This window comes from Megalops cyprinoides, chromosome 4, assembly GCF_013368585.1.
Source record: "Megalops cyprinoides isolate fMegCyp1 chromosome 4, fMegCyp1.pri, whole genome shotgun sequence".
Lineage (NCBI taxonomy): Eukaryota > Metazoa > Chordata > Actinopteri > Elopiformes > Megalopidae > Megalops > Megalops cyprinoides.
The window spans coordinates 41,259,877-41,331,965 of record NC_050586.1 but is presented as its reverse complement, the minus strand read 5'-3'; the positions used below and the strand labels follow the sequence as shown (position 1 = coordinate 41,331,965).

Here is a 72,089-nt window from a genome sequence, read left to right as displayed (position 1 = left end):
TTACCCTGGTGAGCTGCAGGATGTACAGAGCTGCCATTTTAGATGCAACTCTCAGGACTACTGCCTTGCAAACAGAAACTGAAGTGACATATCTTGCACTGGTTCACATTTCCAGTCTAGTCGTTGGAGTAAAATCTGCTCTAGTCATGCTGTAGTTTTTGAAATGAGGGAATAACTTTCCCCCTGTTATCCTCTATCATGGAGCCTTACCTCCTTAATTTGATCTTTTATCAGTTAAAAGCAAACTTGTCAAATTTTTGATTTTGGATGTACAGTATATGCCACATATCTTAACTGGAATAGTGTTGATCACAATTCACAGTAGAACACATTAGTAGCATAATACAATTGGTGAATAGTCCTTTCTGACTTGGGGGAAAGAGAAGGCAGTATATTGTATGCATTTTGTTCATTTAGATAACCTGGGCGTGTTTACTGGTAATTTGTATAATAAGGTATATTATAGGATCAACTGCAGGGACCTGGTCTTTTCTTACCTTTCAATGTCTGTGCTTCCATTGAAATATTTGCCTTTTTAGCTTGTGGCAATGTGTTGTGAAATACTTATTCAAGGCAACATCAATTAGTTATCATTTATAAATAGTTTAATATGTGACAAATTATGTACATAACTAGACACAGACAGTAGAAACTGCCACCAAAATATCATCTATAAACTTAAAAAGATAGAATCAGACTCAGAATCAGACTTTATTGGCCAAGTATACTTTTACACATACAAGAAATTTGACTCCGGTTCTCTATGCCTCTCATAGTGTGTTCATACAATTATTTTCAAGGTGACAACAACAAATACCATCTAACAGTAGTGGTACAACAAACAACAAGAGTAGTGTAGGACACATACATGGAATGGCATAAGGATGGAATGAATGAACAGATACCGTACAATATGTTGTAGTTACTGCATAAGTTAAAGTGTGCAGGAGTGCAGGCTGTGGGTATGTACAACTATTTGTTTTACACAGCTATTGCACTGTGTTATATGCAACTAGTGCACAATGAGTATGAGATACAACTTCATACAACATTATGAAGAAAATAATTTGAAAATTACTACCTGAAGCAAGTTGAGGCACCTGAAAAATCTGAAACATTCCAGGATGACTTGGTGTCAAGTTGGTGTCATGTTAGAGGGTACATGCTACACTTTGTCCAGGCAGCAGAATATCTTGCAATACTGAAATGGATAAATTAAAATACTGGCTTTACCCGCTGAATTGATGGCACAAAAAAGGTAGCAAATTGTTGGTTCACAGCAACCCCACTGCATTAAGCAGACCCATCTTAAACCGGACATTTTGTGCATAGTATGTTACTCTGTATCAAAAGAGAAGTAGCTACTAGTGAAGGTTTGTCTCTGTTATTGCTAAAAGTGCATTTAGTATACCGCAGGTGCAGTTGATGTTGCAAGTTCAGGGAATTCATAGATCCCTTGTGGTATGCTTGTGGAGTAGGAGAAGGCTGAGGCTACAGCAGTTACTGTGTATACAAATAAACATTTTAATCAAATGAATAGGAAGTATTAGTAACTAAGGACGTACTGCTGACTTGTCTGAGCCTTGTGATTGGACAACCAGTGTTTGTGATGCATCATTTTACACCCACCCTACTACACCAGCAACTGACTCATTAATATTGACTTGCCAGGTTCAAAGCTTGCCTTCCGGCTCAGAGCTAGTATGAAAACTAGCTTCAAAGAATCAACAAAGTGCCAATTCAGCTCAGAATTACATTGGGTTTCAAAACCACCTAAGCTGTGCATGTTGCATCTATGTTCATTTTCTATTTAGATCTTTCATGTAGAGCTCATGTAGAGAATCAACGCTGAGTACACCAAACTGCCATACAAGGCAGTTGGATGACATTCAAGTTAAACCATAAAACATAGAAATGCAACAGACTTTTACTTCATGTCAACTTGATAGACTGCATCCAGGAATACATATATTACGTAAGTTTATCTATCATCCAAAATCTGATATGAGCCTTATCTTCCAATGTTAATCTTAGCCAATGATAATGCCCTGATAATGCCAAGGGAAGTGTTGGAGTCCAGAGAAATACAAAGTAAAAAGCAGGATGACTTGGGTATATTGGGTTAGTTTTTGAAAACATTTCAGTTTCTCGGCAGGACCACTACATACGAAATTGATTGTCAGTATTGATACTCACATATCTCAACAATTCAGTATCAAGTGCACACATTGTCTTTGTAGTTTTATCCAAAAGAAAAACTCACAACGTAGACATTTCTATTTGGGAAAAATCATTAACAAAAAAGAAAGAAATTAGTAAGTATGATGCATAAGCAAAGGAAAGTAATTTACTATATATTCCAAAGGCTCTTCAAATATTAAATTCTACGATGACGAAAGGGGTCATTGAAACCTTTGAAGATGAAACTTGAATCTTGGAATGAGTTTATCAGCCAACCACTGAGCAACACTTTGCAGCCTTGCTGATGGAAAGTGAAGTCAATTGGTACAGCTTGTTTGGTCGTTTTAGCTCTGGACTTCACTTCCCATTTGCACCTGTTCAAAATTGTATGTAACATGTTACATATGCAACTCCCCATGGTTTTTCCTCAGTTTGTACTTGAGTTGTTTTGATTATTTTCCACTTTTTCCATAGCTGATTGTGTATTTATTTGTCATTGACCCCCACAGTTAAATCCTGAGGCTCATAAAATCCTTAACTGACACTGCTGTGTTTACACCCAAACTTTTTATAGTACCCTGCTCTGATCTCAGGATAAGCCCTAAGGGAATCTCAGTGGTCCCACATGCTTCACTTTGCAGTACAGGTAACCTTGCTGTCAGTCTCCTGCTAAAAGCCAACTGTAAATTCTGAAACCGGCAGAACGGGGGTGTCCTTTGCGTTTCCTGTCCATGCCCGTGGGGTGTTTGTGGACTGCACTCATACCAGGCAGCTGAAATGTTCCCTACTGCCACAGAGACTGGCACTGTATCTGGCCAACAGTGCAAAGAGGGGGTCGATGGCACACATGGAAGCATTCAATACCCTATCCCTTTTCAGGGAGGAAAACACTGAAATGCTGATTTTTGGTAGATCATCAATCCCAGTTGATGGTAATATCTAATAGCTCTATCTATCTACATTTAAATTTATTCATTTAGCAGACACTTTTATCTAAAGCGACATACATAAATGCATGTGGTGGGCAAACAACAGGCACAAGGACAAAATGTGTACAGGTCATACAATGATAGAGCTGAAGCTCTATCTGTAGCGAGACAGAACTAATCTGATCTAAAGTTAGATACAGTATATCGAATACAGTCACTGGGACAATAAAGTGCTGCTATACTACCTAGGCAAAAAAGTGCTACAAAAAAAGTGTATCTCTCTATCTCTATCTAATATTATCAAAAATGTATCACTTCTCTTTCTCTCTGGCATCCTTTGGGTTGATGGTTAGGCACTGGCTAGGCTTGCTGGTTTCTGATCTCTTCACCATTAGGCCTTCATTTTTATTCTAACTATGTTGCAATACTGTGTTTATCTTTTTCTCATAAATGAAACACCTGTTGAACATTGATTGTTTATACTTTCACCAATAAGATATAACACATCTTAAAATATGATATGAGATGACATCAAACAGGATATTGAGTGATTTTTTTCAATATATGTCAATATCAAAACCCTTACCATGATGGTAGTGTAGTCCATGTTTTCTCATTTGGCTTTCTTTAAAATTCATTTTTTGAATGTTTTGGATCTTTTTTTAAGCTTATGTTCATTTTATTATTTCTGTTTCTCTTCTACTAAAGATCTAACGTCTACTTACAGGCTTATTTTAGGATTTGACACTTGTATTAGCGCCATGTTTTTGGACTGACATAAAGCAGGCCAATAGCTGCACCATGTATGTGCTTTGAAAGATGTCCATTTAAATGTGCATGACCTGTTAACTTATTTATGAAATGCATTGGTTAATATCTGCAGGCGGGCAGGGATAAACATTTATCTTTCAATGTTTAGTGTAGGAAACAGAATAATGAATGAATCTACATTTATGTCTGTAGTGCTTCTCAGAAAATACTAAAACAAAGGTGTGTCTGTGTAATATCAGGCTCTCCAAAAAATCAGTTTTTCCTTATTTTGTTTGGATACGGTCTATGGTTTGGAGGAGAAGGAGGATCCATCACAGTGAACCCAGAAAGAGAACCACCCCTCTACCCTAAAGAAGAACCAAAGAATTTGAAATTTTCCCGATCCACAACCATGTAGCCATCAAATATACCTTCATACCTTTAAGATATACTTTCATGCCTTTCAAGCGGCACGGCTGCTGGCTTTTTCCTCTCCCTCCATTAGACACTTGAACTGAGTGGACTTTATCAGGGCTGTGTTGAAACACATTTCAGGTGTTTGAGTAAGCAAGGGTACGCCATGATAATTAGAAGTGAGGAGCCGTCCTGGGGCAACGTAGCTGAATGCTGACCCAGGGAACTGGAGAAGCAGAGACGTATGACCATGACCCAGAGACTATTCCTTGTCCCTCCCCCCACGTGAGTTTTTACAGCTGAGCTGGGATTTCAGTTCAACAGCTGCATATAAAATGTTTATGATGCATAATTGCATAAGTCATACTGGGAAACTAGAAGAAGAAGTCAGGGATACTAAATATTTTATCAAGGTTGACTTTTGCATGGGGTGACTAATTAAAGTGTATGATAATAAATAGATGACTCAATCACTCAGGATCAGATAGCTAGCATAACCCTCGTATCATCCTTGGTGAAGGTAAGAACAACCCAAACAATAACAGCCTGAGGAAACAAGGTTATTTTTGGATCATATTGTTTTTGTATCAGAAGCTGACAGCTACTCACTGGCCATCAGAGCAACTGGGCTGATTAGCTTTCTCCAGTACTGTCTTTTGCTTGAACAGTTGCAGGTGTCTGTCATGTAAGGCATCTTTGGAGGTAATCCTTATGTAAAATCCACAAGGTGTTTAGGTTATAAAGAATGTGTGTAATGTATATTTCAGAATGTTGTTTGAATACTAAACTTATGAATGTAGTACTACTCCTACTACTAATAATACTATTACAACTACTAATAATAACAACAACAATAACAATAACAATGATGAAAGTAATTATTGCTGTTAGTAATAGAGATAGTATTTACCTTTTCTATTCTCAGAGAAACATGCTGGCTCTGTTATGCCATGTGTGGATCCGTTAATGTACGCTTTCTCCCTTACCCCATAAGGACTCAGTTGAATTGTGGGCGTATTTGTATCACTGGCACAATCGGCCACGGTGGACCCCGAGCCAGCCGGTGCAGCTGGGCCCCCATTGGCCAGCCTCCAGAGCGGTAAATGCAAACAGGAGCCGGGGTGTCTGGTGGGCCCCGCGCGGGTGATCACGGAATGGGGCGAGGAATTAGAGGGGCCTCCCGCCCTGCTTTTGTTCTCCTCCACCACGCAGTCTGGAACGTGACAGACATGCCACGGACAGGTGAAGTCCCCAACAGATGCATGCTCGTCTCTGGCGGCTTTGCCCTCCCCACCAGCATGTCAGCAGTGCAATGTGCTGTGTCGCAGCCGAGGCTCAGCAGCACCTCTGATTCATCTCGCGTTGTCTCGGCTCCAGGGAGGCGCCTGGGATCCTCTCCGAGAACAAACTTGCTGTCCAGATGCGTTTTGGACCTGAAGTGTCGCTTTAACTTTCCTGATACAAAACGATGCATTTGAGCCTGTATGTGGGTCTGAGAACAAATAAGATCAAATATGTTTCAATTTTTCCTGCAGGCTTGTCATGAAAACTGCAAGCCCTGTTGTTCATTTATGTAAATACACAGTGCCGCTTCTATTGTAACCAAATTACACAGGATGTATTGGAAGCAGGCCTGCTGAAGTGTGGTGTAAGGACGCGGTCTTTGTAGTCTCATCCCTTTTTGATTCAACAGGAACATGCTCATATTTTGCATCAGACATGTTTAGATATGTTTAGATGTTTAGCCTTAGCTGAACTGTAGGTCACTTATATTTGAAGAAAGCCAGAGGCATTTATTTAGCAAATTAACTTGTGTCTCCAGTATGTTAGTCAGCGCCAGATAGGATGGCTGGTTGGTTCGGAGCCAAAATAAATTAAGCAGAAGTTGACGTGAAAAACATCACAGCATATTTTAAAATAATTTGTCCTTAATATCCCGTTTGTCCTTAATTTCTCCTTAATCTCCCCACCTCATTTGGTCCCTGCTGACCTGATCAGTACTTAGTGTGTCATGAAGATTGCTCAGTTTCTGAAGATTGTCATGAAGATTGCTCAGTTTTACTGATATAACTGCAGTTATTTGTCTTGGCAAAGGTTTTGACAAGATTATGTCTTTTATGTAAGCAAATATTCAGTGAATGAATCAGCTCTAACCTTCAACACAGAATTATAGAGGGTATCAATAGCAATCATTCTGCAAATACAGTATTTTGATCTTGTTTACAATTCTAATTCTTTATTCCAAGATGTTTCCCTACAGCAGCCAAGCCTTTTCTATCAAACTTTGTTTTTATGTTCCACAGTTCACTGTTCTCTAGGATGAATTATATCTAAATAATGATGATCGAATCCAGCTCTGGAAAATACAGGTTATTTAGTTCACTGAGGAAAATGTTTTCATAGTAAGGTCTCTGTGGGAACCTTGTCAAGACATTGCAAGCTGTTACAGAAATATAGTTTATAGTTTTTGAATGAATGGATTTGCAGGCTTGATGGTTTTAAAATGTTGTAATTATTCAAATACCATTATTATCTGAATGTATTCAACTATCAGGGGTTTGAGATAATCAGTTTGCCCCATGCATCTAGTGTCTCCTCCAGAGATCTCAGTAGCTTGGTTGCCCTATAAGGTTACACATCATGCTGGAAACTCTGATAGGGTTTTATCAGTGTAAAGTAACATGTTTCAAATCGATTGACTTGTTACATTATTGATTGATTTCAGATTTCAGAAAGCAATTTCTCCATGAGCAATTTTTAATGAATAGCAGGAAATCAGATGAAAGCACACCTGCATTGCAATGCTCCAATATCTGTAGTATTTTAGCCCCAAATACAACTCTGCTACAGCTGACCTCCTGTAAAGAGTGGCAGGTAAATTTTAGAAAATTTAAAAGACCAAGTCTTCTGGAAATCTTAGCACTCCTAAAAAAAGCAGAACAATCTCCTTTTTTATTGATTTTTCATATGTAACAATGGTTTCTTGAAATTCTTCATTGGTAAGATTCAAGAGGAAAGATTCAGGCTAATGTTATAGATTCCATCAACCTTACCCTTGCTGAGATGTTTCCTAGACATTTAGAATGCCTTGACTCCTTCACTCCCATACCTCAGAGTGTGATAGTCAAATTAATCTAAATTAATTTAGATTTCATCTAAATCATCCACTTGTCTTCTTGGCCCTGTATCCACAAACCTGTCAAAGAAGCCTCTCCCTGTACTTGAAAAAACTTGGATATCTTGAACTCATCTTATTATCAGACACTGTTCCTGAATTTTTTTAAGATAGTTGTAATCATGGCAATAAGTAGAATGCCCAATCCTGACCCTACTATCCTGGATAACTACAGGCTGATCTCAAAGCTCCCATTTTTAACAAAACATTGAAACATTGCATTCCACCTTCTTGCAAGCCAATAATGTCTATTCAATATTTCAGTCTGACTTTAGAAAGCACCAAAGCACAGAGACAGCCCTGGTCAAAGTGATGGGAATGTTCTGTCTTGCCTTTGATACTATAGACCACCATATTCTCCTACACAGATATCAGTTTGTACGGGTAACTGATGAGTCATCAGAGTGCTTAGTTGTGAGCTACAGTGTACCACAATTGGGACCTTTGTTCCTCTCCAATTTTATGCTACTACTGGGAACTATTGTAAGCATATATTCGGACGACATGCAACTGTATTTTTCAGTTAAACCTGGGGAAGAGGTCCAACTAATTAAACTAGAGGCCTGTTGAAAAGTCACTGTCAATGTGATTGTTAAAAACTTTAGTGTGACAATTGACTCAGACTTCCTATTTCAATCTCACATTAATCCTATCGTAGCAGGTAGCCGTTTTCCACCTAAAGACTGAGTCTTTCAGTCTTTCAAAACTGAGTAAAACAGCGTTTCCCAGACCTCTCCTGGAGGACCCCTTGTCCTGCATGTTTTAGATCTCTCCCTGCTCCAACACAGTTGATTTAGATGATCAGTTTGTTATTAAGCAGCCTCAGGAGTTCATCAGCTGTGTTGGAGCAGGGAGAGATGCAGGACAAGGGGTCCTCCAGGAGCGGTTTGGGAAATGCTGTAGTAAAATATTGTCACTGAACGATGCTGAAAAAAAAATCATTCATTTATAACTCCAAGGCTTGGATATTGTAATGTTTTACTCTTTGGCTGCACCAACGCCTCATTGAAAGTACTCCAGCTAGTCCAGAGCTCAGCCACTAGAGTTCTTTCAAGAACTAATACATATGATCATGTAAGCCCTGTACTCTACTTTACACACAGGTATAACACATTATCAATCCTTTGCTGTCAGCATGAAAGACATTTTACCAAAAATACCTGCCTCAACCCTTTGTGTGTCCTGTTTATCTGTGATTGATGGCAGTTATAAACTGAAACTGTTATGAGACAGTCTCATTGCCTGCAGGCTGGTGCAGGCATCGCTCGGTGTGAGTGGCTACTAGGCCTCATGTTAATGCATTAACAGGCAATTTCATGTGGCCCCTGGTATTCTCTGGATGGGTGGAAATTGCTGAGATGTACTTTACTGTGGGGAAAACAGATAAGTGGGTTCTGAATGCTCACTTTCAGGAATTACTTTTGCATTGCATTAGCCTTCTGTCAGGAGACAGCAGTGCCCTCCATGTTTATTCATACCCCTGACTAGTCAGGGACAAAAAAGTATACAATCAAAGAATACATTTGTATTTTGGATAGTGTTTTTTCTCATGACAAGAAATTACTTCTGAACAAAGAATATATGCCATGTGTGGATCCTGACTAACCTGTCTAAAAGTGAGGATAGTCCAAAACCTCAAGAAATATCAAAAATAATACGGCAGATTTCATATGGTTAAACCCTTTGAGTTTGTTTTTTGGTTTTGGGAGTAGACACAAAGGAGACATGTTAATTGTAATGCTAAGAATGTAGGTGGGGTTTTTTGAGGAAAGAGAATGTCCTGCTCACCTTTTCTTTACATGTTGTCCAGACTTTCCTCAACATCCATGTTTAGGTCTGATAGTGAATTCAGTCAGGTGCGTATCTCCCAAAACAGGAATTTCCATGTGGACCTACATCTTGGAACAATAGAGGAATAGAGTCATGTTGCAACTGTAATTAGCTAAATTAGATGTGCACCATCCTAACCTTTCTGAACTGCGGCAATGCCAAAGAAACAACACACACAAGATTGGATTTGGGTTGATGGTTCTGTTTACTGTAATTTCAAATGAACAACTTTATTTCTAGCTGGCTAGCAGCATCAAAGGAATAGTGAAAACAGCAAAGCTTATGAGAAAACAAATATGGACATATATCATACATAAACAAAATCAGCTACACTAGAACTCAGAAATGAAAACAATATGGTTGCATATTAATGAAGAAATATGCCAATATTGCAAAATGAGTAATATTAATTTACTACAGTTAGCCAGTAGGTTAACTGTAAATCATGACTAAACATTGCAAGCAAAGAGGCACCATCTTTTGCGGTGTCTGAATGTGCTAGTGTAACTAAATTAAAAAATCATTTGGCTAACAGGGGAACATTAGTGAACTATGTTTTTGATCAACAGCCTAAATACACATCATTCATCAACAACGTGCTGTTTCAGTCTCATCCTATGTATATATCCACAAGTGGTTTTCTCCATGCTGTTACAACAGATTTGTTAGATGAAGAGTCAGTATGTTTACACTTTGTTATGCTCCACCCAAGGTATAATTCAGTGGATATTAGCATGGACTATGTGTAGTTTTAATAAGGTTGTTTTTAACACAGAGGTAAACCAAGATGTTTGTGGCAAAGTCCAGGGAAGTCTAAAGGCTACAGAGCTGTCAGATTTAAAAGAGGCCTTTGGAGCTTCAGTGGAAAATGTATATCATTAAATTCCTCCTGTTTCACATGTTAGTGTTTTGTAGAATAATCCCAGAGTCAGTGTGTTGATAATGACTGACAACATGAAGACAATCCACTTGAAACGTGGCACTGAATGCAGTTTAAAATGGGCACTGCTGTTAATTCTGGTTTATGATGGACAAATGAGGGATCAATGACACCACAGAAGAAGCTATCTGACACTAATCCAGCTTTCTCTATAAAGTCCTAACTGGAAGAGCTGTATCTTAGTTAAAGAGTAACTTTGAATGAAGAAAAAACTTGGAAAATCTTATGCATGGCAGGCTAAATTGTGTGGCTGCATACAGTTTTATTTCAGGCTAAAGAGATTAACAGCTCATAAAGATACAAATGTAATATATTGTATTATGTTTTTGTTACATACCGTTATGGAATGGTGCTATAATTATACCAATTGTGGTTGTGTTTTCTACATGTCCAGCAGAGCCAATGGACTTTTATGAAGAATATTAAGCTTCCCTTTTCCTTCTGAGAGTCCTGAAGTGAAATTAAAATAAAGTTCAGTGTTCAAGGACAGCATAGAATTTTATGCATTTTGGTTGCAATTCCTTTTGCCTCTCAGCACTCTAGTTTCATCATAGCCACATAAAAGTCTACCTTTCTTGTGAAGTCAGAGGAATCCCCCCCCCCCCCCCCCCCATTGAGGGTTCCCCAGCCAAAAAGCACGTCACTCATGGATTGTTCCAGAGTCCCCAGTAGGAGCACACATATCAGACTGAAGTGTCATCCTTGAACTTTGCTTCAAATATATACAAACAGGACTGTATAGTTGTGAAAGACAGAAAAACACAAGCAGGTCAGATGCGACCAAGCTTGCTCGAGAGCAGCGTGTCGAATAATGGGATCTGTGGCCTTGAAACCCTCTGTATTAGTGGGGTGGGGTAAAAATAATAAAAAGTTCAAGGTCAAAAGATACAGCAACTACTGTTGAAGCTGAATGCACCTATTTGTGCTACAGTAGACAAATTGCTTGTGATAGGAATTCTCCTGGAATCCAGAATAGCAAGCATATTGATTGACCCAGACACTAGAAAGCTTCTGCCTGTGCAAATGGTTGGGTGAAACGCAGGCCAAAATAATGTCACTCAAAATCGAAGTAAAAAATGTTTTTTGTTTTATTTTTACTTGCCTTGATAAAAGTCGTATTGTATCAGGGAGGCAGTGCCTAAGGCTTACGGCCTTTGGACTTTCTCAAGATGTTTTGTTTGATCACTGCACAATAAATGTATAATAAATATGATGATAATGATGATCAAAAATTAGTAATGGGAGTCAGGTCAAGACACCCATAAGTTAATGGTTTACAGGTTTTAATGCAATCTTTTTTATTGTTTGTAGTATTTTTTCATGTAATATCAATGAAGTAATTAATGTTTGTGTTATCAAATTTGCTTTCCATTCATAAACTTAGTGAAATCCCTGTGTTGTAACCAGCATGAACAGATGTTAACAAATCATCTGACAGTTATCAGTGATTAAACTGAACATAATCGATATTTGCGTACCATATAACAATTGGGTGACCTGTAGGTATTAACCACACAAGCACACATGATTGGCTCTTGAGGGACTATGCTGTGGAAATATGCTAAATCACTAAATAATCTGATTAATGAATGAGCCGTATATCTAATCTAATTGCAATGTAATGTTTTAATGAGTAATATGTTTATACAGTTAAAGAAACAGAAGAGGTAGGTTTACTTTTTACAGTTCTTACACAATATTACAATTTTGGCAATAGCAGAGCCGTGTAACTCAAAGTTAAGGGTGCATCATTAGATGAACAGTCATGTATGTTGAACAGGTGAGTCATACATGCAGACGATCAGGTCAGTATTAATGCCAAGATGGAGTATAAGGTAATCCTAAATGGAGAAACTTTGATGAACGTATGGTATTCCATTGATTTAAGAATTCTCACATAATTATTAGATTTAGAGTTGTTTTTTGTTAGTATTATATATCTTATACATACATTGTAAAAAACAGATGTCATAATCAAGCATTGCTTCGGTCCTTGGTATTGAACCTTCTGTCAATAGCAGGAAATGATCTCTAAATAAAACTTACTGTCTCAAAGACTCAGTCAACTTTCTAACTTATAAAATGATGCAGGGCTTATGCAACAGCCAAGGTCAAACAGAAAAGCCATCAGAATATATGATTGTCATACTGACATTATTCCAAAAAACATATCAGGCCTGTACTTATTTGTCAAATAAATTTATGTAGTAAAGGCCTTGCAATAAGAGAGGCGATGTAGTTTGTTTTGAACAAAATGGAATGTTATTTTACTGCATGGCCCAAAAACGTCTGTACAAACAAGCTGTCCTTCCCTGTCAATTCACTTTTAAAAGGTCAGTCGTTTCAAGCTATTTTAGAAAGTGACTTTTTCATTGAGTTCACATGGTTAGGGATCAGCACAGTGAAATCCAGGGCTGCCTCCAGTTTATACGTGATAGAAAAGAGAACTACATAGAATCAATAAAATATCTGAACCTCTCAATTAGAGGTTTGATACTGTAATTTGACACTGTAAATTACATACATGTTGCATTTTGATTAGGTTCAGTGCCACCTACTGGCTGCCAGTTTAAAACAGTACTGGAAAACCACAGTGGTGAAACAGTTTTGGAAGCAGAGATGAGTCACACCTGGTAAGAAGTGTTCTCTGCTTGAGTTGCAGATAGATTGTGTCCCAAAGCACTGAACCAGGATCGTTTTTCAACCAGAGGTTTGGAATCAGGAACAGGGGTGCATAAGCTGATCCATCATCAATTGATGGGAGAAAACTAGCCTGGAGCTTGACCTGATGTGGCTGCCTGGAGATACTGTCCACACTGGAATGCATGCTGGAATGACATACCCCAAAAATGTGTTTTGGATTCCAACGAGGGGTGAGTCAGATGTGGAACAATTTTAGGAAAAAAAAGTGATGTAAGCGAAGGAGATCTTGTGTCGCAATCCATCAGTGGTCACCATTGCATTTACAAGCATAATAAATCACTGCGCCTGGACTGTCTGTGGAAGTATTGCCATTGAAATGATATCCCCTGTGTTTTCAAGTTACATTCTCTCATTCATTGTGCCATTGAGCTGTTAAAATTGTAAGTAGAAAAGGAGATAACCAATGTACGAATACATGTTATCTCCTTTTCTACATGCCATTTTAACAGCTGAAGCTAACATATATCTATAAATACATGATTTAGATAACAAAAAAGTGTACCTGATATTCTTTTGTTCACAGGAGATAAGGTCAGCCATATACACATACACTACATAGGTATCTTGAAGGTAGACTCTACAACAATTTGGCATAATTAAGCAATTAAAATTGATGACTGAAATTGAAGAACTTGATTGACATCAGTTATTTGTCTCCTAAACAGAAAGAGTTACTGCAGTTCCTGGGTTAGTTAAGATGGGTATGTTTGTGTGAAACAAAAAAACAAGAACAGTGTATCTCTCTGTGTGGCTGGGCTGTTCCACTGTGACCTTCAAAGCAAATCTGTGTCTAAGCTACCCGGTATCCTGACTGCTATGGTTCAGTAACTCTCCACCGGTTCAGTCTAGTCAGTGACATCACATCCTGCCCCCTTCAAGCCCCCATCGTGTCACATGGCCCATGACCTTCTATAAAACACACTGTGTTCCTGAAGCACTGCACAATTCTGTATTACTCTGAAAACCATTAGATCAAATCAATGAATTGCATTTCATTTAATAGAGCACACTTAACAAATGAAATGTCATAACATGTATTACGCACAATCAATGCAAGATATTGCAGATATAGCATTACAGGAGGGGTAATGATACTTTATGAACAGAAGTTAAATCCCCAAAATAGATAGTAGTAAATGTCATTAAACTGTTCAATCTGAGACAGAGATATGTAATTATAGCTTTATATAGTAAGGCATCATATGAGTGGTTTTCTCTTAAAATGGCCTAAAAAACAAAAAAAACCTTGAAATGTTCATGGGAAAATGGAACAATTTCCCCCTGCTAACTCAATGGCCTCAAATGACAACATTCAAAAGCACGTCTACCTTGTGAAAAAGCAAAGAAGAACAAAGAAAACCCCCAGGACATGTCTTGTGGGTTGTCTTTCAGCTGTAAGAGGGCAAGAAGTGAAGGCCAAGTTCATGAGGGGTCAAAGATGGTTACCCCTTGCTGGAGTCACATGGGTGGTGCTTGGACCAATATAATCCGGCCCTTTGGGTGCCCTGTGGTTGAATGTTTGGATGGTGTGATATCTGATCTTATGGCAGGTCACACCAATGGGGTCTTGTCCTGCACAATTGCAGTATGCTTTGCAAAGCTCTGTCAGGGGTGTGTCTGTCCAATCAAAATGACACAAACAGCTGAAATAACTTGAGCCATCTGTGAGGTAATGTGACCTGTTCTCCCTCCTCGTTTCAGACAAATAGACAAACACTGCAAACGTTCAGCTGGGTGACATCTTTTCAGCAAATGGCCATTCGATGTGTTGAAATACAGTAAAGGAAGAACAACAAGGGTACATTTCACCAGATTGTTCAGACGTGTTCCTATGGGGTTTAGACATGCAGCAACAAGTGAGGGTGCAGGGGGAGGTAGGACCCGGTGAGGACTACTCTGTGTCCTGCCTCTCGCTCTCTCAGCTGAGCAGGCAGACAATGGGGCTTCACCATTGTGTTCTTCCATGGGGCACTTCAGTTTGAAATCCTGGTGGACTTACTAAAGACAAGACAGGTTTTTGTGCCACAGAGCAATTCTACAATTTCATATATTAATCCTCAGAATTCCCCAGCTGTAACCCTAACCCGCAACTGATGCCAACTCCCACCACCACTACACTGTAGCACCCCATAAAATACAGGCCAATAAGGTTCCAGTGGGCAACCCTTATACTGAACATTGCATGGTCTTTGTTTCTGCACCAAAAGAGAACATGTCACTCAATGAGTTATTACTTTCTTGCAAGTTGCTTTTGGTGGATTTCACTTTTTTTCTTCCAGAATGGAAAAGGTCACTTATGGGGTCTACAATCCACCTTCCAGGAAAATCCAACACAGTCAGGCTTTACATCTTGTTTTTCCCCTCGCACACTTTTAACCTCTCAATATTGGTTTTTGTCAGATGTTTTTCAAGTCTACAGCTCAAAAGGCTGTGAGAGAAGATGTCTTCCACTTCAAATAAGATCGAAGAGACCTTTGTACATTTAAAGCTTTTGCTCAGACTTCAGACTTTAACATTTAGTAAAAGGTCTCACATCATCAGCCTTGTTGTCTGGACTTGCGGCCAAAATAAGGCCAATGGTGATTGTGCTGCATGCTCAAGGTTTTAAAATTTCTTCTGCGTTTCACATTTTCTCGAAGCCTGCTTCTTACAAGCCGAGAGCTGGTACAAAGGAAGGTGCCGACGCAACATTTGAAAAGAGTAACGGGATCTGGGCGTGTCACAAAGGGAATTTGGACAATAGGATCATTACTCTGAGAGAAAGGCCCAGGTCTTGGGAGCAGATGGGATCTGATCGTCGTGGCCGGAGGGCAGCGCTCAAATAGGAAAGAAGCCGTGAAGGGGAGCGCAGGGGTTGGGGGGAAGGGGGGCACTCTGACACACGCCACAGCTGGGAGGCACCAGCTCCTCTGCTTGTTTTGGCATGTCATCAGATTTCAGGCCCATGGAGGACCCAATCCCCCCTCCCTTGGCGCAACACACATGGATGGGGGACAGGGGACATGAAGCGGGGTAGACCGGTAGCGGTGAGCAGACTCGTTATAGGGACGCGCGGTGTCTTCACGCACTTCAACCGAAGATGAAGGGTATCGAGTTACAGTATCCCCCCCGACTCCCCCTCCCTGCTTCTTTTTGTGTCGCATGGCTGCAGATTTCAGCTGCCATTCAGGCGGAGACAGGACCAACCGATCTCCTTTTGAAGTACAGTTTTGATGTTACTGCTTTTTATCATCTCTATTATTATCATCACTTCTTTGTTCACTGTCTATTTTTTGATGTTATGGATGTATTCATCTTTTTGTCTACTTCCACATCTCAATTTTACTCTAGCTTCTTCTGTCTCTTACTGTTGTTACTGTAATTTTATCACTTCCTTTTTATTGCCGATGTATTATTTACTTCTCACTCCACAGCTTGTCTGATCCTTGGAATCCTTGTTTATGCTGTATTCTTTCCATAGTTTTCGCCAGTTGCCAATAATTTCATTTCAGAAATGCATCAATATGCATTATCAATATTAATTCATTCTTTGGTCACCTCTCATTGTGGGTGAAATATAGTTTGATGGACAGCTGGCAGTCTGGACATGGCACCATGGGGGATTTCCACTTCCCTCCAACAGAGAGCGCCAGACAGCATCTGCGCTGCAGGCTAACTGGGCGGAGGCCTTTCTTCCCTGTGATCTGATGATTTCATCCGATGCAGTATGGAAACCTCAACCGGCAGAGCAGCGAGGTTCTGTAACATACATCACTCTGCGGTGCGGAGACATCATTCCACACAGACTTTGAATGCTACTGCCCTCGGGTCATTACTCTGAAGCCTTGACTCCCTTTGCCACCTCCCCGAGAAGTAATATTACCCCGTTGAGATCAGACACCGTGCATGTAAGACAGCCCCTCCCCTTCCCCGCTGACACGAAGCGAGTGAGGAAGTTTATCCAGACCAATGGGGCTCTGGGGCCTGCTTGACTCACACGGTTGGCTGTAGGGCCAATTACCCTTCATTACAGCACTAATGCGAAACTCCTGCTCCAGACCTCCCCTGCAGAAGGATCTGAACACCCTAATGGTGGCGTGATTAAACAGAGGAGAAAGTGGACATTAGCCATGTCTGCAGTAATCCGCACCACATGTACCTGTGGAGGGGGTCGGAGCAGGGCCGCAGTGGGCACTGGCCCCACAGTCTGGAGCACATTGTTTGAAAATGCCCTGCTCCTCTTTAGCACAGCATTATCCATTTGTGTTTCAGACACAAGACACACCTTCACCAAGGTCAAATTACGATTAATATTAATATTTCAGCATGGATATTCAGTAACCAATCTGTGAAGCTGGAGTTTCACTTGGGCAAGTCAGGTATGGAACCGTACTCAAGGGTAGCATAAAGCAGTGATCCAATCAGATTTCAATGCCACAGTCCAACACTCCAATCATAATACCACCTGTGCTTTTTACTGTGTGCTATTTCTTGCCCATGATATATCCTCAGGGAATAGGGAATGAGCAGTGAAGCAGTGAAACACATCACAGGACCGCATCTAACTGACTGTGTTCCTGAGCGAGACTCCCCCACACCATAAAAAGGCACAACCCTCGCCTGACACACTAGGCGTGAGCCCGGCACATCAGGAGTGAGACTTGCAATGGAATGGCACCGAGCGAACGCCAGTGGGACATGCCCACTGGACGCCTCGGATACCTTCTCTCTCCCTGAAGTTTTGATCTCCCCAACACTGCAGGGCCCGAGATCGCCGGGGGCGGGGGACCTGGGCAACAGTGACAGGAAGTGACAGGTGTCAAGTGGAGACACACGCTTCATAAACTGCGGCCTGGAGGCTATCCCCCGGACACATGGAATTCTCCGACACGGCGTCTGTACAGCCCAACGCAGCGTGACTCATTAAAGGATGGTGGCATTAGGCTGCGGCCGGGCGAGTGTGGCGGGTGGGCGGCCACCAGTCTGCGGTTTGTGGCTGCATTCAGACAACGTGGACACTCAATCCACACGTGCAGCCTCTCAATGGAGAGTCACGCTCTGCAGCTACAAAGTGCTCCGCTGCTCTCCCCCGCCCTTAGCTTGTTAAAGCGGCAGCAGTGCCGGCAAAATTAAATAAAAATGTTCCCTGCCTTACTCTGGAGAGGAAAAAAAAGAATCTGTTTTGTGTCATGTTGGGCCCTTAAAGAGCCTCTTATTTACTGTAAAAATTCTGTTTAAAAGACCCCCAGCAGGACCCATGCTGTCTCCATTACTGTGACAAGTCTTTTTTGACAGCTTTCACACATATAAATATTAAAGGCCCGTGTGCACCCTCCAGGAGGCCTCAGTGGAGTGTGATTTACTGGAGGCTGTAATGGTTTATGGGGAGAGGGACTGAAAGTGAGATGTTGGTTGACTGTGGTGGGCTGGGGCAGGTGACAGGAGATCAAAGGTAGCCCCGATTGAAGGTGGAAAAGCAATGCGTTCTGGGTTCTGGGTCAGGGACTCTGCAGTGGCCCTCACACATGTCTGGACCTTATTTACAGCCGCAGAAGGCCGCTCTGGACCACCAGAACACGGCTCAATCACACATCAAGGAAACCCAGGTCCCATCTGTCACAGCTGAACTTCAGTGGAGCCCTTAAATTATTTCATTCTCATCAACGTTAGATTAGGCCTGCCTCACCCTGATCAAGACATGAACACAGAAATTTTGGAAAGCATAATTTTTTTTTATTAGAGCACCTTGGGGCTTAAGCAGTTTTATCCTGAAGTATTTTCCATTTATTTCCACAAGGTGGCAGTCAATAACAAAGAATCCCAAAAGCATATTTAAGCATAGCAAATTGTTGAATAAATGGCCCCAAGAGTTCAAACCAGTGAAAAGGAATTGCCTTTCATAGATTAAGATTTCAGTTATTTAACGTATTGTCAGCAAAACAATTTTGTTCAAACCAATTTATCTTACAGACTTTGCCAACAATAACTTTCCATATAAAAATAAATAAAATGTACATTTGTCAAAGAGAAGTAAGATATTTACTTCATAACTTTGAAATAATGAAAATAAGTCTATGATGGATGAATGACCACAATATTTCAATGTGCAGTATCACAGTACTATGTTACCCGTCATGTTCTGGCTGAGCTCTCTCAGCATCTCATGTGGATGCTATATCTCTGGGAGTTTGTGTGGAGCTGATTTGGAGGAAGAACTGATGTAGAATTACATTTGCAGAGTTGACCCCAACTCCAATGAGTGACTTAAAACAGACCTCTGCCTCCATTACTGACTGTAGCTCCTAGTTTGGTACACACAGTGTTTATCAAATTACTTGGCAATGAATCCTGAGACCAGATGCTGTCTGCTCTTCCAGAGGGCTGATATTGCCCATGCTCAGAGCACGGTGGGGTGGGGAACAGCACAGGGTGCTAGCCCATGCTGCCCTTATGCAAAAGCATTATTCGCTGGTATATCTGTATCATTATTGTGAAAAACGTACACTGTACACTGCTGAAAGTACACTGTACCAGTTACTGTCAACCTATGCAGTTACCTAAGGCAGCCATGTGGCCCATGCTCGTCTCACTGTCCTGACGTGCTCCCTATTTCACACTAAGTTCTAGACAGGTCCACAGACACGTCTCCGTTATCAGCTTCTACACATGCCGTCTGTGTTAGTTACAGAGCCCTGAAATGACATGCGCTCTGCTCGGACATGAATGAGCAGCCAAGCTGGCTGGCTTATTATGCTCCTTACTAATGCAACGGCATAGTCAGTTGGGAACAACTAACACTGCTCTTTTGCACAAATGTTTATCTATGATTTGTCTATGATACATGTATCAATCATCTGTTAATGTATCTGTAAGATGAATATAAATAAAACATTTTGAAATAGAAAAGATTTTTTGACTGTTTATAGCAATATAAACTAAAGAGAACACCACTGATTGACCAGCCAGAAAAAGACATTATAGATGCTAGAATGGCATGGTAGATTAATGCAAATAGATAGATTAGACAAACGGGATAATATTACACAAGGAGAAGCAAATCACTCCAGTCATTGACTGCTACAGGGAAAAAAAATACATTTGAAGATGTAGCGGGTGAGTTGTGTATGACAGTCCTGTGAGAATGGTGATGTAATGCCTTTGCGAAGCTGTGGGGGCAGTCTCAGAGGAACACCTCCTCTGTTTTTGTGTCCTTCTGAAACCGCATGCCTTGAGCCAAGTTCTTCTGTAAAAAACACAAACTCAAATAACACAAGTAAGGATAAACACACCTAAACAAACTAAATTTGGGATGCATGGAATGGAATAGAAAATGAATGTGTATGTTTGAAGGGCATCACACCACTGCAACAACGTCACACAACACTGAACAAAAAGGTGCAGAGTTTGGCAGCGGGAAAATGAGTAATTTGCTGTACTTGGTTGGCTTTGGAGTGGATGGATGGGTGTAATGGACCGAGCTGAATGTGACTCACACAGCAGTAGCTCACGGTGGGCCTGAGCAGGTAGCTCGGTTCCTGGCTCACAGAAGCATCACAAACGCAGAGGCAATTTTCCTTAGGCAGACGCAAGCAGCTGCAGACGCAAGCAGACTCTCACTGGCTTTTCTTCCTTTTGCCGGACAGGAAGATTATTCCACTGTGTTCATTTGCAGGAATCACTTCTGAATCTTTGTGTGCGACCGTGGGCCACTGCCCATTCCCCCCCAGCCCAGTCCAAGACAAGCAAGTCTTTCTCACAGTCTGTGTTCACTGGCCTTTACAATTTTCAGGGGGAATATATATCACAGACAATGGGGAGTAATTTATGGAATGAGACTTTCACGTCTATTAATGCACCAGGTATCAGAACCCCAGAGAGGAATTTAACTCAGAGTTGAAAAAATAAAAAACAAAAACATTTTTTTCCATGCAGTTCTTCATGCTCCACAAACAATTCACAATTCATATGTCATAGACAAAATCTCTGTAGAGTAAACAGAAAATAGACCAATATAAACAGTTGCTGAGTGGAGTCAGACAAAATTATGGGCTTTCTGTGTTTTTTTGTTTTGTTTTGTTTTTTGTCTTTTTTTCATTCTGCTACCCTTTCCAAGTTTTTTATGAGAAAACAGGAGAGCCATATCTGTTTCCTGAATACAAATATTTTCTCCAATAACCTCAGAGAGGAAACAGCAGAGAGTCTTATGGGTAATGAATTCAACAATTTCCTTTTGACTTCTTGTTGTGAATCCTCATTTCCGTTCCCTTGCGGCGAGCAACTCAGAAAGACACAGAAAAGATGTAATGGAGGTGAAAGAGGAGACTCTTTGGATGCAGATGCATCACTGCCTGTCTCCCGGTAGAGTGGCAGGGTACCTCTTACATAACACCACCTTTGCTGATGGTGAATGTCACATTTTCGGAAACCACCTATTTGAGCAAAAAATGGCCTGGTGTCACAGTGGAACTCTGAGAAACACTGGGAAGACTTGTGACAAAAAATATTAATGGAATATCTACGGCCTGGTAGCCAGTATAACAACACTGTATCCCTTTGCTTCAGTAAGAATATGCAAGAATGACAGTATAATGGGCACCCTGAGTGACATATGCTCCTGGCAGCATTGATCTGAGAAAATCTAAAACATTTCCAGGCATACAGTAGCAAGCAGTGCTGGCAACCTTCCAATCATGCACGTCACTTACAGATCTCCACAGAGCAGGGCTAAGACAACCTTGGCACGACAGCATCTGATCTTGGACTGGTAGAGGGCCAGCACCAGGCCTAAGGCAGAAGAGGAAGCCACGAACCAGGGGGTACCCAACTTCAGACATGAATAAGCCCATCTGTAGACTTTGAGACCTAACAATACACCCTGGTAGGTATTGGGAATTAATTTTTAAGAAAAAGCAAAACAATAAGATTTAATTGCCACCTGTATGTCGTCTTTCCTTTATGCTTTCCGTCTAGTACATTCTAATATTTATAAAGCCCTGCTTTCAGCAGGAGCATTGCTTCCTGTCTTGAACTAGGCCTCAGTGCCCATGACCATCTTCCCATGATTCATCACCTGACACTACAGTGCAGTTTGAGAATCTGAAAATTATCTGGCTAAAATTAAATCAGAGGGGAACTGCTGGGGAATTTCATTAAAACCATCTAATTCAAGGGAAACTTCATTTAAGGGGTCAATTTGCGATATGCACTGAATGGTATAGTGTATCGGTACAGCAATTACTCATTTCCAAAATAAATATAATTGCTTGAGAATCGAGATAACAAGAACCTGATGATATGGAGTCATCTGAACACCAAACCTCATTGAATACTAGATGAACCAGCAAATGAATATGTTGAATTTAATTGTGCCATAAATCTAATGATACGCCATCGATGGGGGTGCTCTGGTTCCCGGGAGACTCCAGTAATTCTCTTGCTCATCCCCCTGATGCCAACCCTGCGACAACATAGCATCTTAGCTGTACCGCATGAGGTGGGAATAAACCTGGGGATTTATGGTAAGGTTAAACTCAATTCTGGAGTTAGAATGGAGTATCTGCACAGAAATGGGACTGAAATCATCCTTAGAGAACTGACAATTATCTATACATATATTTACCTGAAAAGGTCTATTGCTCTGAAATCAGGGAGTTGCCTGTAAGAGGGTAACACGGTAAACCAAGTTTTTTTTATTATAGCTGTTAAAAGAGCACCAAAATAAGAGTGTTTGTAAGTTTAAATTCTTTTTCTTTTCTGATAAGTATATCTTGTTAACGACACTAGTTTATTTGCAGTGCATTTTGCATTTCCGTTATTGTACAATGACAGCAAATATAACTCTATTCATTTGTATAAGTTATCGAGGCGTATAAACATCTCACTTTCTCGTCATAAACTTAAACATGCCTATGTAGTGTGCACAATTTATGTATGTCCAATATAATAACATGAAACGGTAGGTTTCACCTTAGCAAAAGGTTAAACGAAGTTGCGGAAATCGCACGTGGGTAGGTATGAATTCAGGGACACCTGCTGGCGTGTAGATGAAATGTTTGGCCCGTACGCTGTCGGTTAAATTGGTCGGCACCTTACACTGCAAATACCTACTTACATACTCTCGAGGATGTATTACCTTTGTAATCACAGAAATTCTACACAAATTATTGTTTAACTTTACAATACAACAGTGGCTCGTACAACATCATTGAATTGTTAGGAACAACAAAATATAGGACAGTTTATTTGTTTTTTTTTTAGGGAACAAATATGTAGGCTAATTTAACTTTATTAGATATTTGTAGCACTATTCTTGTTTTTCAGTTTACATTTTGGACAATGTCTTACATAAATAGCATGCTATTTTATTTCTTTTAGTCAAAAAGCTTCCATTAATTAACTAATTCAGTTCACTAATTAATTATTTTTTATTTACTTTTCAGTACCTCCTGGTAGTGTTGCTATATATGTCTGAGTGGCTGTCCAGTCTCCATCTGGGTGGATTAGGCTCCCTTTATCCTCTTAACTCTAATGTCCCCCTGTTCTCTGTTCTTCTTCCCTGGCATTTAACGGACTTTCAAATCAAACGAAACGAAAGAACTTGCTGCGCGGAGTGTGCGTCTGCAGCGCACCCGATCTGCGACGCGTCTAGCGGACTCGCTCGGGCGGTTTGTAAAGGACGCCTCGGCTGTCATGTGCGAGCGTTTCTTTTGTTCCCGGAGCTGTCCCCGTTCGGCTGCGTGTCTTACTGATCTCGAGTAGCTTGTAATCTCATCAGTGTCAAACCTCAGCTCCCGTCCGACTGCAAAAAAGGAACGTCCACTTACTACCAGAGAGACATACTGGTGCTGTGCGGGATTTTCCTACCTCTGGACAGAACGGGTTGCCCTCACCTGCGCAACTTTTTTTAAAAAAAATTATTATTATTCTACTCATTTGTGTATTTTTACTGTTACAAGTATTAGTACGCGGCACATTCACCGACTCTGGACTAGTTATGCCATTTTAAACTTTGAGAACTTGGCAAGTCATGGGCAACATAAGAAACGCAATATTAGTTTCGCTGGTTATAATTTGTGTGGTGGAACTTTCTGTCTGTGTAAGGAGGACCAATGTGAGAAAATCAGGTAAGTCGCCAACATTTATGCGTATGTTTGTACCGACCAGACACTTGATTTGACTGCTGGGTCAAAGCAACTGCATTGGCGACTATATCTGTAATTCTAGCTATGTGGTCTAACATGTATACACATACAAATACATCATAAATAAGAACATCCGTGTGTGTGTGCGTGTGCGCGCGTGCCCGTGTGTGTGTGTGTGTTTTTCAAGTAAAAAGTGCATGTCCATACTGCGTTACCTTAATTCTCTCTCACAGAAAGCTATGTAGTCAGTGTTGCCGTTCAAACAGGGGCTAATTGGACTAATACCCTCTGCGTGAATGGTTGTTTGTTATCAGTCAAGAATCGTGACTTTAATACTGCCAGCGGGAACCTTGCGATTACAACTATTTTCTCAGCTACAAAACTTAAGTTATTAACCTAACTTTGACAAGCCTGTTTTTGACAAAAATGGGGTTATTTAGTCATGGTTGACGACCACACTTTGGATGTTTCCACTTTGGGCACATTATTGCTATGGACTAGAAAGCCAAATCTGCATCCTATTGGTAAACAGTATGGGACTAGTGGAAGGTTACAGCATGTATTAACAGTTCACACACAATATGGAAATCAGAGTGGTTGATTATGCAGTTGCGTGTTTGTTTCTGGAACTAATTGGCTGTGTTCTACACTTCCACACTGCCATTGAATCCTTGGTGTCAACATTCCCTTGTAGGCGTTGGGACCTAAGGTCATTTATAAATGGCTCTCCTGCCCCCCACAAAAAGTTAGGGGGTTTGGGGGGTATGTTTCCCCAGCTGGAATTTGAAAAAATTATGATTGTATCATTAAATTTCCTGCATCTGATCCTGATGTCATTTTTGCAAATACATTGAACCAGCTGTAGGTTACTCCAGTATAACACCCCTTATGCGTTCTAAATTATTACATAACTATGGTAGCTTTTTTTTATTTTTTTTTGGGGGGGGGGGGGGGGGGGGGGGGTCACCTGAAAGAAGACTATCTGGGGGCAACATATGATCAGTCAAATAGAGAGTGTACATTTTCTCTGGAAGTGGAGAAGTTCAAATGGTCTTGTTTTCCAGGTCATTTGACAGGAATAGTAGAAGGTACCTTGATGGTGAAGCATGACATATTCCCATGCACTGAAGCACACATACAATGAATGTGTGCACTTCATGTGCCATGTGTGCACATGTATTAACTGTCAAACATAGTGGACCACATAAGCCATTACTGAATTCTTTTTCAGTGTCAGGCCATGATTGTGTAGCTGAAATAATTCCCTGGTCATTAAATGCCCACTAAAGCATGGTGGTGTGGGAATGATTAGAATCCAGTTAAGAGAAGGGTGTATTTCAGCAAACTGAATTATAGTGCTCTAACATTAAAAGTGCTTGTATGTCAATTGGTTTGTGAGTGACAGCTACTAAACTGGTGCAGGGGTGTATCTGCATATTCAAGGTCATTCCAGCCTGCACTCTGTCATTTTGGAGTTATTTCTAATGGGATCTGTGATTTGACAACTAAGAGAGAAATACAAGTCATGAGCAGTTGGAGGGTGCATATTTATTGAAATTTTGCTTGCTTTTATCTTTAATATGACTTTTTATGCAGAAACTTCAATGGGTTGTTTCACAAAACCTGCACAGCACAACTGCGAAAACCATCCTGATGACTAGGATGTATCTCATCTTGAAGACAGAAGAATCACTCTTTAGTTCCTGTCATCTTCACTCTTATAGTTTTAACTGAAAGCATTCTAAATCACTAGCTGAGCCTTCTAAAGTGAGCTATTCTGCCATGCACTGAAATCTTTGAGCACATTATCATGTGCACTCAAGAATTATCTGTCGAGAATGTCTTCATCTTATGAATTTAAATGCGGAGTATATACAGGGCTGATACAGAATGACAAGTATAGTTGTGCTGCTGCTGTATCTTCTTCAGCTAAGTTCAGTGTGCCTTTCCAATCAGTGTGCAGTTTAGCTGTGCCCAAAAAACACCCAAGACTGGATTTGGGTCAGTGATTTGGGTATTTGCAAATCAATAATGTTAGTAACATTTTATATTTATTCATATGGTATACATGTGAAAGAATAGCTAAATGAGATGTCATACTGGATAGCTATCTGGCAGGAACTCATTCATGGTATGATACTACGATAAGGTACACACATACCAAATCTCTCTTTATTGCCTTGTTCTATTTCTTCAGTATGCACATGTGTTGCACCTACGTTAGGGGGTGGTTCTTGTAGTCTGTAGTAGAAGGAAGGTGAAGGAAGTTGCAGTTTACTTCAGAACTAGCAAATGCGCATTTAGTATTTTTTACATGCTTGTGATTTTTTATTTGGATGATGTTTTGTTTGATTCAATAGAGCTGATTAGCTAACTACTTGCTGTCTGAAGTGCCACAACTCTGATGAATGGCATTGACAGGTGAGAGGTGGAACCTTACACTAATGAGGAGGGATTCCAATACCCTTATGGTACCAGGAGAAAAGTTTTTTGGGTCCTGGAACAGTGTATTGATCAAAGCACTAAATTAATCTTAAAAAGCAGTTCCCTGCTCCCCTGAGGGACAGTGGAGCAGCAGTTCAAATAGGCGGTTACACAAAGTAGTGGAATTGCCCACATTGTACTGTTCAGTTCAGAAAAGTACTCAATTCATCTCAAATCACAAAATGTTCTGTTTGTTAGTGGGCTATGTGCAGTGACTTTTAACTGTAGAATGCTATGCTGCATTTGTCTGTCCTGCACCATGGTTCATGTACAATCTGGAGGGCTTTCAGAGCAAATGGATTTATAAATGGTATAAAATTTACTGCCTTGTAAATTTAGGGTAATTACTCAGCACTGTGAGATGATTGCTTGTCTACCTGTCATTGCGAACTCAAAAAATGCTAGCATGGAAGTCCTGGAAAATGGATTTTTCATTGGAATTATTGTGATTTTTAATGTGGTCTGTGGTGACTGTACACAGTTTGGACATGGTTAGTGAATACCCAATGTCATTGGTCCAGCCAATGTACCACATTCTTTTGTCCTCTGAAATGATGCTGTTGTGAGACCATTTCTCAAAACATAATTTCCGTTGTCTCTCAGCAGTGAGTATTTGTTTTTTCCACACATTTGTTTTTTTTAAGATTTTATGTCACACTAATGGAACCCACAAAACTGACTACTTCTGTGCCATACTGTGTTTGTAGTTTGAACTTGTGTCTGCTTATGTTAACTGCATAGGTGCTGGGTTAAGCCAAGCAAGGAGTGTCTCATGTGTCTCAAAACCAAAGCCTTTCAAAGACTTTTCCTTTGCTGTCATGTGTCTTAATGCTTCATATCACTTCTACAGGGTCAGTGGACATTACCTTTGCCCAGTAGCGATTAGGTTGCTTGTAGCTGTGGTTGTAAGTGCTTCAGCACCAGCATTAAGTTGACATTGAAAAATATGCTGCTTCATCACCACAGCAAATTTCCAAAAGGTGAAGGAATGTGTGCAGCTTTGTCTCCATGTTCTTTTAACACTTGTATTGCATGTGACTTAATATAAAATTGAGTCTGGTCTGCCAATCTTTCAGTACAATCTCTCCCAATACTATTCTCTCTCTCTCTCAAGGTGCTAATAAAACTGTCATTGAAAGATTATTATGACTTTATCTTTGATTTATATATTTGGAGAAGTATTACAGTATTACATTACATTGCATTCATATGCCTGCATTTGCTTGAATATTTCCATCTCAGCTGAACCATAGAAACAGACTGTTTAGGTTGCGTCTGCCACCTCTCTGTGGTTTGAAGCAACACGTTATTAAGGCTGTGCAGTTTAGGGGGCATGGTCCCATCTCTGTCATTCAACTGTAGTGCTCTTTTTGACTTTTGACATCTTCCATCATCCACGACTTCCATTTTTCAGAGCAAGACATTTGTCGAAAAGTCAGAGGTCAGAGCAGAGCTGTTACAAGAATGCGTGTGTAATGTTCTGATGTCTCTCTGGGACAGTCACGTTTGTTCCTGTGTATTGTGCTTGAAAGTCCCTCTTTTTGACATTGTGGAAATGAGAAGGACTAGGAATTGTCCGTACAAATCACATCATGTAAAGAAGGAGCTTGGTGGCACTTGAGAACTTTGAAATGATCTTGTTTGTCATCTATTCTTTGCAGTGATGACACAAGATTTTTGGGAGGGTTATTTGAATTGATGTGGTGTTGGTGTTTGATTTGTTTGTTTTGTTGGAGCTACTCTGGCTTGAATAGATTGTAAAGAGCACAGCTGAAATAATTTCATTAAGTACCACAAAGCTCTGTCTTCATTGTGTGACCATAAAGTCCTCTGGGTTCAGACATTTGAACATATATGAAACAGACATTTAACAATCCTTATGATAGTACTGCAGAGATTGTAATATCACAATATCATGTATACCCCAAAATATAACAAACACTGTGTAGATTATTTTTTTAATGTTGGTCTATGTCTGCTAGAAAAACAATGTGTTGACATAAGCTTGTCTTTAATTACTTAAAAGTAGCTCCGTGTTACTAACTTAATGCTATAGCATTATTATCAACTTCAAAGGTCTGGTCTGCCCACAGTAAGGGGCACTGTAATTTGAAAATGAGATCTTTGTGAAAGAAAAAAGTGACACCAGTCCAATTCAGTGTGGAGCCAAATCCTTGGAAATATGCTTCTCCTCCAGTCATATTCCTGTTTCACTGCCATATCACTGACCTGCACACAGTAACAATTCTGTGTGCATTTTCTGGCTACCACCATATTTTTGTTTGGGAGACTGCCAGACGATGAAAAATCTACTGTATAAATGTTGTCACTACTTTATACATGGAAAATGTTGACAATTAATGCAATTTTCATAAAATGTTAAATTTTAGGGGAAAAACGCATAGCATATGTTTAGGTGCAGAAACTGCAGGATGTATAAAAGTTAGGGACCCATATCTGGGTTTGTGTAATGGCTAAATCCCAGGGAAGAATGTACAGAAAGAGAAAGAAAGAAATATAGGCATAAGCACATGTATAATGTTAATAACATTATATATTTAGTATATATATTTATTTACATACAAAGACATAAAAGAACAGCTAAGTGAGATGTCATACTGGACATCCTTTTGTCAGGGGAATTAATGCATGTTATGATGAGGGGGGAAAGAAACATGTGCAACAGCTTTCTTTTATCATTTATCTTCATTTATGGATAATCACTGGTGAGAGAGTATAATTGATTTTGATTTTGGTCAAGTGCAGCTTCAGTGGTTGTCATTCCTCTGTGTCTTCAGACCACGATCATCATTTTCTATCCACTTAAATAAAGCATCCCTGTTTCTCTGGGATTCATTTAAATTGGGTGTTTCTTGTGAGTATTATACAGTAATAGTCAAGACAAACAATTCATCCCAAAGCCTATAAAATCTCTATCAGACTATCAAACACAGGCATCAGCTGCCATACACTAAGAATATTATTTAGTGACACATGAAACCTGATATTTATCTCAATAAATACTGCTACAACAGGCAGTGGTTTACATAGTTTCTTTATTGTACAGATTTGTCTGTAAGTAAGTGTTATTACCACCATACCCTTGTGACCTACTTACTAAACCCCATGCAACCATGTGTCAAAGGGGAGCTGCTACGCAGTTCGGTACAAGTGAATATGTGTGTGTTTCTGAATGCCACTGTTGCTTGCTAATTTCACTTTGGCTGCCTCATTGCTCCCAGCACCTATCACTATTACGGCCTACCTGCAGACCCCAACTCCCCAGGACATCTGGACCACAGCCAGCCATGGTTAGTAAGCACTGCAGAGCCTGCACGCAAAGCTTTGATTTGAACAGTGCTTTTACGGGTAGCCTCCCAATTGACCCACGACCCTGGCGGTAGGACATCCCCACCACCTTCCCTTCGCTGCTGCAACCCACCCCAGCTTTTATACAGGGTCATCAGTGTATTACACAAGTTGCTGTGGAGTTCTGAAGTCTGCTGAGTGAGTTTGAGAACAGTGAAGTCACCCGAGGGATTCACACCAGGACTGCACTGTTAGGCAACAACCAGCAGCAAAGGCAGGGGTTCAGAGCAGTCTCACACAGCAGGGATTATCTGCTCGGCCTCCACTCTTCCCTCACAAGACAACGCAGGCAAGAGTCTGGCGGGGTTAGAAAAGCTGTTGTCGAAAAAAAAGGCAAAATGCCCATTATCTGTGGGAACAAGAGTAGAGAAAAGGATAAAGAGAAGAGCCAGACTCTGAGGATAATGACACGACAAGTGCACTAAGTGTCATCCTCCAGCAAAATAAGCCAGCACTGCTTGGATTCACTCAGAGACAGGGAGTAAGACAAAGTTTGTGTTGTCATTGTAGCCACTGATGCGTTGTATGTGTCACAAGCTTATGTGTTCTGATCCTTCATGTTTTTATTTTTTTGTTTGTTGTTTTGGGAAGCAATGTGACGTCTAGTTACATGACATTGCACAATAACAAAATTGAGTGATAGTCTGTAATTAAAACAGCCTCATGAAAGCAAGTGGGAATCAATACAGTGTTTTGTGTTTGACTGTGAGCTTCTCCGATTTATTTTCGCATGCTGTTGCATTTGTCACGGGCTGATGTTTTGCAAAAAAGCAAGCTGTCAGCCGTTACGCGGCCGACCCACCTCGCTTGATGGACGCATCTGAAGTGTGCTTGTTGTCCCCTGGTGTTGCAGAGCGCCTCAGTCCGCCCCTGGACATCCAGCTGGAGACAGTGAACTGCACGGCCTTCAGTGTCCGGTGGCGCATGCCCCGCCGCCACGTCAGCACCATCACTGGGTACAAGGTATGGCAATCAGAGCCGCGGGCGGTCACCCGGGCCAGGAAGGGGTGACTCATGGGGTCAGTTTGAGAGGTTTGCTCCCAAGGTACCAGCACTCAACTAAAAAACTGAAAATATAGTGGAGGGAAATGCACAAATCAAACAATTATAATATTTCTTGAAATATTAGTACATATTTGTAATGCAATATTTATTTGTTATTTATCATAAAATTATGATCTAATTTATTTCTGTATTCCTTTTGGGGAAAATGTCTCCAAACAGAGAGCTTAAGTGAAATATCACACTGTGCTAGAACAGTTGCAGCTTTTACTTCTCTGAGACACCCAATAAAATGATAAAATTACTTTCAGTGACTATAAATTAATGCACATACAAATAACTACAAGAGAATACATTAGTTACTGTCATATATAGCTAACAGTTGTTTAACAAGTGGATGCAGATAACAATAGATTTTAAAAACTCCACCGAAGGTGTGCAATATTGAGTTGGTCATGTCAAAACTCCAGCAGTGGAGACCAGTCACTGAACAAAATATGTACAATGCCTGAGTTACATTTTTTTAAGTATCGCATGTTTTCTAGGTTAAAAATGACAGCAATGGGTAATCACAACAAAGCTACTGTTGCAACCAAGTTTTGGTACCATTCCCAGCTTTGTATGCATTTACTAAATGTATGAGACTGTGGTTGAGAGGGGGGCAGTGCTTAAATGCATGTGCTTCATACCCAAATATGTGAGATGTGGCATGACTGCATTAAGTGTACCTTTCTAAGGCCCTCATAAAGCAATATTAACACCACTATGGGCATGATATTTCCACAAATGTGCTTTATGACACCTGAAGGATTTAGGGCCTGTTTCTCTTTTTTTCCATCAAAATCCCTGTGTATGTTTTATGACAGGATTATGATGGATTAATGACCTGTGTTTGGGTGCAGTTTTAGGGGGGAAACAGTTACATTTTTTTCATAAGCCTGAGAGTATCACTGCAATACCCTGCCCCCCCACCCAGGAGAGAAAATGTACCCCTGTGAATGGAGGGATGTATAATTCCCAACATAAAAAGGGAGATGGCAGGGCAGGAACAATACAGACTGAGCCTCTCATCTGAAACTCATACAAGCAGTGGACATTTTCCATCTTCTGTCCTAATAAACAATGATTTATTAAAGCTGCTATGAATCAAAGTTCCAAAAAAGGCATGCCTTTACCCAAAAACCCATGTGTTTTTTCCCAGACTGTTTGTCATTTAATGGTTTGGTTCACATGCTCGTAACTTTGCATAACGCTCGCAACACTAGTCGATGGTTACGGTTTTCAGCAAAGGCTGACAGAGGCAAACATTTTTATTCATTTTAAATAAGAAAAGTGAAAAGAGAAGGGAACTGCCTTTAGGGTAATCTGCCTTGAATCTGGGACAATGCCAGCTGAGTTTACCATGTTTCCGGTGTTCTGACTTTATGCATTTGCTTTGGATTTTGTTTTAACTCGCAGAAACCAAAACACGTTGCGGCAGAATATTTTAAAAGGCCCTTGTGGCTTCAAGGAACTGGGTAAATTAATGAGACGCCTTCAGTATGCCAGACACCTTAGTGAACTCTTTAGTTTCAGATCATTTACCTCTCGCGCGCATCTCCCAGGAGAGGTACTGCCTGAGAGACTGTCTGGAGAAGAGCATGCATTGTTTTCAGCTCGCTCTGACTGCTGCTTTATCTTCACTTTTAATTCCAAAACAAGGGGCAGAAGGCAGAGGCCCCTGCCATGGCTGAACCACGTCCAGGTGGATTTAATGGTGTGATGGAAAGAGAATAAAACATGTCTTTAAAGTGTGAAAATCTAATGCTTTATACTTTACATGTAAGGTTTGTGGTGGAAATATTTCAGAACACGATATGTCCATAATATCGTGGGGAGATGAAGAACAGTCGAGCTAGGTCTTATTTACTGAACTTTAAAGTATAAAAGTTCAAGAAAATGGCTTCCACTGTACTGAACATATTCTCTAAGGTAGTGTTCAGAGCCAGTCATTGGTCATTGGCCAGGAACTGAAGACAAACACTGAAGAAACTTCTCTTTTTTAATCCTTCTATGAGAATAGTAAAAAAGTATCAGTGAAGTGAAAAATGAACTCTGGCTGCATGTTTGCATGAGCAGAGAGACATCTAAGCCGTCTGTAAAGTCGCTCAGCGGACACACCCGCCAAAGAAAATAAGCGTGTGCTTCTCGGGGAATCCTCAGAAGGCAGCCCGGCATTCTAGACTGCGTCTGCCTCTGATGTCTGAGATGCAGGAAGCTGGCGTGGGACTATTGTTAAGGTTCATATTCCATGCCACGGCTTTAAAAAAAGGCACCGTGGAGTCCAATATCCATGGCAGGGCCACAAGCTGCGCAGAGCAGAAGATTGTGTTCGAGTTCACAGGAGCAGACAGAGGGCCAGCTGTGAGACTCGCTGGGGCACCAAAGCAGTGAGGCAGTTGGCTTGGTTCAGTTGGCTGTAAAAGCTAGTAAAAGAGAGCAGAAACTGATTGCTACTAGATCTGTAATCCAGAATCCTTGCTGTTGTCTGCCTCCTGATCTCTCCTACATTGTTTGGCTAGGTGTTTTAAGTGGAAGTTTTCCACCTAAAATTTCAGAGGCCTGCGAGATTATTGAGGTGGGGGGTCTATGATTGCGTTCATCTTCCTTGAGCACGTTTCAGATCACCAAGCCAGAGGATGCTGTCCAGGGCCGTAAATTCAGGTGTGTGTTTGTCTCCTGATTATGAGTCACGCAGCCATGTCCTGATGACTGCCTATTTCCTGCAGAAAGGGAAGATGCTGAGGATGTGTTGTGTTTGGAAGAGGGTTTAATATTAATCAGTTCCACATTATGTTTCCTGGTGGGGACCATATGTCACTACTAAGAAGATTATAGGGGTAGATTCGTTATAGGCATTCGTTTATCCTGTCAGAAACAAGATTTTACTGTAATGTTTGGCATGCTCCTATATGATTTTGTATATTGTAATATGCTGTACTATTTTCGCACTGTGGTTAGCTGTACTGTCTTAGACATGTTGTCGGAAGCACTTTAATAGTTTTGTCACAGTTCTGCATCATAAATTACCATGCATATACATTCAAGAGAGCAACAGACATATGAATGTAGAAGTGGGTTACATGTATAAGAAAAACAGTTGGAGAGATTAAACAAATCCTAGTGATGTGTAGCCTCCTCTGTCTCATACCTGCTTTTTCTGACTGCACTATTTTTGTCAGTGAGTGTTTCTTTTTTGGTTTTCATTAAACAAATTCATTCTAATAAAATGGGTCAAGGCAAGAGGTCAAGTCGATAGCTTGCTTAATTAAACACTACAGACTGTAGAGTGCTGTCCTGTGCGGACAAGTGGAATGTGATTCTCAACACGTGACTAATGCAGTCAAAGTGCAGTGCAAATTGAAGCGTTTGAGGAAACTATTTAAAGAGAATGATGGGCAGGACGTCAGTGCTGATGTCACAAGACTACTTTAGTGCTGATCAACTTGGAGAATAAGTATCCCCTTTGGCTCAATAAAGAGGGAAAGTGAACAACACAGTTAAGGGGAGAAAGAAGAGGGGAAGCCCAAAAGACTGTGCTGGGTGGCAGCCACAACGATGAGCAGTCGCCATGGTGAGGAACGGTTCCTCTCATGCCCATCACCTTGCCAGACCCAGACATACTAAGCCTCTGCCCCAGACTGAAACCTGCCCCACTTACTTTTTCTTTCCGTGAGAAAGAGGATTCACTCAGGGGGACATAGTTGTGCGTGTGGGCGTGTTAGCACCATGGCAGTTCTATTAATACTGCAGCTTCACTGGCGAAAAATACTTGATATCTGCCGTTGCAGAACAACGGTCAAGCTTAAAGATTGTTTCAAAAGACAGTGCTGTGTTGGCTGAGTCCATGACAGGACAGACAGTGTCCTTAAAAGAGCATTTGTTTTTAACCTTTTAAAAGTGGCACAAGGTGTTCTTCTCTGAGGCCAAGATAGATCAGAATGGATTGTTTTTGAAAGGACGGGAGGGTCTCTTGCACCTTTCTTTTTTTTGTGAAGGTGGAGCTCAGATTTGGCCCCTCTGTGCAGATCACACCAGGCCGTTGCTGCGTAACAGCTGTACTCTGTCCACTGTGGTAACAGCAGCCCATGGCATATAATTTTCCATTCTCTCACCCCTTCTTAGTAAACAATCAAAAATTTATGTAATTAACTGCGGAGCAAGCTACAGCTTAAGTACAGGTGTGAGAGTGGATTGAGATGCTTCATTCGTCTAAACTGTCAGTATGTGTAAATGTATTCATACTAGGGAATTATATAAGCAACCTGAGCTAGCAGGTGATGTGCACTGACCCAGTGTGATGCTCTGTCCCTCTGACACAATGCCAGAGCCATGTATGGCCAGTCCAATTCCTATGCCAAAAAGAAAAGGGCTTTAGAGATTATGATTCAGTCAGTTATTTTCCACCCCAGACAGTAAAGAAAGAGAGGACACACCCAATGAACTTTGTGTGTGTGTGTGTGTGTGTGTGTGTGGTTATGTGTGTATGTAGATATTCTACACAGAGGTGAGGAACGGTCGACCAGCAAGCACAGCAGTGACATTGGATGTGCCCCTCAGTCTGGACAGTCTGACCACTGTGAGTCCCATCCTCCTGTTACACAGAGCATAAGAAAAACTACAGGATTTTGAAATAACATGAATCAGACAATGATCTTGTTCAACACTGTCGTAATTATCATCGGAATAGGATCTTACTTTTAAAAAATGTAACACAATGAATATTTGAAGGAGAGTTTCACTGATGGTAAGATTTGGTGTGTTTTTCTCAAGGACTTTGATTTTGTGCTGAGGAGGTCTTTAGAGTGTATGGAAAATCCAAACCACATCTAGTTTGCGTAGTTTCATATAATTTTTTTCAAATTTAAGCTGAAAATAACAACTCTCTGCTTTCTTTCAAAGTCACATTTCCTTTGCGTGAATAAGGTTGATATGTAACCCGTAATACTTTGTCAACATGAAGAAGCCCATTTTAAGTGAGACAAAAAAGTCTTCAGTTTGATTTGTTGCCAAAGTGACATTTAAGATTTTCAGGTGTTTGCCTGATTGGTATTTTGGTGTGCTCAAAAACCAAATTGAGGAAAATAAATACAGCACTGACACCCTGTTTTCTTTTGCTTACTCTCAGGGGCAGGTGGATGGACAAGCAAGCTTTGTAAGTGCCAAACTAAAAAATTTACTGTTTATTTTTCTCATGATTAACGAACATTACAAAAAGTGGATGTGATAAAACTGTCAGAAAATGAAAACCCTAAATCCTAACAGTAACGCTGTTTGTGTGTTTTAACGATGTTTGTGTGTGGTATCGGTGCTTCTGATTGGCCCTGGCTGGTCTGTTAGGATGTGGAGATTGGGAACCTGAGGGTGGCCACCCAGTACCGGGTCAGTGTTGGAGCGTATGGGTGGGCGGGTGAGGGGCGACCCAGCATGCCACGGGACGTCAGCACCGCCCCACACGGTGGGTCTGTGTGCTGTTATCTTTCTGTAGTCCCATAGTGCCACAGCTTTGTAACTCCCCTACAAAGAAGGTGCATCACACAGGTGCAAAATACAAAATCACATTGAACCAAATGACCATCTGCAGATCCATTATGCAAGATCCATATTGGGTAGTAAAATGATAAAATCTGGTTTTCATCTGACTGTGAAGGGGAATAGGTTTGATATGACTGATGGGAGGGTATCAGTACTTACTGTTGAAAACAGTATGAAGCCTCAGTAGTACAAGATAAGGTGGATTTACAGTGCTAACACTCCACATTTCTGCTTGTGTGCAGTCAATATATAATCACAGATAGTGCAGTATCTGTGATTATATATATGCTTGACACTGATTTAGAAGGAAAAAGCTAATGCCATGTATTCACCAAATTTATAAATATCATGTTCTATGGACTGTAAGGGGAACTGTGCAGCTGGCAAGGCTTAAATGTATTAGATTCAAATGGATATTAAAGTAGTAATAGTAAAATTACAAATGCATTTAGTCTTAAGTTTAAACAGAAAACGAGTTGGAAGTGAAATGAAAGTATGAATCCTTATTATTTGTTCTCCTCAAAAAATACATAAATAAACAAACAGGTATTACAAACATTTAGTAAAACAGAAAACAACTAAATAGACAGCCATGTATCTGTGGAAGCGTTGGAGATATTTGAATTTGAAAAATGGAATTTTATCATCAGACTTGGCCCCAAAATGTTGACAATGTCAGCGTGAGTGGGTGAGTCACGCTTTTATCTTGATAAGAGCGGAGAGTCTAACCTTTTCTCCTTCCTCTCTTGCTCCCTGACAGAAATGTGCATGCCCCCATCTCCCCCGACACAGCCTGGGGTGAAAGTGGTTTCGGACACAGAACTCGCATTGTCGTGGAAACAGGGGGAGAGTGAGGGAAGTTCACAGATTCTGCACTTCTTGGTGGCTTACATAAGGTGAGAGGGTCCTTGCATGGACTCTTTGGTTCTGCTCTGTGGGTCTCTCTATTTCTGCATCAGCCAGGGAATACAATGTAGTTGCTCTGACTGAAAAGGTTTTTGAGGGTGGTGACCACATCACCCAAAGGAAAAGCTATTTTGTCCGATTGTATATCACTAAATGACCCTTGCCTAAGTCATTGCCACAGCTGACAGCTGTGCGGTATATGAAGCCCACGAGCAGACATTGATGCAAAAGAGGTTAGACATCATGAAGATACACACAGGCCATGACATCTGACCCCTGTTAGACAAATTAAATACAGTACACTGCACCTGGTTTGGGCTTAAGCTGAACTTTTTACAAGAAGTACTTTTATGAGAATACTATTGGTTTTCAGCTCTATTGCGTGCCATTAGTCTATTTAAACAGCTGGTTTTGTAAGACAGACAAGCTCAACTGGAGGGTTTGATCATGGTAATAACAGCAACTGGGGAAAACTGATCAGGAAAAACAAAAGATACAAAAGTAAGAACATGTGTATGGGCTTAAACTTAATCACATGGCAAAGGGCCATACCTGTCACACAGGCTGATGTGTATTAAGTGCAACATTACATTTAAAATCAAGAATAATCAATTGGGTTGAAACTGAAAAATTTCTTTGCCATCCCGTACATTTCCATGGATAATCTCAATATATTTGACTGGGTCCTGTCTCTCACTACTGTCATAGACCCTTGCAATTTAGCCCTACTCCATGAGCTAGTTTTTCATTACAGTCATGCATGTTATGACCTTATTTTACTCATTATTTTCTTGATTGTTTCAATATAGCCTCCCTTTCTTGTTTTGAGAGCATTAGGGCCTTGCAGAGATGTTGAAATCCTGTTGGGTTGTGCCAACCAAGGACTGGAGATGAGTGACCCTGATTCAGACCCAGAGATGCAATGTCCAGAACGAGTACTCGCAGAACGAGAACTCCTCTGGTCGGCACTGCTGCACATATAGCTCACAATGGCTCGCTGTTAGGACGTCATCATAGAGACAGTTTCTACAAAGCATGAGCGCGAATCAGAAAGCTTCAGGTCACATCCTGTCTCTTTATGTTCCTGTAAACGGTCACTGCCACAGCCCTGCCCACTGAGCGGTGATAACTGCTCCAGATCAGGGGGTTCAAAGGCTCTGTTTCCCTTCCTTAATCATTTGTGTTTACAAAGAGGGGGGTTTAGGGATGGGGACAGAGAGAGAGCAGTGGGCACGGACCGGAGACGAGCACGGGTGGCTCGATTGCACGGCCATAAACACAACCAATCGGCTTGCGTGTGGTGGGGACTGCGGATGATGGAAAGTTCAAACCAGCGCAGGCGGGCCAAGTTCAAAGGCGAGGGTAATTGAAAACGCATGTTTCTCTCCAGGCTGACATGGGGAGAAAGAACAGTCCTGTTGGATATTTGGAGAGCTGAAAGCTCTATAAAGCCACTGTTTATCTGAAGAGGCATTGTTGGCAAGCCTGGGTGGAGACACAGGGATTCACAGTTCACAATGAGTGAGCAAGGAGCAGTGAGCAGTGAGCAAGGAAACAGAAGCAATCAGTTTCAGTCACTTCTTGAGTGCTTTTCAATCGTGGATCAAGAGCTACAGTACAGGTTGTTTTAATGGATTATAGCATATGGACTCATGGTCTTATGTTAGCATTACACATCTGTCATGTTAGGTATGAGAGCCACATCTGTTTGTGCACCGTGGACCTCAGGTCTGAAATACAAACTCCAGGCCGTATGAAATCCCTTGATGGACAAGCCTATTCCCATAATCCATCTCTTTGATAGTGGCTGTGGTAAGAGGATGGGAAAACCCCCTGTCTTACTCCACCAATCTGCACACTGTGCAGTTACTCTGTTGTAGAGCTGATTATAGGGGCGGGGCTGGTGTCTGGGTTGCACCCCTCTGCTGGTCAGAGAGCATGTGCAAATAATCTTTATCTCAGTGAACTGGATGTGTTGAAGTAGCCCTAGGAGTCAATGCATTTATAGAACAGTGCAGTCTCCCACATGTCTGACCACAAAAGGGAATGTTAATGATGTGATGAGAAGTCATTTTTTTATTGTCCAGCAGAAACTTGTCTAAAGCTGTCAGCCATAGAATGCAACTGAAAGCCAAAAATGTGCCCCCCCCCCCCCACCCCCCCACAATTCTGGGGACCACACACTCTGAATGTGTAAGAGGGAAACCCTGTCTCCACGCCCACTTGACCCTTGACCCCTGTGATAAAGAATGTGTTCCATTGTGTGTGTTATCATGGAGACACGTTGTCTCATAGCCTGTGTTTTCACCCATGAAAAGGGGCACCAGTGATCTTGCTTATACTGGTTAGGGCTCTACCAGGCCCTTCAGTTATTGAGATCAAGAGATAATGCCCTGTATTGTGGTACTGTTTACTGCCTTGCAAACAATGTTCTGTAAGGAGACTGAGGAGACATGGGAAACATACATCGGAAACATAATTTAGAAATAGATTTGTTTGTTGTTGTTTAACTGTTTCTGTTTGATTCATAGTGCTTAATATGACTTCTAAATTTTCAACCAGGGCCTAGCTTACAGAAATGTGGGAATATAGAAGAAGTTCTGGGAAGATCCAGTTTTTTTTTTTCATCAGATATCCATTCAAAAGAAACTGTGAAATGATCATTTTGCTCACTGCTAACATTTGTTGTATCAAAATGATAGTGTAATGTTAAGATTTAAAATTGGATTCATCCAATGTGTCAGATATCTGTTGTTTATGTTCCTGCAGCCAAGCTAACTGACTCTAAACTGAGTCCCTAAATCCTCAACCCTGACCTCTCACCCCTGAACCCTGATCCCTTAACTCCCCTGGGCACAGCCAGCCCTTTCTCAAGCTCCACATGAAGGAGGAGAACGTAGCGCTAATCTGTTAGTTGTGCGCTGAGCGGTGTGGAGCCTGTCTCCTGCAGACTGCAGTCATCCTCTTCCCCCCATGTGAGTCACACACCGGAGTGGGTCTGGACACAAGGCTCAGCATGCTGAGCAAAGCAAACACAATGTGCAGAACAGCAAGCTTCCGCACAGAGTGGTCAGGGATAAAAAAATAAAATCAAAGCAATTCTGCATAATACACTCAATTTGAAGTTCATTCAGGCTTTTCCCCCCGCTGACTCTCATAGTGACGACAGAGAGCAATTTGAACCCTTTTGTAAAGCAGTTGAACTTGAGGCAGGATGGAATGGAAGAAAGCCAGTACGCAGGTGTATGATGCAATGCCTAGCAACGCTCCCTGCTCCAAGACCGCCTTTGAAGCTGCGCTGAAGTCCTGAAAATCCTTCACCTCACCCCACACCCTCACCGCTACACAAACGCGCGCGCACACACACACACACACACACACGCACACACGCACACAGCCCACGCCGTCTTGCTACAAAGGACAGGGGCAGAGCTGTCTTTGATGTATGCACCCACAGTTTCCCCTGCCTCGCCCACTGTGTCCCCTTGCCTTGCCCCTTGCAGGACCAGAGTGCCTTGGATGATGGCTGAGCTCCACTTGCTGGGCAGAGCGTTCAGCAGTTTGGCACCTGCAATGCCAGGCTCCACTCTCTGGCCTAGGTTGCTCTGGGGGGGTGCCAGCCACCTCTGCCCTTCTCTCTGTGCAGTTCACCTGGTTCCTGTGTATGCCAGCTGACTCATGAACAGGACTCCACTGCTTATGAGACAGTGTTACGATATATGAGCAGAGTAGTACTTAGGCCTTGCAAGGGGATTGTGGATTACATTGTATTGGTCATCTGCTCTTACCCTGTACTCAGCTGTCTGTCATTCTTACCCTGTGAATTAGAATATTATTTTTACACTCCGAGGCTTGGACACATAACCTTGTGAGCCTAGGTCCACTTGTTTTCTGATGTAATGCCAGTCTGGTGCTGGAGCCTGGGGTTTTCCAAGCGTGGCATGGTGGTGTTTTAAATTTGTTTTAAACAAAACAGACCATCAGTTTGCATCAGGTCCTGCAGAGAGGGCACACACATAGTACTGTCCACCAGTGGAAATACGAACAAGTACTTTTTGTTCATCAGCCTTTTGGCCCATTATTTTATCCTGCACAAGCATTCATTCCCCCATAAGCCTCCCAGACAAGCCCATGAAAAGCCATCAAAACACAACTGGACCAGGGCTAAGGAGTAGCTCCCATACTGGATACATTATTGGAAACAGGGCACAAGCACTGCTTTTGAACAGTGCAGTCTGATAATACTGTTGGATCTAAGCATGGGCAGAGACACACTGCCATTCATATCCAGATATCACGCTCTGAATTTTCACAGTAAAATGCTATTTTAATGGTTTTCTTTAGGCCAGAGCTGGACACAGAGTGGACCTACATCAGGGAACCAATTGAGACAAACTCCATGGTACTGAAAGGTCTGATCCCGGACACAGAATACCAGTTTGTGGTTCGAGCTGTTAATGTCCACGGAGTGAGCCCACCCAGTGCCATCAACAACCCCGTCCGGACCCTCAGTGAGTGTCCTGCTTCTGTGTGTGTGTGTGTGTGTGTGTGTGTGTGTGTTTAACAATGACAATGAAGATGAGTTTGTTTTCAACTGGGGACAGTGTTTAGATGCAGTGGGCTTAGCTTTGTGAAGTGTTGTTGTGGGAGTCCCAGACAGAACAAGAATGCCAGCGAGAGCCAAAATGAAACATGACACCGGATGAAGGCATTACACTGCACTGTGTCATGTTCCTTACCAGAGCCTAAAAGAGTCCCACTGAAGTGACGTGAATTGTGCTGAACCGAGCCAGTTTGGTTTGATTTCCTTTCACAGCCGAAGGCGACACGTTCGATTAGTTTCCGAACATGTGTGTGGGAGGGCGCGCATAAGTTCCTGTGTGCGCGTGCATGCGTGGGAGCATGTTTGTTTTGATGAGCTTGTTTAGGTAAAAGGATTTTCCTCCAATAACAGTAACAGCGCTGACACCGAGCTGCGCTCTGACTAAATAGATTGCCCACATCCTGCTGTTTATGACCGGAGCGTTTCATAAAAGCGCATGAGAGTAAACTCTGGAGACAGCTTTTTTCCTCTGAGTGTTGTCACTTGATGAGCTCAAGATTTAGTTTCTTTCTTTTCCATCTCATGTTTTCCAATTATATTACATTTGTTTAGCAGATGCTCATATCCAGGGAGATATACATAGCTTACAATTACACAGCTGGATATCTACTAAGGCAATTTGATATTCGCTGATTTGAGTTGAAGACCTTGTCCAAAGATGCAATGACCCAACCAAGAATCAAACCAGCAACCTTTGGGTAACCCGCTATATTCCCTACCACTGAACCACACTGCTGCCCATAATAAAATTCAGAAACTTTGTGGCATCATCACATAATGTATCCTGAAACCAGTGTAGGTGTGTTCAGTATATGTATACGCTGCCTGCAGTTCTTTTGTGGATTTAAGACACTGCAATTTTTGTACAGGAAATTTTTTTGAAGTTAATAAACACCACTGCCCTATTTGGGATGTATAACATGAAAAATATGTTGCTTAGAAATTGCCTTGTACATTTAACAGCGACCATACACTGTACCCCTGACCTGAACCCTCCTCCTTTGCAGACCTATGCCTTTCCAAGCAGCAGTGTGATGTACTGTGGGACTCATAACCCAGAGGTTGCTGTTTTAGCTCCCAGGTGGTCTAATGCTATTGTACCCTTTAGCAAGGCACTTAACCTGAATTGCTTCAGGCTTTAGAAATAGATAATAGATAATAGATAATGTGCTGTAGTTGTTCAGAGAATATCTTCGGCTAAGACAAATATGCCATATGTAATCAATTAATCCAGAGCTGTGGTGTTGCTTGTATGGCTCATTATTTGTCAACGGAATGATGAGAGCCATAACTCTCTATTGTGTTAGCCTGTGTTTTTAGCATACTTAGCAAACATCCTTGAAACACCCTTCTGTTACTGTGAAAATCATTGGAGAGAACACAAGTCCTCATATTAAAAATATGATAATTTACCATCTAACCATTAATGGCGTCATTATCAGGTATTAATCAGGTGTCTGTACGTACAGTTGGGTACATGCTGAAGTGGTTCAAATTAGTTACCTTGTGCAAGGGCACCACGGCAGTGCTGTACCTGAGAGCAAAACCGGCAACCTCAAAGGTTTCGGGCGTATACCCTTAGCTGCCATAATCCACCACGCTGCTGCAGCACTCCACTATAGGCCAAGTGATGCATGTTATTTCCGTAGTCTTCCCAAAGCCTTGGTGGGAGGTAATCCCACCAATCCCAATTTGAAGTTTGCCGTTTGAAAGTGTATCGTATTAGTTGCCCTATAGGCTGTAATTGTACAAATCTGATAGTACTGTGTCCTCAAACAGACCTTGCTCTCAGCTGAGAATTGTCTCATTGTGGAACTGTACACATCCTGTCCCCGTACTGTCGCTGTACTTACTGTATGCACTTTTGTAAGTCGCTTTGGATAAAAGCGTCTGCTAAATAAATAAATGTAAATGTAAATGTAATCAGCACAGGCAGGAAATCACATTGCGCTGAGCAGGTTGGGAGTGATGGGGGTACTGTGGAGCATGTGGAGGCGGGAGGGGGGGCAGGGGGCTGAGAGTGGCCCTCGCACGCATTGCGGCTGTCAAAGGGTTAAAACGGGCTAATTCAATTAAACATCTTAAACCTTGGTCATTTGGATGGAGAGGCCGCCCCCTGCGTCATATGCCCCCCTCTTTCCGCTGGGTGAAATCGGGTTACTCCCTGTCCACATCAGACAGGATTAGGAGCAGGCCAGACCCCCTGTGGAGAGAAAGGGTGGGGGGACGGCCGGGGGCGAGGCCAGGCCCACTCTACCCCGATCAAGGAAATTACGCTACAAATGTGCACATACTCCACATGCACAAGTGGACATATACATGCATTGAGTTGAGGCAGCCTGGAATTGGACATCTGGAATTGATAGATTATTCAATAAAATATAGGACACTGGAATTGGGTCTGCTTAATTATGATGTTATTTATGTAGGCAGAGCTTGTCACTGCATTGCATTCAATTTGTCATGAAGAAGGGGACTGATACACATAGATTACAAAAACTGAAACAATTTGGTCCAGTCAATTACAACCTTGTTTGACTGACGTGAACGCAGGATCTAATCTCTGTTCCTTGTCTCTGCCCCCTTGGGCAGGCCTGAACCCTGAGCACAATTTCCAATACCTGGTGAACCAGCACAGACACAGAATGAAAGGTACAGGCAGGATTAGGGCTGGGATCCATCCCTCATGGCATCAGAGAAAACCATGAACCACATCATCTACCCATGTCCTACCTTGTGTCTGCTGCTCATCCATCCATTCATTCTGCCTACCTCTAATACAACTACCTCCACCCTGTATCTGTGGGATCCGGTCATTCAGCCTCTCTAGATATTTAAACTGCTATATCTAGACATCATCCTGACAGTTATTCACAAAAGGCCTTTATCATCCATTGTGGAGTTTGTTGCTAAATAGATGTCCAGCCACACTTCCTGCCTCATACAATAATCATATGTAAAATGCTACATGACATCTACATGTAGTGTATTTCCTGATGTTTAATGTATGTTTAATGTGTATATTATCTGGTATGGCTCTGGAGATTTCTTTTTACTTTTTCCTGTGTCATGTTGTAACACTGTAGTATTATAGGATGTGGCATTGCATGTGTGTGTAGCCCTTCATTAAATCATGAAATACCCCATAAGTCTGTTCAGCTGTTCAACAGTGGCTAAACCCCCCCACCACCTCCCCCCCCCCCAACATACACAGGTGCCGAGGAGGCTGGGAGTGGAAACTACGGCCAGCGCTACATCACAGGCTCTAAGATCTATGATGACGACAGCTTTGATGTAGATGACTCTGACTATGACATCTACATTGAGGAGGTCAGTGACTCGCTACGACCGACTGTGATGAAACCCTCCTTGAAGTCTGCACACTTCTCACCTCAGCCTGTCTCCTCTTCTTTTCAGCTCAAGCCATTTCCTGCCATCACAGAAAACAGGAAATCACAGCTGAGGTCCCAGACAGGGAAAGGAAACACAATAATATACAGGAGGACCACAGCCGCTCCAAACACCACTGCTACCAGGACCACACCCGTCCGGCAGGGCACCACCACAGCTACGTCCTACGCCTTCTACACCACCACTGTGGCCTACAGCATGATCTCCTCCCCCTCAGCCCCCCCCACCACTACCGCCGCGGCCTCCAGCACCACCTCCACCCCCACCACCACCACGCCTCCCACACAGGCCCCCACCCCCTCCAGGCCCATGACGCAGTGGAGGGGGCCCATGCCACGCCTTTACGACCTGCCCTGCGAGGATACGGTGTGCCCCCCTGACAGCTTCTGCATCAATGACTATGACAGCGGGGGGTCACGGTGCCACTGTGGCCTGGGCCGAAGAGGGGACACCTGCGCTGAGGGTGAGGGATCCCAAATAATGATTTTCATTGCTTTGTGCGGCAGTGTACCATAGTGGTTAAGGAGGGCAGGACTCGTAACTGAAAGGTTACCAGGTTGATTCCCTGCTGAGGCACTGCTGCTGTACCCTTGGGCAAGGTACTTAACCCACAATTGACTCAATGAAAAAAAAAAAAACTGTAACTGATGTAAGTTGCTCTGGATAAGAGCATCTGCTAAATGCCAATAATGTAACGTAATGTAATTATGAATCAGTGTTAAAAATGTAATAATGCTCCACACCAGCCATTTAAAAGTAACAGATTACATAAAAACACAGATATTCAGAAAACTAGGATTAATGTATAGGACTTCATGGCCCTGCGAGGACCCCATGGGTACAAACCCATAGAATTGGGACCCATAGGGTTAAATATTTTGATGGGGAGGGAGGCATGGAATAATAAGCAGTTGTTATGTTCAGCAGGAGTTCAGTGTTATGTTCAGCAGGAATTCAGTAACATCAGTGAGCATTTCAGCATTTGCTACAGAAAGTGATGTCATCCCCTTGAGACAGAACAATACACCAATTAGTTCCTTGGGCTGGGGACCTTGGCCTTTAGATTGGCAAGCTAATTGTGTCTTTTATTGCAGACAGTGAGGTCTGTGGTTTGAAATCCACACCAACCAACCCCTCTTATAATGGCAAAATGCATTTTCACAGAAATATGTTCAAAGAACCCTAAAACTTCTCCAAAGGCTGTTTCTGTCCCAAGAACAATAAATGGCAGAGTGGCAATTATCTCTTTGCTTTCTTCATTTAAAAAGCCTTTTAAATTTTCCTCCTCTGGGAAACTTCTTAATTGTTCCCAATCACAATATGATCCGCCATTGCTGTAGCTGTATCCTCCAGGGGCAGGAGCTTCGAGCAGCCTCCATTTCCTGATATGAGGGATCTTTTATGACCCTGGTGTTTCTACCAACTCAACCCCCCCCCCCTCCCCACCCCAAGGGAAATATGCAGTCCCAGCTTGGGCCTGTCGATGAAGGACATCATTGCTGTCTTTACCTGTCTTTCCCTCCCTTGTGTTCTCTCTCTCTTCTTTTCCTCTGAGACCACATGAGTGATGGAATCCCTCCTTTACTTTTCTCTCGTTTCTCGGGAGGTTTCTTTTTCCTGCCGTTGCTCTTGTCGTTTGCGCTGCCCTTGTTGCCGGTTTTTTCAGAGCTCAAGGTCCCTGCTAATGCCACGCAACTAATGTGATTTCTCACAGCGCTCTCGTCCCCAACATGTCTGTGTGCACATGTGTGCCTCCAGCCCCGCGCAAACACAGCCAAGGACAAACAATCTGCGCATCTCTCGCGAAGATGACTCAAAAGCAAAGCAGTCAGATAAATCTGAGTGTCAGCTAAAGACCTCTTACAAAACTGACATCACTCAGTGTGTTTCTGATTATAGCCCCTTCCTCTCCAATGCGTTGCTGACTTTTATAAAGTAAAATGTGAAAAGATTCAAGATTTGTTGAAATATTCTGCGAACAGTAGATAATAAATTCTATTGTAAAATGTATTCAATGATATATGCATAACGCAGCATGCAACTGGAAATCATTATTGCATTTTGCATTATATGCTGCATAGTGTGTTCAGACATAGCAACAATTTATTCCATTTAAATGGATAGCTGTACTCTGTCACTAGAAGCATGAGATCTGAACCCTCGTCTTGGGAGTGGCCTCTGTTTGAGGTGTGAAGACGGGCATGCTGCTGGTGCTGGTGTTACCCTTGCTGTGTTGGACAGCATCAGATCTTGATGGCATCCCACGGCCACTGTGTTAGACTGCAGAGGACGTGGATTGGCGCCATGGAACGGGGCGGCTAGGGGGATGGCTGAGCTTCAGTCATTGCTTTTCGTGCCCATGAGAGACAGTGTTCACTGACAGTCACAGTGACCTTCCCTCCAGCGCTGCGTCCCTCCCACAGATGGGAGCTGCAACCCCTCCTCCTCCCCAAGAGGGACTGAGGCAGACAGAGAGAGAGAGGGAGGGAGGGAGAGTGATGACAAAAGCAGGGAGAGTTGACACGAAGGGTGTTCTCTGAAAACAAGCTGATAATTTCTGGCAAGTCAAAGCTTCCCCTGCTTTTTTCGCCTCTCACTGCCTCTTCTTTTCTCTCTCTCTCTCTCTGTCTCTCTCTCACTCAGTCTCCCTCTTTGTTTTTCTTCACACAGACAGTTGTTGTCTTTTTGACTTTGGCTGTTGAAGAAAGTCCAACAAAGCCCCCTCCCTTCCCCTGTTAACATTATGTTCACCCATGTTCACTGTTCTCTCCAGGATTTTGTATTTCTCTGAATGCATGCAGTAGCTCCTCCATAAAACCATACTAAAAATACATATTGTTTTTTCATTCCCCTATGTTCCAGGTGTGTCCGTACAGTACCCACAGTTCTATGGTTTCTCCCACATGACCTTTGAACCACTAAAGAACTCCTACCAGACTTTTCAGATCACCATTGAATTCAAGGTGAGGTTTTCGGCCTCTCTTCATTGTAATGTATGTAGTTCAATCCCCACGGTGTAAGAATGGACAGTTTCAGTCCTGAATGAATGAGAGTCCTGAAAAGTCCCTCTGTGGCTCTCTTTCAATGATGAATTGATTAACACTTGCAGCACCAGGCTTGGTGAATCCCCAGAACTTCATTTAAACTATGAAGAGCTGTGCTCAAGGAGGAACACACAGCTGTTGTGGCTGCCCAGGTCTCCAGCTTTTCACACACACGTTAATGTTTCACTTCAAGTAGCAAGATACACTATATGGCCAAAAGTATGTGGACACCTGACCATCTATATGAGCTTATTGGTCATCCCATTCCAAAACCGTGGGAATTAATATGGAGTTGCCCCCCCTTTGCAGCTATAACAGCCTCCACTCTTCTGGGAAGGCCTTCCACAAGATTTTGGAGTGTGTCTGTTGGAATTTGTGCCCATTCAGCCAAAGGAGCATTTGTGAGGTCAGGTACTGATGTTGGACGAGAAGGTCTGGCTTGCAATCAGCGTTTTAATTCATCCCAAAGGTGTTCAATGGGGTTGAGGTCAGGGCTCTGTGCAGGCCATTGGAGTTCCTCCACACCGAACTCGTCAAACCATGTCTTTATGGACGTTGCTTTGTGCACAGGGGCACAGTCATGCTGGAACAGGAAAGGGCCTTCCCCAAACTGTTGCCACAAAGTTGGAAGCATACAATTGTCTAAAATGTCTTTGTATGCTGTAGCATTAATGTTACCCTTCACTGGAACTAAGGGGCTTAGCCCAAACCCTGAAAAACAGCCCCAGACCATTATCCCTCCTCCACCAAACTTTACAGTAGGCACTGTGCATTCCTGTAGGTAGCACTCTCCTGGCATCCGTCAAACCCAGATTCGTCCATCAGACTGCCAGATAGTGAAGCGTGATTCATCACTCCAGAAAACACTGCTCCAGAGTCCAGTGGCGGCATGCTTTGCACCACTCTAGCCGTCACTTGGCATTGTGCATAGTGATGTTGGGCTTGTGTGCAGCTGCTCGGCTGTGGAAACCCATTTCATGAAGCTCCCAACACACAGTTCTTGTGCTGATGTTGCAGCCAGAGACAGTTTGGAACTCTGTAGTGAGTGATTCAACAGAGGATAGGCGTTTTTTACGTGCTACGCGCTTCATCACTCGGCGGCCCCGCTCTGTAAGTTTGCATGGTCTACTGCTTCATGGCTGAGCTGTTGTTGCTCCTTGATGCTTCCACTTGACAATAATAGCACTTACAGTTGACCGGGGCAGAACTAGCAGGGCAGAAAAAATAAAGTCACTGAGCTCTCCAGTACAACCCATTCTACTTCCAAGGTTTGTCTATGGAGATTGCATGGCTGTGTGCTTGATTTTATGCACCTGTTAACAATTGGTGGGGCTGAAACACCTGAACTCAAAAATTAGGAGAGGTGTCCACATACTTTTGGCCATATAGTGTATTTCCATTGAATAGTCTGTTGGGCCACAGGCTGATAAGAGGAATCTCTGTCCATCTGCTTATGTCTGTCTGTGTGTCCCCTGCACCGGCCAGGCGGTGGCTGACGACGGGCTGCTGCTGTACTGTGGTGAGAATGAACACGCCCGTGGGGACTTCATCTCTCTGGCGCTCGTCCGCCGCAAGCTGCACTACAGGTGGGTGCAGCGGATCTGCGTTCAGTCAACTGTAACCGTGGAGAATGATGACCGCTGGAGCAAGGACAGTCTGCCACAGTCCAGCAGCTTTACCCATCTTTCTTAAAACCTCCAGTGCTCTGGGAACCAGGGGAGAAGCAAAATTTGTTCTCTTAACATAACGATTCATAGACCTTAGTGTCTGGCTGTTGTGAAAGCTTGCAGACGCTGCAGCCATCCAGAACCGGGGCTGGGTGGGCTTATCGTAGAGGAACAAGGATTGGTAAGGAGATTAGGAAGAAACATCTAACATTTAGGAAGTCCGTGTTTACTGTACCTCTGAGTATGATGTTAGGAGAAGCAGATCATTATTTAGCATTTGGTATAACAGATGAGTTAGGTGCCCACACTCTGAAAGCTCATTTTGATCTGGCTGGAGGAAACTTGTATGGTACTATGGGCCCGTATGGGAGGGAGCAGCAGATTTTCTGAGCTCTGATAGGTCCTCTGTGTGGCGCAGGTTTAACTGTGGCACAGGGGCGGCCCAGATCATGAGTGACAGCCGGGTGGTGCTGGGACAGTGGCACACCGTCACCGTTTACAGGGATGGCCTGAGCGGCTGGCTGAGGCTTGACAACGACACGCCTGTCTCCGGCCGCTCACTGGTGAGAGAGCAGCATATGTGTGCTGTATGTGTGCTGTATGTTTGCCGTATGTGCGCCGTATGGTTTACACAATGTCAAGCACACTGAGTAACATGAGCAAACATGGACATCAATGGGAAGTATGCAGACTTTCAGATAATTTGAAACTTGGATTAAAATAGTGTGAGTCCTATAAGGGAACATTGTGGAATAGCCAAGGCATTCAGGTCCAGATAAACAGAGATAGCTTGTAGTTAAACATTGATATAAAATGATGGAAACTTGTAAGTAATAGTTCTTCATTTTGTCCTCACTATTTGTCAATGTGTTCCCCTCGGTCTCTGCTATCCTCAGGGACAGTACACCAAGATCACCTTCCGCACCCCGTTCTTTGTCGGGGGCTCCCCCAGCGCGTACTGGCTGGCGAGGGTGGCCGGGACCAACCGGGGCTTCCAGGGGTGCGTCCAGAGCCTCAACGTCAACGGCAGAGTCATCGATATGAGGCCCTGGCCCAGGGGCCAGGCGCTGAGTGGAGCCGACATCGGTGAGCATCGGGGTGTCACCGCGCCTCTGCTTACTGAGGACCTCTCCCGGAGGCCTCGGGGGGCACTTGCAACAGCTGCGCATGGCGCTCATGATGCTGCGGCCTCTACTAATTGCGGAGCCTTCGATTGGTTTGTCTGCATAGATGGGGCATGGGGGAGAGTAAGCGGCACCTTGGGGCATGGGTTGGCTGCACCATTGATTTGTGACTCGTTGGCTGTCAAACGAGGGACATGGAGGAGGGGAGCCACTCTGGCTCTGTGCTGAGTGTCCACGTGCGGCTGATGTGTGTGTGTGTGTGTGTGTGTGTGTGTGTGTGTGTGTGTGTGTGTGTGCTAATTCCCCTGGCCTGATTTCAGACAAACTCCCAGCCATCCCGCCACGCAAGGGAGAGAGGACAGGGGAGGCTGATCCATTCATAGCACAAAAATGTAGAGGAAGCCATGGGAGCAGAATGCAATATGCTGTGCAGATGTTACATTCACTCAAAGACAGTTATCTTCACTTATGTGCACTCTGTTTCTTTGAATCCTACTGGAAAAAGGTTAATGTTTTGCCCACTGTTTATTTGGGCTTTAGAGCAAATATGAGGGATCTTCAAAGATACAACTACGGTGTCCCACCAGGGATTCTAAATGGCACCATCACAAGCCCTGCACCTTGCTACTCTCAAAGAGTTATGCATGGTGATCCAAAAGAGCGTGTTGAAAAGGGTGTACAACATTAAGGAGAACACTTAACTTTAAAACATCATGTTCAGAAATGTTTTTTTGATCTCGGCATGTCTAGCCATCGGGATGTTATGATTTTATCCACAGAGCATGCTTGAAATTCTTGGAGCAGTAAGGGGATTGAGCTGGAAGAGTTCACATGAACCATGCTGTTTTACTCTGATCTCTGCACACGCGCGCTCACACACACACACACACACACACACACACAGATAATCACAGGCACACACCCAAGCACACAGACACCCCTCTGTAGGACGGCTTGTTCTGACCTTCAGTGCTCTGGTTGTGGTGGAAATAACGATTATGGGTTCCATATGCCTACCACGGCCCCCTGGTGCGCCGTGAATGTATTAAGCATCCTGTGTCCCCGCCCTTTGGCTGCAGCCCCTTCCCCCATACCCCCAACACCCCCCCCCCCCCCACCCGCCTTGTCCCCAGATCAGGCCCCTCTGTCCCTACACTGACTTGTGGGCGGATAACCAGCAGGACAGTGGGCTGGACAGAAGCCCACACCACTGCTTAGAATGTCAGATATCTGAGAACGCTGTCTTAGAAATGAGCACCGCTCTCAGGATGTGCAGGATAGGCCTGTGGGTACACAGTTCTCCTACAGTTTGATGTTAGCCGACTGAATGACAGATGATTCCAGTTTAAAACAGACCCAGCCTTGACCCGCCTCTGAAATGCAGAATAGCCTGTCACGGTTTTGGACAAAGGCAGTGGCTAAAGAATTATCTTCAGCTGAATTTTTTCTTTGTTTTTCATTTTGTCAGTAGAGCGAATTTAGCAGTGTGTAATGTCATGAGCAGGACACTCCTCTTAATACAGGATTAAATACCTGTCTATGTAGGATTTTACAGTTTTTTTAATGTGTGTTTCATTTGTTTTTTTTTTTTTCTTGACAGTAATCTGCAGGGTTTAAATGTGGCACTTGCTGTTTTGTTGGGTTTACATGCTGGTGTTTACCTGGCAGGTGAGTGCAGTGACAACATTTGTGGAGATGTCACCTGTGCCAATGGAGGGATGTGCTTTGCTAACCGGGCGGACGGGTTCATCTGTCTGTGCCCACTCGGCTTCAGAGGCCCACTCTGCCAAGAGAGTGAGTTTATTAGTCTCAAGATAAACTTTGACATAAACGTAATTATTGCAGTTTAATCATGCAACTTTCCAGTTAAGTCAGACGCTGGATGTAATCTCAGCTCCTCTTGTCTCTTCATTGACCATTGAATTTGTCATACTCTCTTCGGTTGGAAGTGCTTAAAAGTGTCTTTCTCTTCTTCACTTCCCCTCTTTCCTGCTCACTCCTTCTCTGTCCTGGCCCAGGTTTTCTGTTATCTCTGCCGAGCTTCAACGAGACGCGCATGTCGTACACCAGCGCCCCCTGGCCACAGTCTTCCAAGCAGTATTTGTCCTTCATGGAGTTTGAGATAACCTTCCAGCCAGCGCTGTCCGATGGCACTCTGCTGTACAGTGAGGACACGGGGAGCAGAGATTTCCTGTCAATTACACTGGTGGGCGGGTACCTGGAGTTCCGCTTCGACTGCGGCTCAGGGGCAGCTGTTATCAGGTGTGGTGCAAGCAGAACTGGGGCTTTGGGAGAGATTATTGTTAAGTCATTTAGTGATGATTCACACAGATATGGTAATATAGTAATAAATCCAAAACAAGTCTGTGTAATAATGACTCATTATGCGACAGTTCATTTTTACACAATTATTATGCAACTACAAAATAAACATTGTTACAAATCAAACAAGCTGCACTTGCATTATGACTGTAGAATCGCAGCATGGATTCACAGGGTACTGAATGGTGAACAGAATGGTGCGCCCTCTAGCAGTCAGATCAAGCATAAGCAACATGTTCCAAACCAGAGACAAAATACAGTCTCCTTTTTTAAAGTGAATCCAGCTAACTGTGATTCTTATTTCTGAACTGTCGCTTTTTGTTCAATGATAATTTGTTGTTGCCTGATACCAAAGCATACACACAAGCCCCCAGTTGTAACTGGCTGGACCTGCTTCTGATCTCTCAGTGCTGGGCTTGCAGATCGGGTAACAAGTGTTCTGATCTGTCTGGGTTTCCTCTGTTTGGTTGGCATGTGCCTGTGCAGGAGCGAGGAGCCCATTGAAATGGACACATGGCACGAGCTGCGGGTCTCCCGCACTGCCAAAAACGGCATCCTGCAGGTGGACAGCCAGAGGCCCACGGAGGGCATGGCAGAGGTATGGAGCACAGCAGTCCTCTGCTTTCATTACTAAAGTAGCTACTGCCCTGGTCATCACCCTGACTTCTTTCTTTGTCCACCAGGGGGCTTTCACTCAGATCAAGTGTAGCACCCCCCTCTACATTGGCGGGGTCCCAGACTACGACAACACCAAGAGCAGCGCAGGTGTTCTGCGCCCCTTCAGTGGCAACATTCAGAAGGTACCCCCCTCCCTCAACAAATATAAAACAGCCCCACACCTGGGAACAGTGATAAGCTGAGAAAGAATAAAACATCAGTCTGCTACAGAATCCAACTGTGCATACACATGAAATGGTATTAGCATTGACATACTGTACCAAATCTGTCTAAATCAGGCTTCATGGGCTTGGTATGTCTCCTAAAAGCTGTCCCTGATGATAATTTGGGAATGAAGATGTAGCTGGCACAGTGCTCAGAGGGTCTGTCACACTGGGCCGCACTGAGACTTACCTCTCATTAGTGTGTTTTAAATCTTATTTAACCAATCATGTGAATGCTGTAAATGTCTGATGGATTTAGAATTTAGGGGGGATTACATTACATTATATTATTGTCTTTTACCAGGCACTTTTATCATGTTATCCATTCATACAGCTGAGAATACACTGAATCAATTGCCCAAGGGTACAGCAGCAGTGTCCCAGTGGGGAATTGAACCAGCAACCTTTCGGTTATGAGCCCTGCTCCTTGCTACAATGCTGTACTGCTGCCCCGTTTATCAGTGAAATTGTCACAAGCGTACAAACAAGCCATTGCATGTCACTAAAACAACTGGTTGATTTTATTATTTCCCAATACTTACCAGCTCCCTCTGTTCAGAAGAGCAATGTCAGGCTCCAGTAAGATGTGTGCGTAAAAAGGCAATGATAAGATAAACTGCTGGTTAGCACTCAAAGAACCCTTAGTGGCTGCTGAAACTGCCCTCACATTGGCGGCTTCTCTGTCCCCTTACCCACGCGACCCACCCGCACCGCTCCCCCTGCAGGTCCTCCTGAACGACCGCACCATCCAGCTGACGGCGGACACGGCGCAAGGGGTGAACGTGGAGAACTCCCTGCACCCCTGTGTGGCCCAGCCCTGCGCCAATGGCGGGACGTGCCGACCCAAGTGGGATGAGTACGAGTGTGACTGCCCGCTGGGCTACGACGGCAGGCACTGCCAGAAAGGTGAGGGGGACGCGAGGCGTAGTCTGCAGCCCTGACTGCGGCGTGCTCTCAGAGGCTATCTGAAGAGACCCCCGCCCGCTTTCTTTGAAAATACATCATTTCTTATTTTGGCTTTCAATGCAAGTAGGCTGTATTGGTGTAATAGTATGTGTAAAATGTTGCCAAAGCAGAATGTACTGTTTAGCACCACACACCAAACAATCACAAAGATCTTTATATGTATATATAAAGACATAAATAGCTAATGATACATTAATGGTTGTGTTGACATATTTCGTTTTATGATGAATGGCAGTGTGTAATATATTCAGCTACTTTACCCGTGTCTCTATGTCACAGATGGCTACTATAAGTTAATGTTAGTAGAATATGTAGAATAAGGGTATCAAATTTCCTCAGTATTGTTAAGTCAGGTTTTTACATAGATATTCAGTGCACATATAGTATCTTCCTGTGGCTAGTGTGGGTAGGGGTGTCTAGATCTCACTGCATGTGACATTGTGGATGTAGCTATGGAGTTGCACACTACCATGCCCTAAAACTCTATCTCCTCTGCTTTGTGCTTCCGTTGTGCAGAGTGTGGAAATTATTGCTTGAACAGTAAGTCTCTGTGTGTAAGATAGCTTTTTAAATGCTAGTGTTGCTACTGTCTATGAAGAAAAAGTATTATTTTGTTTAAACTACAAACGCTGTATACATAATTTATAATTAATTAGTTGTAGATGCCAATACCTTTGGACATATTTTATCCTCTTAAATGGCTGTTGGGTTCTACTTTTATGTATGGATATTCAGTGAGTGTACATAATACATCTGTATGTAGTACTTGGTTTTGTGAGCATAATTGTACTTTATTTTTTTCACAGCAAACTGAAGAGTTGAATAGTTTTTTTCAAGTTCTTGTTTGGTGAACACCAGTTCTTAGGTTCCATCTAGTGGTCATTCTTTGGAAGTGCACTAACGGTATGTTTCCCCCACTGTGTCCAGCCGTTACAGAGGCCATTGAAATTCCACAGTTCATCGGCCGTAGCTATCTCACCTATGATAACAGGGACATTCTCAAAAGGTATGCAACTAAGTAAATATTTTTTAAATGTTATTTTAATCAATGGTTAAGCTTTTCACTGACCATGCTAGGACTACACTGTACACTATAAAGTCATTACATACTAACACTGAATCACTATGTAATCACTTGCATAATCATATAAAGTGATGGGCTGAGGTGCTGTTTAATTTTAAGTTCAAGAGTGATATGTAGGACAATTCACTTTATTTCTGTGATAACACACACCACCAAATTTTGACATGTACAAATAGAGTTAATTCTTAGTAGCACTTAAATAAAACAGTGTTTAGTCTTCAACTAAATGTGGATAATTTCATTTTTTGTATTATAATTAGATACTGGTCATTCTGGGACAAACTGGGCAAAATCAGGAGAATCTGAGCCTTCACACATTAGACAGCTGGAGGAAATGACCCTGGATCTCAACTTTCCTTAAAATTATAATTTCAGGATTTTGAAATATTGAAATATTGATGTCCTTGAAACAACAGGAGCCAGTCAGGGAAATTCTCAACAGAGGGAATATAAGGAAAAAAAACACAGCTAAGAAACTGTACTTTCCATGTAGGACTCCGTAGTGCATAGGCCTCCTGAGCTGGAATTTAACTTTGTGCAACCCCCTGAGGGGAGTCTCAGCAGTGTGAATGGCTCATTGTACACATAAAGGAGACCCATCATGTGTGTGGTGTGACCAATGAGGGCACCAAGTTTGCGGCTACATATCTGCATATCTGCAGAATTGACAGCTCATAGCTTTTGGCCATTGAAGCTTTCTTCTCTACTCTGTCCTTGGCATACCAAGTACCACCACTCATGCAGATTACATCTTTAGACAATGGAGCGCGTAGCTTGATTATATGGAAAGTCTGAGTGATGATCTGCTGTGGCTGGCTTCTGCCTGGTTATATGATGGTCAGGTCACATGTGAACAGAGAGCACCACATGTCTGACATGTCAGTGGTACAGTAAACAGGCTCTCTAAACCAGAGTTCAGATGTAAGGCAGCACTGCTTTTTGTGAGTCTCATAATGCGAGTTGCCTTTAATCTACACCTCTGTTTGTTCACCTTAATGGGCGTTTACAGACTCTGTCTGCATTTGTGTGTGTGTGTGTGTGTGTGTGTGTGTGTGCACGTCCACAAGTGAACCTTGTCTCAATAACTCCACTTGCAGTAGTTTTTCTCAATGCTCTAATCACAAGGTGATCACTGTTGATGTTCATTTGAAACATATCCTGCAGTGACTTTGTTAATTGTGAGGTGTGCAAATTTGTCTACCCTCCAGCTTGAGATGTTATCCTTAATTAAACTGCTCAGACACTGCTCAGACATACTTTATACACTTGTGTACAGTTAACTGCATATTAAAGTATATTTTCAGTAACAAATAAGTTGAAATGATATCAATTCGTAAATGCAAGGCTCCAGTCAAAACTGGGGATATATCCTCTTTGTGAAACAGCCCTAGTGCATAGTAAGATGACTATGACTGACTTAGATTTTTTCGTATTGCAATGTTTTTTTCACATGAATACTTAGTTTATGTGTTACTTATATGTACCGACATGTTTATCTACCTATGAGTGTATGTTTGAATATGTTTTAGGTACTTTTTAGATGTCTTTCTTCTCATGGGGGTCAGTGTATATGTTTCAGGAGGTGAGGGTGCCTTGCAGTTGTACACCAGACGCTGTGTGTCCATGTGTGTGTGTTTGCGTTTGTGGTTTGAGTGTTTGAGGAGCCAAGGGTGTATGCAATTTGTAAGTATGAATGTGCATGTAGTTTCAAATGACTCAAGCCGATAGCCCCCCCCCCCCCCACACAGGGTCACAGGCTCCAGGACGAATGTGTTCATGCGCTTTAAGAGCACAGCAAAGGATGGCCTGTTATTGTGGAGAGGGGACAGCCCCATGAGGCCCAACAGCGACTTCCTGTCTCTGGGGCTGCAGGATGGTGCTCTCATCTTCAGGTGAGTACCCCCTTCTCAGCCATGGTCATACACATGCCAAGCCTTTGTAGTCTTGCTCAAAAAACTATAAGGAATGGAAAATGCCAGCCTCACATCAATTAGGCCGATTAACTGTACCACTCCCCTGCTGTGGAGTAGAGCTTGCTTATTTTTCTTGAGGAAATCACCCAGTACGTGTACTGCTAGTGTGCTCTGATAATGTGAACTGCCCTCCAGAGATTACTATGACATCCTGATACAGCAGTGTGCTGTAGTGGTAAGGAACAGGACTAAGAATTGAATGGTTATTGTTCGATTCCCTGCTGGTACACTGCTGTTATACCCTTGGTCAAAGTACTTAACCCAGAATTGCCTCAGTAAATATCCAGTTGTATAAATGGATAAAATTGTAATCTGTGTAAGTCGCTAGGTATAAGAGGGTCTGCTAAATGACAATAATGAAATACAAATGTAAAGATACTTTGTATACTAGGCACACTGTGAGCCACTGTATGTTGCACCATAATACATTTACCTGTATTGCGATATCAGGTTATGTCTGTGTCTGTTCATTCACTCTTGGCTTGCTGTTTGCATGTCCCTGCTTCTTAAGTCTCTGTACTGCTCTCTGTGTGACTTTCTGTTCATCCTGCTCTATCTCTGTGTGTTGATCTCTCTGTTATTCTGTGTGTGTGTGTGTGTGTGTATACACATATGTGTCAGGTGTGTGAGTATGTGTGTGTGTGTGTGTGTGTGTACACATATGTGTCAGGTGTGTGAGTATGTGAATGAGTGTGTGTGTGTCTGTGTCTGTATCCGGGCTGTCATGGTTAACACTAACTCTTATGTCACTTCCTCTCCAGCTACAACCTGGGTAGTGGTGTTGGCACTGTGATGGTCAACGGCACCTTTAGTGATGGAAGATGGCACCGGGTCAAGGCTGTCAGGTTAGTTTAAAACAATCCTTCTTAAAATGGTCTTCTTCATGATTTGGAAAAGCTTCACACTGACTGGTGTTTAAAATGTACGAACAGTTTGCAGGTCAAGAGGCTAAATGTTAGAAAAGAAAGAGTGATGTATTTTTACCAGTCTGTTTTATTGCCTGCTCTTTCCATTCGTTTTACACTTTCAAATCTATTCTCCTTTCACACATAATGAAGGGAAAATATTTGCTGCAATAAACTGGAACTAGAAATGAGGTTAAAGTGAGTCATAAAAACTTTCATTGTCTTTTTTCATATCCATTCATGACAGAGGAAAATCATTTCCTCAGGCATTTGTGTATGTGGTGCCAAGCTCAGCGTAAGAACCTAAAGAGTAATTGGTGAAATTACCTGTATTAGAACCATATACAAATAAATAAGGTGATGGAAAAAAAAAACTTAGCTCTTCTTAGAGACCCAGCTGAATGCATAGCTTTGTCATCTGCTCTATTGGTCTGCTAAGCCGCTAACCAGTGGTCCAGTGATCAAGGCCAAAGTGACAGAATTTGAGTCTTCAGATTCTTTCACCAGTATCAGGTCAGTTTTGATAATTACAATCAGCATCCAATCCAGCATCAATCCATAAATCATATTCAGAGAAAGGTTTTTCTTAGAAACTGAGCCTTTTCTATCTGCCCATGCATCCTCTGTGCCTTTCCCCTCAGTTTATTCAACAAAAAATGAGGCTGTGTTGTAGTGAAGGAATTGAAAATAATGAGTTTATGCTGTTAGTTAATGGCTATCATATATTCCAGCTCTTGCTGGAATATTGAAAGAATACAGCAACCATCTGCATTACCAACCTGCATAGACTTGCATGTCAGATACATTTGTAGTATTTTGGTTGCATGGTATTATGTTGGTAGTTTTATTAACTGGCTGAAGTCATTGATTTTGGGATGAGGAAAATGAAGTCATCCTGGCAAAGTTTCCACAGTGTTCCATGTCAGAATGATAGCTTTCCACTCCACTGTCATGCAGGATTACAGTCTGTGCAGAAACAATGTGCTCTCTCACAAGTGAAAAGAGCATTGTTACCCAAGATTCATGTCAAAAACAAATAGCATACATATAGGCGTTTCAGCTTGAGCTGAGTGAATTGGATTCTGTGGCGTGGCACTGTTTTTTGTGATGCCAGAACTACTTTGACATCTGTAGATATGCAGCCATTTGCAACCCCTTTAACAGGCTATAACCGAATCTGAAAGGAAGATCAGCCATTGTCCCCAGCAAGGATTAACCGGGATGTTTTCTGGTTCCCTTGCTCTCTGTTCTTTTAGGGATGGCCAGTCTGGGAAGCTGACAGTGGATGACTATGGGGCCAAGACCAGTAAATCACCAGGGAAAATGAGGCAGCTAAACACCAATGGTGTCCTGTATGTCGGTAAGTGATGCAGTCCCCATCCGAGGATGACACCGAAAATGACGCTGAAGATGATGATTATGATGACGATGATCTCTTGTTTCTCAGGGGGAATGAAGGAGATTGTGCTGTACACAAACCGGCAGTACATGCGAGGTCTGGTCGGCTGCATCTCCCATTTCACCCTCTCCACAGACTACCACATCGCCCTGGTGGAGGATGCCGCTGACGGCAAGAACATTAACACTTGCAACAACTAAAAGCTGCAGTACCCTTGTTTCCAGGGGGACTCTGTTAGCAGCAGGACCACTAACACAAGGACCACATAAAAGGAGCGCTGTGTGACTGGAGAACTTGATGGCACTTCTTGGGGGAAAAACGAAGGGTCACATCTCCATTTCCTGAAGGACAATGTTTTGGGATTATCCTAAATGATTTAAATTGTACTTATTTATTTTTTGTACATCCTGATCAGATTATTTAAACCCTCAATGTTTAGTAATTTGGGGTGTGTTTTATAAGCCAGCAGAAAAGTGATGACATTGTAGATGAGGAAGTTAACATTTTGGTTTGTCCTCTAAGCCTACTCTGAGGCCTTAGCCCAGAATCCTTCTCTTCTGTCCTGTCCTCTTGTTTGGATTGGTAGTGCAATCTTCCATTTGTGATGTTGTAACGTGTAAGTCAGTCCTCTGTCTCAAGATGTCCCAAGGCTTTGGCTGTGTTGTACTGTAAAGATGTCTGTAGGCTGCCAAGTCTTGGTAGAGGTGAAAGGTCTATGTCTAGAGAGGTCTGTGTCACATACAGTATGAAGGCTTAACTGAAACTGAAACTGCACAGCAATGCAATTAAAAAAAATGTGAACCCCCCCCCCCCAAAAAAAAAAAAAAAAATTAAAATAAAAGACTGTACTCCCTGTTTTCCATACAATTGATGTGATTAGTTTTTTGAGGAGAGAAAACTCATCACAGTCTTTGTGGGGTTAGAGCTATGCTGTTCCCAAATGCAAAAGTGTTCCTTTTTGCCATAACATCACTGTCACAAAGATGGTATATCATGGGTCTGATGGTGTGGGCGCATTCACATATAACTACACTTGTTAGTTGCTTCTCCATTTACCCCTAGTATATATGTCCTGAGGTGGATGTTAACAAATTGGAGTCATTTGATTGCTAGCCCTCTCCCGAGGAGGTGGATTTGTGAACACTTTCTGTATGGAGCAAAGTCTGTGCACGATGGAGCCCAGTCTGCACTCATCTGGACTCAAAAACCACAAACGCAGAAAGAGTAAAAATGCAAAATGTGTGGATCCATTTACTTAAAGCACCTGTTTATGTTAAAATATGTATGACAGATTGCACATTCAATACTTCATTTATAACAACTTGCCACTGATGAACTGCCAGTTTTGGATGCTCTGCTTCAACCATTTCTTCAAAGGCAGATCCCACATCAGGTGACCAGTCCATGCCAATTTGTTGTGAACAGTCATAGTCTGGATCCATTTTCATCAGTTCTAAATGTAGAATTACAGTTCTTTGTTGGCAAACAGTGTCTACTCAATCCAAGATCAGAAGGGCATTACTTGTGAAATGTGAGCTTTCACATCAGGTAGACATTTTAGCGATAATACTACCAGAAGTACCCTAGTTGCAGCATTCACAGCCCTCAGAAGTGGCAGAAACCATGAGCATAAACCTTAAGAATAAATAAATAAATATAGCAGCTGTACATTTTCAGGGCTTGAAGGAAGATGGTCAAACACAGACATTAACACACGATTAAGCTCATGTTTTAAAAGATACAGTAAAATGGACTTCTGTTCCAACCAAATTCAAAAAGCAACCTTGTGCTCCACCTTGCCTTCCCTAATATCAGCGTTACATCTGTTGTTTACAGAGCACAAGGGGCCAAGATTCACCTAAGGTTGTTTATTTTCCTCGGATGGTGAAGATTATAACAAAGCAGGCGGATTGCCTGCCTTCTGGTTTGTTTATTTCATTCTCCCTTTGCCAACTCAGGAAAGGACACATTTGTCCTCTCTGTCCTGGCATCTTATACTGCAGTGGAATAATAATTAGTCCCAACAGCTGCTAAACCTGAGTCATTTGACACTATATAGTTAGTGTGTAGAGGCCTAAATAGGGTACAGTAGACGTAAGAAACGTGTCATGTTTGTAAAACTACATCTCACTTATCAGGTTGTAGATGTAGATCATGAAACTGTAAACTATCAAAGGCATGATTTGTATTATAACCTGTCTTTCAGCGCAGCATTTTGTATCTCTGCAGTGAAGCTGTGAATTGTTCAAATTTCTGATTTCCAACATGCACCTTTTTTTTTTTTTTTTTTTACCTTGGGCTGGCCCCTCAAACCTGATTTTGCAGGTGCAAAAGGAAACTACATCACATACCTATAGGGCAGCAAAAGTAGAGCTGTTCACCTGAGTAAAACCAAGCACATTTCTCACATCCATGTGATGCTTAAGAAGGCAAATGGCCAGCCATCGAGTGCCGAAGGTGCCCTAAGATATTTTGGTTTGTTAGTGTCTGTTGCTGTTCCTCCGGTCACTCATGGCTATAGGCAAATGGGCCGATTTTGTGACGCAAGACAAAGTAGCACAGAAATTGCAAAAAGGCTGATGGTTACCATCGGAAGATTTTTGTTTTTAAAGAAGTCAGGTTTAGTGCCCCATCCACTCTGGGATTTGTCTTCTTAGCATTCTTGGTGACCTAAGCATCACCACTACACTGTCTACCACACTACCAAATGACCCCTCAATTTTTGGCATACTTATCAAATTAAAGATTAAATGTTTTGGCTTTTCTATTAATTTAAACAGCATATGGACAACTCTTTGTTTACACTGTGCTCATTGAAAGGTCTGTGAATGAACAGTTTTCAGTGACATACTGTATAAGTATGGAAAATGAGTTTGAAATTCACTCAAATCAACCCACTGCCTGACATACAAGGCTAAAGCAGTGATTGCATGCTGTCCCATGAAGACATACTGTACAATAATTACCCATGCAAAATGTGCTGTAAATTGATTTAGCTTCTGTATCTTGTCAGGCTTAAGCACATGGGTAGCTTCAAGTAACCAAAATAACCAAATGTTTCTTGTCTGAACATTTAGTCAAGTCTTTAAAAAAAACCATTGCCATTACTGCTAGTTCTTTTTCTCCTTTGCGTGAGTTACGTGAATGTAGTGAATGTTTTTTTTTCTGTAGGAGCGCTGTGTGCCCCCAAAGGTATAGCATTTTTTGTACATTTCTGTTTTCTTGAAGATGCTAATTTACGACTCCTTTCCGATTTCAGAAAATAAACGGACCGGTTTATTACAGCCTGCTTTCAAGTTTATTGTGGTCTTAACCAACACAGACATAAACTCAGTGTTTTTCCTCAAATTATCATAGAGAATGTGTGAAATAATGTGTTAACACAGGCTGTCTTGAAAGATCCATCACTCCAGATGTTCCAGTCCCTGTTGTGTATTCCAGCACACCAGAATACAGCTCTAATTCTACTCTTATTCTTGACTCTAGGTAAACATTATTTTTACTCCAAGAAAGACCTACTGCAGAGAGAAAAATTTCTTAAAGCTATAAAAAATTTCCAGCTATTTGCTGTCAATTTTTTTTTGCTCTCAGTATTTCCAGAGCATTTCTTACAGCTTTGTGGATGCAGTCTTCGCATACCAATGTTTCATACTTTCTGCTGTTAAGAATGCAGTTTTGATGTATGGACTGTGCTTGGTTTGGTAGAGATTATTTCTCTTTTCCATTGTCCAAACACACAATATAAACCAATTCTTTTTCTCATGACCTCTTTTTTTCCCTTGGATACACAGGAAGTACCTGTAATTCTGTGTAGGAGAGATGGCTGGTTTGATTACTTTACAAGCTCTTTAATGGTTTAAGTGTTTAGATTGTTGACTTGTCTAATGTGATTCTTTCTGGAGAACACAGCATCGATTCTCTCTGGAGAACACAACATCAAAGGCCATTTACTACTTTCTCTATGTTTGAAGATGCTGAGCAAGTTATGATACTGTGTGCTGGCCTTTTTGAATACAGTTCTTAAATTATGCACCTGTCTCATAATCGCTTCTATTTGGGCTTCCAAACCAGGTTGCAACCGTTCTTTTTGTTCTTACCTGAATCAGTTGAGTATTGTGTGACTACATTATCACAGTTGTGTCAGTTATGAGTGGAATAATAATGACAGACAAAAAAAAAATAGACAAAATGGCAAATACTCTTTCAAGTTCAGGTCATGTGCGGTTCATTAGTCTTCCACCATGGCTAATGACTGTCCTATTTTAAGTGTGCGCTGCTGCGATTAGTTATATCAGATGTGCTAATCGATAAGACTCTCCATGCCTTGGGCTCATGGGGGCTGAGGGAGCTTGTGCAGAGATGCCATCGCATCTGATTGCACCGAAATACAAACAAGACTGGTTCTAGGCTGTCATCTTTCAACAAGACCACAAGTAGCGCAGAGGGACAATACTTAAGCTTTTCTGTTCAACCAAACACTGAGTTACAATCAAGAACAAGATCAGCCAGAGTTCACTGAGGTGTGTCTGCAAGGGCACACAGTAATAATCAAGAACTTTGAAAGGTGCTCCCCTCAGTCTCATTTTAACAACCTGGTGGTGCAGCCATTGTGATTTTCTCTTCTGTTTTCTCTTCATATCTAAACCAGAAAAGAGCAGTGTTTGTTAGAACTGTCAAATGCGATGGTTGGTATGGACAACATTCTTTATTCAAAGATTTTATATACAGTCTGCATGACTGTATCTACAGTATCTTTTCATTTTTTAATGTATTTCATAAGATGGGTAAATCCACTGAGTTGCAATTGCCCATTCTAAAAATGTTGTTCATTTTGCATGCTTTAACTTTCTTCAAACAATCTAGACTACTGCTGATATTTTTGATTTACTGAATTAACAACGACCAATGCTGCCACAGATGCCACACTACTACTACTACTACTACTACTACTACTACTAATAATAATAATAATAATAATAATAATAATAAAACACACTGAATAGAGGATTTTTTTCTGTTTGGTTCAGATGAAAGACTGTCTGCTGTTGTCCCACCAATACTAGCTAGATGGAAGACTCCATTGATCTTAGATTATTTATGAAACCCTCTAGCTAAAATTCATCATTCGTACAGCTGTGAATGTCTGGGTACAAAGCACATTGCAAAAATTTCTTCCTTTACATTAAGATATATCACTGGAATAAATATGCTCTTCCAACTGCCAGGATGAACTTCTCAATGAAACCTTTATAAGTCTATGACATTATTTTTACTTCAAGGTTAATACAAATACACTTTCATTGAAATGAAGAAAAATGAGCTGTATTTTGCTAAAATTGTTTTTCTTTGTATTGGGAAAAAAAACTCAGATGGTTCTGTCTGACTCAGGCTCATGAGCAAGTTTATTTTATAAAAACCTCATTCCAGTTGATGATATGTACCAATTCACAGGCAAAATGTAAGATTTTTGGGTGTGAAAGTTATTTTATCTCTATCATTTTAAAATATCTTTTCAACCAAACTGAGAGTTTTGATGCTGTGGCATTTATACATTTTGTTGATTTGCATTGGAACCTCTTACAGTGTTAACTACTGAAAACTTTATGCATATCAAGTTCCACACACCACTGAAAAAAAAAACATAATATTTCCTCTTTATATGTGAATGCATGAAAAATGCATGTTCCTTCTTGTCTGATTAATTCCTTCAACTAATTAAGTCTGATTAGCACATGTTCCCTTCCAAATGGCTTCTGAGCCAGTCATGAATGAGTGTGTGTTTTCATTGAAAAGAAACAAAAGCAATTTTGAAACTGAAGTTAACATTTCTGCTTTCTGCCTTTCAAAAGCATTGTTGGTGTCCTGACTAAATCAGTAGTACCTCAAAGTGAGATTGACAATTGCAGATAAATGAGATTTGTCATAAACATCTGAAGGAGCTGCTGTGGCGAAGGTCTGCCTAGTATGGCTGTCTGTGCAGAGGTTACAAAGGGAGAAACCTGATCCAGTAAATAAACCATAGATGAGTGTTCTCAAATAACCACACTGCTGCCCTAGATACTGCTTAGATATTTATCAGCAACTATTAAGAATAAGAATGAGAATAAGAATAAGAAATACTTTATTAATCCCGAAGGAAATTTGAGGGTCACAACTGCACCGTCCGGCACACATCAAAACAACAAAGAATAAATTGAATAAAATAAATAAGAGGTATAAAATACAACAAATAGAAAGAAGTTTGTGCAATTATGCGTTGAGTTATTGTGCAAGTTATCGTGCATTGCTATGATTATATACATAGTATAAAATGAATTATGAAGCAAGATTAAACAAGGGTAAGGTTATTGCTATTATACAGTTTATACGTGCAGTAGAAAACAGTTATTGTTGTACAATATGCAAAACAATGATAACTGTATAGTGCAAATCCTGACCAGATGGCTAGAGAACAGTTATTGTCCCATGTGAAACAATTATGTGTGTGGGGAGGACAGCACAGGGCATCAGGTGCCAGTCAATCCCATGTTGCAGCGGAGAGGGGAGGAGTTGTATAGTTTGATGGATGCAGGCAGAAAAGACCTTCTGTGCCTCTCAGTGGAGCATTTTGGGGAGATCAGCCTGCCACTGAAGGTGCTCTTCATCTTCACAAGCCCATCATGGAGAGGATGGGAGGTGTTGTTTAGGATGTTCACCAGCTTGTTAAGCATCCTTCTCTCCGCCAGCGCCCCTAGTAAGTCCAGCTCAATTCCACCACCTATGACAGAGCTGGCTTTCCTGACGAGCTTGTTCAGTCTGTTAGCATCCCCAGCTTTCAGACCACACCCCCAGCACACCACCGCGTAGAAGATGGCACTGGAAACCACAGACTGGTAGAACATCTGCAGCATCTTGTTGCAGACGTTGAAGGATCGTAGTCTCCGCGGGAAGTAAAGCCGACTCTGGCCCTTCTTGTAAAGGGCCTCTGTGTTCGTAGTCCACTCCAGCCTGTCATCTAAGTGCACTCAAAGGTATTTGTAGGAGTGGACTAGTCTTGGTGACTTAGTCTTGGTCTAAATTTAAATTAAATGTCAAAAGACAGGCTGAAGTGATCAGCTCTATGAAATACAGTAACAAAGTTTTACAAGGCTTAAGGTCATGTAAACAAGTGAAAGAATGTTTGTGAACATGTATTCCAATTCAGTTGGATAGAATAGATTACTGCTTAGAATACTGCTTCACATGATATGTCCTTTGCTGGTTAAATGTGAACATATGTTGGAATACAAAATTAATGCTGACTTTTGAAAAAAAGGAATAAAGAGGATTCTAGAAATCCTCTTTCATTGAATTGATGTCCTCAAGCTATTTCTAGAAAGTAGGAAAAAATATTTTTTCTCCCCACTCAGGAGTACCTCTGGGCATATCGTCCCTGTATGTAACTCTCCCGTGCGTGTCTTCAGTCAATTTGCTCATTTAACTGTATGTGTCAGGACCATGTGTTAGCCACACTGGAGGAATCTCTCACGACCAGCAGCTTACCCCACAAAGACTCTGCATTCACTTTCTGCCAGATTTCACATATTCCCACTTATACAGCTTTGAGCACTTTTATTATATTTGCACTTCCAAATTATTCTGAAGCATGTTTCAATTTTAAAAAGATGAATCTGAATTCGAAGAACATATGAATTATTTATTATGTGGTTGTATTTGATATAATAAGAGGATAAAAAACCTGGGCCAACTGCACAAGGGTTACCCATGATAACGGTCTTGCATCCAGCTCTGGGCAATGAGTGGAGAAAGCCAGCTAGGCCCCTAGGAATTTCTCCCTCTTTTTCCTTGGCCCTCATCAACGGTAAGCACATGACTGCCTCTATTCTGTGATTAGCCAAAGTTGGCTTTATTTATTATTTACACAATAAGGCTCTTGTGGAAAGCCACCATTGTGAGAACCAATTTAAAATTGTGCAAGTGCTGAATATCATCCATAATTCACATGGAAGCAGGTTTAAACAAGCACCAGTCTTCTCCCTTATTAATGTGCAAGGCCACCATTCAGAAAAGACTAAACGCCTTGGCAGACATAACGGATGGCTGGAATATTTTTAAAAGTGCAATCAATAATGCAGAGATATGATAACGTGTTCGAATTACCACTGTATTTCACAGAGGCCTGACATAAGGAAAATGTTCTTGTCCTCTAAAAATGTTGCATTGCTTAGCCTTGAGTAATAGGATATTGAAGCTCCCTTTCAAAAATATAACAAAACCAGTGTATCAACAGTACTACATCTGTTTGTACATTGTTTCTGAAGTGCTTCTAACGAAGTCAGTGCACAAGAAACACTGGCATACAGGGCACGATGAGAGTTTCTTTCCATGATGACTTGGACATTGACGTCAGAAAGCACCATTTGCACTTGAGCTCTCCTAGGGGGAACAGAAGTTAGCTTTGTGGTGAGAGAGATTAAACTGAACAAAAGGATCAGCTGGTAATCACAACTGCATATTTGACCTACAAATATGACCTGAAAAATATTACTTGACCTAGAAAGAAGAATAATCCCAAGAAGACAAAAAGATTAAGCATTTTACTGAAAGGGGCACTTTCTTTAAAAAGCGGGCACTGTGAGTTTATCTTTATCACATATGATTGATGCTAATACATAGTGCAAAGCCTTCTGTGCCAAGTTTTGGATTTGCCACTGTCTTGCAGACCTGAAGTGCTTGTGTGTCCTAAAATATGCTTCCCTCAGGGAAGAAAATGGTAAGAACACTATTAAAAGATCAAATATGAACATAAAGAAGAGATGGATGATACACATTAAAATGTGTTGCAAAAGAATGTAGAATTATATGACAAACTTAAAGAGAAGGAAGCTGGTGGCTGGCGTAACCTGTTTTTACTGACCTGGCCTGCACTGTTGAGTTACATTCACATCTATTGAGTTTGATGTGCTCTTTTCAGCTGAAGTAACTTTTCTCAAATGATGGTTAGACACCACCTCTTAAACTGTACTCCATTTTTGTGTTTTTTTTTATTATTATTATATTTTGAGAACCACCTGCAGGGTAAATCTTTTTCAATGAATGACTTCATTATCCTGTGTGTACTCCACTCTCTGCTGGCACCTCTCGCTTACTATGTGGCTTTGGCAGCACAACATCCTTTGTTTCCATGTGGGAGATCAAGTACTGACACCAGCACACAGTAAGAGTGTATGGTCACAATGTCGCCAAGGACTTGATACGGTCACAGAAATGAAGCAGCCATGGCAAAACTCACGAGCGTACGGAGCCGGGCCATGCACAGACTTTCTGGAGGGCGGGGCAGAAATTTAAAAAAAAAAAAAAAAGGGAGGGGGGGGGGGGGTATGGTGTAACACCTTGTATGAGGGTATCAGCCAAACAAACAAATAATATAGGCCTATAAAACAATATTGGCTTGGTCTACAGACTACGGAATGCCACGATAATGGGAAACAGGCTTTGTTTATGTTGTAATATAAGGTAAGGTTATCTAAAGCAGCATTTTCATACCTTATTTACATTCTTAATTTAGTTCCTTGTATATCACCGTAACTCTAGTTCTACAGGCAGTGCATATATTCCCTGGGCTGTCATCATGTTTGTCTGGCACTTGGAATTAGGGCTGGGCGGTATATCGACTTTTCAAGGTATATCGATATATTTTCAAACGAGATATGGGATGAAATAATACCGTTTATATCGATATAGTTTGATGTTGCGTTTACATAACCCGTTTATTCCATAAAGCCATGCCAACCTTTGCAACTCTGCTCTCTCACGCTAGGCTTCCACACAGCGAAACACCTAGTGATGTGCAGTTCGTGAACGAACGAATCTTTGAGGTGAGCTGAGTGTACTGAATCCCTAAAAGTCTAAAAGATTCGTTCCTTCCTCTTTGCAAACATGCGCGCTGATTAGCTGGCATAGCAGCTATAACTCTCCCTCCAGTGGATATTAGATATGCGGTCTGTCCACGAAGCAGCCTATCACAAAAATGTATCAGCAGTACGCTCACGACAACAACTAGCCAATGGCTGAAATGCTAAAACTTTCGAAGCACCTCCCACTGGCCATCTCGGCACAGCTGACGATGTGGGACAATGCAAAAGATCCGGTGACTACGAAGACTCTAAACTCCGCCTACTGACCTTATGAACTATTGACAAGTTCCACAGTTCACCCGTTCGTTTGGACTCTTAGGGAACTGGTGACTATGCTGACAAGCTCCTCAGTTCACCCGTTCGTTCGGACTCTTAAGGAACTGGTGACTATGCTGACAAGTTCCTTAGTTCACCAGTTCGTTTGGACTGCAAAGATTCACTGACTATGAAGACCTGGTGACTACGTGTTGCCAGAATCGCTAGTTCTCAGTATAACAGGCTTGGGCTACATCCGCCATTGACTGTGAGGATGCAAAATGAATCAGAGCGCTTCCGTGACATTATTACAGGAATTAAAACAATATTAAATATTATTTTGCTCATCTACCTGGAATATTATTTTATATTTATATTTTTAGCAGTAGCATATTTTAGGTGCGCACAATGTGTCGCAGTTGTTTATCACAACTGCAATTTTACGTAGGCTTCGATGTATTTAATGTTGACATCACATTTCCTTTTAACGTGAATAAAGTCCTTATTAATAAATACTGACAAATCAACATAGTAGGCTACAAAACAAAACAGAAAAGTAATGCATAAGCCTATGCATCACATTTGTAGCGTACTATGTCTTCATTAACAACAAATAAAAATACGACATCACTGACTAGGCCTGCAAGTTTATTAAAATGTTTGGGCTGGGTTAGTTGAAAACTTGTAAAACGAGGTTATTTGCTTCGGATATAAGCGTGGCTCTTTTTTCCTCAGTGGTTTTTTTTTAGGTTTAGCAAGTGACATATACTTAGGCTATTATACGCGTCAAAATGTGGGGTTCTGTTACCTTCCTAAAGACGAAGTATGCTTTGCGGCTGCATGATTGTTTGAATAGCACGGTGCAGTTTCATGTAATGAATATTACGATTTAATTATGATTAATTTCATTGACATTTGGTTTCACACCTGCTGTTTTGCTGCAGAGCAGGCTAATAATGGACATGATGTTTGGAACAATGTAAATTTTTAAAATGCAATAAAACTATTAGCAGATTCGTGTATGCCGCCCGACCGGATATGGAAATGAACGAATCAGTGAGTCAAAGATTCGAATCATTTTATTGAACTGAACGAAAGGAACCGAATCACTAAAAAGAATCGTTTTGAACACCACTAGAAACACTCTGCGAATTTCGCCCTACGACTTTTCGCTGTGGGGGC

At 42.0% G+C, this 72,089-nt stretch overlaps 1 protein-coding gene across 2 annotated transcripts; it reads left to right on the top strand.

Annotated features, from left to right (window-relative positions):
• The first annotated feature begins 23,526 nt into the window (after window positions 1–23,526).
• LOC118776773 (pikachurin) lies at window positions 23,527–61,217 on the top strand. Of its 2 annotated transcripts, XM_036527316.1 has the most exons (26): window positions 23,527–24,024; window positions 30,749–30,858; window positions 35,429–35,515; window positions 36,065–36,091; window positions 36,277–36,394; window positions 37,232–37,367; window positions 41,722–41,892; window positions 42,217–42,241; window positions 44,587–44,632; window positions 45,195–45,310; window positions 45,398–45,854; window positions 48,254–48,354; window positions 49,921–50,021; window positions 50,521–50,665; window positions 50,999–51,188; window positions 52,895–53,020; window positions 53,245–53,488; window positions 54,035–54,146; window positions 54,232–54,348; window positions 55,155–55,335; window positions 55,912–55,935; window positions 56,323–56,401; window positions 58,228–58,371; window positions 59,214–59,297; window positions 60,614–60,717; window positions 60,805–61,217. In XM_036527316.1, the coding sequence occupies exons 1-26, from the start codon at window positions 23,928–23,930 to the stop codon at window positions 60,954–60,956; spliced, it is 3,294 nt and encodes a 1,097-aa protein (XP_036383209.1). In that variant the 5' UTR covers window positions 23,527–23,927; the 3' UTR covers window positions 60,957–61,217. The 2 variants fall into 2 exon arrangements, with proteins under 2 accessions (XP_036383209.1, XP_036383210.1); XM_036527317.1 differs by lacking the exons at window positions 42,217–42,241; window positions 44,587–44,632 and having other exon boundaries at window positions 41,722–41,888.
• Window positions 61,218–72,089: the final 10,872 nt, after the last annotated feature.

What these genes read in the sequence shown, in the direction of transcription:
- LOC118776773 (XM_036527316.1), top strand. Translation starts at nt 23,928, where the DNA reads ATGGGCAACATAAGAAACGCAATATTAGTTTCGCTGGTTATAATTTGT. An exon ending in TTCTTGGTGGCTTACATAAG is followed by an intron (nt 37,368 to 41,721) that starts GTGAGAGGGTCC and finishes GGTTTTCTTTAG; the next exon opens with GCCAGAGCTGGACACAGAGT. An exon ending in CTGTCTCCGGCCGCTCACTG is followed by an intron (nt 50,666 to 50,998) that starts GTGAGAGAGCAG and finishes TGCTATCCTCAG; the next exon opens with GGACAGTACACCAAGATCAC.